The sequence below is a fragment of the Oreochromis niloticus genome, linkage group LG23 (genome assembly GCF_001858045.2).
Source record: "Oreochromis niloticus isolate F11D_XX linkage group LG23, O_niloticus_UMD_NMBU, whole genome shotgun sequence".
NCBI lineage: Eukaryota > Metazoa > Chordata > Actinopteri > Cichliformes > Cichlidae > Oreochromis > Oreochromis niloticus.
In genome coordinates this window covers 37685447-37746394 of record NC_031986.2, presented here as the reverse complement: position 1 = coordinate 37746394, position 60948 = coordinate 37685447, and the positions used below count along the sequence as shown (strand labels likewise).

Sequence of the window (60948 nt, the reverse complement as noted above, 5' to 3'; positions counted from 1 at the left end):
AGAAAGTGTGCTCATCTAACGCAATAACAACAAGAGTGCAAATTGATTATAATTAATCTAAAGAGCGAATATTAACTTATTTGGGGAAAATAATTTATTAATGATATTAATGCCAAAAAATAAATAAATAAAATCCACAACTAGTGGAGGAAATTTCTCAAGATGTTCAGGGTTACACGTTTAGTTGATAATAATATTGTAGTTTGTTATGATATAAATACTTTACAATGTGTATACTTTACAATAATTAATGTGGGAATTTTTACAATTCTAAAAGAAGATAGGCACCGATCTGAATCTAGATATCGATTCAAATAGATGAGTAATGCTGTAGCCCACTTTATCATGTTCGTATTTTTCAAGTTCGAATTAAAGCAAAAAACATGTTCATCTTATTAATTAATAATTTTCTGATGGACGTGATACAACTTTACTCACTTCCTGCTTTACATCCATCCTTCATCAGCCTGCCTGAAGCACCTCGTTCCGCCAACCTGTTGCGGCAATCAAACAACTTTTACGCGAGCCGAGCTTCAGTGACGCAGTCAAGTGTCAGCACGAGAGGCGGGTGTTTGACACGAGCCTTCATATTTCTCTGACGTGAGATACGAGCTGTCAGAAGAGCAAGAAGTCAAAAGACAAAAGACACCAAAGGCCAGCCAAAGAGAGAGATGAGAACCTTTCAGAGCCAAAGTCAGCGCGGAGCCTTCAGCACCCTGCACAGCCTCAGCAGCAGCGCCATGAGTCCACTCAGCACGGCCAGCATCACCTTCGCAGCCCTCCTCATCCTCACCATACCAGTCTGCCAAAGTAAGTCAGCTTATTCCTAATTAAAGAAGCTAAAGAAAACGTCTAAATCTATCTATCTATCTATCTATCTATCTATCTATCTATCTATCTATCTATCTATCTATCAGTTCTGTATTTCTGCAAGGATGAAGAAAATCATTAATCATAAATAAATACTTTTACATTTTTTAGACAAAAATGTAAAACTTGTAAGAAATGTAAGAAAGCTAATCCACTAAGAACAACATAAAAATGATTTGTAATAAAGATAGTTAAATATTAACATTAACATGAGCTTCTTATTTATGTTCTGTATTAATATTACCTGGATTTGGTTTATCTTATTATAAATGCTTTAATCCAATAAAGTGTTGGGGTAAATGAAAAGATAAAATAAATAGTTCAATATCTAAACTGCATTTTCAGTCAATCCGTTCATCAGTCTGTCCATCATTGTCATTTATAACTGATATGATATCAAACTGTACAAGACAGTTTGGTGAAAGGAAAAAAATCTTGTCGTTAAACCCCTGACTCTTTGCGTTTACTACCTTACAGAAAGTAACAAATGACTGAGATGTACTTAGATGTAGATTGACAATCAGTTCTCCAGCTGTCGGAGTGATCTGTGAGTTTGCTCGTAATCTTTTGGAGTGAGTGTCAGTGCTGGAAACTGTTGACTTATTGTCTTCTTCAAAAGTCATTCTCCAACGTGAGGGAGTTTACAAAAGATTTTATTTTGTAGAACATAAATAGACTTACATTTATATGTGTTGTGAGGAGTTTTTTTTTTTTTTTTTTTTTTTTACCTTTATTGTAAGGGTAACATAAGAGGTAAAAATAAATACATAAATAATAAGCAAGAGCTGCTTCATACAAGCTCTGTAAATTTATTTTCCGCTACTCATGAATTACACCGCGGAGACTGTAAGATTATGTGAGCATGATTCTATGTGACCACTTAAGCAGTAAAATAATGCTGAGATAGTAATGAGAATAAAATTAGTCAAGTGAGAAAAAGTCAAATTGATTTTCATCATAAAAACATATTCAATTAATTTATAATTTCTTCAGAATATAGAAAAGTGTCCTCAGTTATTTGCCTAATGTGGTAAAACATTTTAAATGTCAGTTTTTTAATTAAAATTTTATTATATGGGGATAATACAGTTTAACATACTTTAGACACTGACTTGCTGTACAGAGAGTTTATTATTACTCCTAGCTGAACATTTATATACATGTATTTGATTACATTTAAATATTTTAGTCTCATAAATACAGTCTAAAGGACTAACACATACATAATACATATTATTATTGTTATTGTTATTGTTATTGTTATTGTTATGATGATGATGATGATGATGATTATTATTATTATTATTATTATAACAGTTCTTGTTCTTCTTTGGTTTTAGCTGACCCCTGAATCATAGAAATGACAAATTGGGCGAGGGAGAAAAACTGTAAATCGGTGGTGTCAGTTTCTGTATTAACTGTATATTGTATGTATTTCTGTATGAAACAAAAAGGTGCTCCAGCAGATCTTCAGCAGGCAACAGCAGATCAGGGGCAGCTACTCAGAGAGGTAAAGCACACTGAATTATTCTTTTTAATCATTTCTGTTGCTGCACTCCTCCACCATTCTCTGTGTTGCTTTGCAGATTGATGCCATGTGCTCATCCTACCTCTCTGAAGACCTGAGGTTTTTGGTGAGTTTAATCCTAAACAAGTCAAACGATATAGTTTATTTAGACATATATATTTATTATTTTTGTTAGAATAATTTGAAACATTTAAACAACTCTCTGGTCTCTTTCCAGGCATCTGATGTCTTAGGAGAACTCTGTGTCTTGATGCTGGTTCAGAAATCAAAGGTACCTCGGAGTTGTTTACTTGAAAAGTAACATGAAACACTTTTGTTTTGCAGAATTTGGTACACAACATTAAAACATTAATTATGGCATTATCCCAGAATTCACAAAGAAAGACCAAACCACAACTTATAGAATTCACAGTATGAACACAGTATGAACCCTCCTTTCCCTATCCAATGCAAAACCTTATGAAAACTAAACGTAGAACTATAAAGACACAAATACTGTGCAACAGTTATAATTTAAAGGGGACCTATTATGCTTAATTAATTCATAATCTAAAAGGCTCTTATACTGGGATTTGGTACTGCCTCACAAGCAGTTTCATATTCCTCTGCCTTCCTGTTAATCGAGATCTTTCTGATTGGCTGCTCCTTGTAAGCAACAGCTTTGAATAGCATGTGGGTGGAGCTTCTGTGCTCACAGCTACAAATGCATGAGATGACCATTTAAGGATATCCTCTCTCACTAACACCATACAATGTCAACGGTAAAAAAAGACAAGCAAAAGACCAAAGACTAATTTAGTTGTCAATATTTCATTGTGTGTTCAGGAGCTGAATGTGAGAGAAAATAGTAAAAGGGTAAGTAAATGTTTTCTTACACTTTAATGCTTTGCCTTATATGGCTACCATTATAGATTAAACATAGCGTGTCTTGTGTTGGTTTTTGAGTGGGTTTGGTTGTTATTGTTGTTGTTATTTTTTTATATATATTCCTGCCCTCTATGTGCAGTTTTTGTTTCATTACTCTAGACCACAAGGTTCTGTCTTGTCAAAGGGAGGGGTAAGTTTAAAGATTGAACTGGATTGCTGCAGAATGCTGCTTGAGCTAAAAAAAAGCACCTCTTCTGTTTTACAACTGAATCTGCACTTCTTGTTGTGAAGCCTCTTAATCGACTGAATTCAGGCCTATCAGAGCTATTAACACCAGCAATTAAAAGCACCTGCACGTCATTCCCCTAACCACAAATGCATGCCAGACCAACACTTGGAAATGTAAACATGCACGGTCCTAATATATCTAAATATATATATATGTATGATAAAATATTGCCCTGTGTTTGCTCTGCATGTGAAATACCTATAGGTCATAGATTAGTTGGAGGATGTACTTCATGATCGCACAAGAACCTGGATGTATTAGGGTTAGCGATCCTTCCTGTCTGCCCTTCATATCTGACACCTCACACAAATGTTGTATCAAAAGCAAAGGGGATTGTGTCTGAAGTTGCAGATGATATTTTAGCGCACAATTTTATATTAACTATGAGGAAAATATGTCATTATTTATTTGTTTGTATGTTTGTTTTTGATGAAGATGAATCCTTGTTCATATTCTTTCTGTATGCAAAAGATTTTCTGGCCATTTACCACATAACAGAACTCAAGCTAGATGATGCAGGGAGCCTTTTTCTACAGCTAATATAAAATAGAATGACACATTTGCATTGTCAAATATTATACTCAGTGTGAAAAACAGATGTCATTATTTACAAACATCATATTTATTTCCCTTGGCATCCATTTATGGTTACTGAAGCCAGCACAGACACGAAACATCCTTTAATGCACATGCAGCAACTTTTACTGAAATAACACAGCATTTTCCTTCGGTGACATATGATGTTGTTCACTTTCTCGCTCCACCATCTCTGTGATACAGAATGTGACACAGAATGCGATCTGTTTGTACAGGCAACACACTTTGCTGCAGTGAGGAAGCATTTGTACATTTGTATTTCTGTGTAGCATGCGTTTATGTGTTGAGGAGAAAAAAAACATGTTTTTCTCTTTGCCTTTGCACATTCCATAGTCTGTACTTTCTTTTTTGCTGTTATTCATGTGTGTGTATCTGCCTGTATCTATCTATGTGTCTGTATATGTGTATGTTTGTCAGTCTCCTCAGTTGCACCCTCTTCTGCGTCTAGTTTCCCAACTAAATACTAGAAGAGAGAGAGGACTCACAATGCACGTATGTACCACTCACATCTGTTCTCCACAACCACTGACTGATAAAACAAAGAGAAATACTTTGTTTTTTGATTGCAAAATGCAATCAGTGGCTCAAACTGTCATTAAATCCTGTGTTGTTTATTATCCCCCTACACTGTGTGACAGCAATTATGCAAAGTTACTTCTTAAACGTATATATTTGGATATCTCAAGAGCAACAGGATGGTATAGAAAGAGCTGATGAATAGACGATGATAATTGCAGCAGGCACAATGAAAGCACCTCCACTTTTGTGCGTTTGCTGCAAATGTTTATAGTGAAATGTGTGTGCTCCATTCTGTAATTGATTTCAGTGTGTTTATCCACATCCTGAGCGTCCATGTCAATCATGCTGTTGCATATCTGAGAGCTCTCCTCACTCTGTGCAAACTCACTCTACATTAGCTGTTCTTTCCCAAGCTGAGAGTTATTATGGTCTATAATTGGTGTGGCAGGCCAGGTGAATTCATCCCCCACTTACTATCAAGCACTGACAAACACAAAGTGGACGCCGATTAAACGTGAGCAAGAAACGTGGAGAGTGTTTGTTTCCAAATCCAGATGTGAGTCTTTGCTGGTGAAGAGGCACTGTAGACAACACTAAGAGGAAAAACTCAGAAACTCTTTTTTGTAGGAGGCTAAATTGTGTGTGGTTTTTTTTTAATGTTTTTACAGGCCGACCTCCAGGGACCTGGAGGAATCCAGAGCAGAGGCTACTTTCTCTATCGGGTATGTTTACGTTTGTGCCACTAAAAAAGGAATTAAAAAGCCTACAAAATAGGCAGAATGTAAAATTAAATTAAAAATTAAAAATTGTGTTTACACTTACAGCCACGGAATGGGAGAAGATCCTTAGAGTATGAATGAACTAAAGGTAATAATTCGGTTATACTTTTTTTCCTGCCTTTATGTTATGTTTGAAAGATTAATTAATTGTACATGAAATTTAGAGTAGAAGAAAAAGCTCTAGGAGTTTAATAATGATTATGTGACTGTGCTAAAATAAGCTAAAATATCAAAAACCCAAAGGCACTTTCATGTACTGCACGTTTTGGCATAAACGTCTTCAACAATTAAAAGACGATATCCATTCCACGAGAATAGAGGCATTTTAATTTTACATGAAAAGAGAGTGCTTTGGAGTTTTTGTGATATTTATCCTCTTGACTTTTGTACTTTTAGGACCATGTTCATATGCAGTTTATATGGAAACTGTCAAATGCATGTGTCTGTATCTTCTAATCATACACATCCTGCATGTGTTTTAGAGTCTCCACCTCTGAAGCTTAGTGTACAGAGACAAAACAGACCCTGAGACCCGGGCTGCTGCACCGCCACTGAGTGATCCAGACATCAAACACATCCCTCTGCCTCTGCTTTATAGTGATGTTTGAATGTACACAATGGATATTAATTAAAACACTATTAATTTATCCATATTTTGTTTTGTGTTATTAAAACTGCTATCTGTGACTGGGTGTAGCTGTGTAATTTTGTTTCACTGTGATTAGTCCTATTTCAGTACATTTGAAAACAGCGTAAAATAGAGTGAAGGAGTGAATCAGTGAATTGAGCTTTTACATAAAATAGTAGGAGTAATTTAAACATGATAAAGGCTTTGTTTGATGTATGGTTGTATAATGTGTAATTTTAGTAATAATAAAGTTACAGATGATAAAGTAGTTCCTCCTGCTGCAGAAGCCTCAGGTGTTGAGGCTCTGATACTAAACCAGCACTATATCTGCTTGGTTATCTGGGGGGTTGACTGGGATATTTTCTTTGGTGTTCTCCACCTTTTGTGGTGGTTTTTCATGTGTGTGACATCAGACAATTTATTAGGTACATCTTGAACTCCACCACCAGCCTGAACCACTGATAACAACGCAGATTGGAACCATGCTTTCATGTTATTTACACCAAATTCTGACTCTACTCTCTGGATGTTACAGCAGAAATCGAGACTCATCAGACCAGACAATGGCTTTCCAATTTTTATTGTCCAGTTTTTGGCCACCCTGTGTAATTGTAGATGACCGCAGTGACACCTGGTGTGGTCTTCTGCCGATATCATATGCTTCAATATTCAATGTGTGCATTAAGAGATCTTCTTCTGCATTCCTTGATTGGAATGAGTAGCCATTTGACTTAGTATTGCCTTCGTATCATCTGAAGGCGGCCTGGTCATTCTCCTCTAATCTCTGACATCAACAAGGCATTTCAACCCAGAGAGTTGCTGATCATTCGATATTTTCTCTTTTACAGACAATCCTTGGTTTACAGAGGAAGGTGTGGTTAAAATCCCAGTGGATTAGCTGTCCATTTCCATTTGGAAATAACAACCGTGCCACATTTAAAGTAACTTGAATTCCCCTTTATTGCCATTCTGATGCTCAGCATAAACGAATAACACGACCATGTCTACGTTCCTAAATACATTGAGTTGCAATTGACTGATTAGATATTTGGATATAAGATATTAGATAATTATTGGCAGGATTTTATTTTATTACTTATTTGATCAGTTAAAAGTGCAAATTACCAACCAGGGAACATGAATGTGTAATTACTACTATCAACAGTAGATGTCGCTATCATCAGCCAGTTAAAGCCTCTTTCTTTGTATTCTGTTGTCGATGCTGTTGTGTCGCTTTAAAGAGGATGGAAATGTATATTTTCACGCACTGTATAGATCTGTAAATAAGTACATTCCGATTATTTCGCAGAGAGTTACTCACCTTTACCGGTGAGATAAATGAATGAATCTAAAGGTTTCTTTAGTTCATTGTGAAATATGACGTTATTGTTATGGCCTATCTTTATCCAGGCAAGTCTCACTGAGATTAAAAAAAACAAAACTCTTTTTCATGAGTGACCTCACTATAATGCTCGAGGGCAAACACTGCAATCAGTCTTTTGGGTATAAACAGTGACAGCACCATAAACAAGAATGTTTTTCACCTTTAAGCCTTAATTAGTGTGAGAACCTAAAAAACAGAAGGAGCAGTTGTGTAAAATACCACAGGACCTCTGGCCAAGTCAATAAAATAAAATCCAACTGCAGCATTTCACACAGGACACCAATCAATAGCCTCCAGAAAGCCTATTTCTTCTGTGTACTCAGTGGCCAGACTGAAGACTATCATCTTATAATTGGAAAAACGAAAAACGTTTTTTGACCAAATTGCCCATCTGCCATCCTTCCTTAGAGATGAGTACATGTGAGTAAGAAATCATAAAATAGCCTTTTTAATTGTTTTTTGTAGCTTTTAAATTGTAAATAAAGCTCTGTGGTGCTGCCTCTGTATGTTTTAAATTTAAGACACTTGCAGGGGAGACTTGAAGAAGACGCAGACTTTGATAAAGTGAGTGATTACAGTGGAGTTATGAAACACCTGAACTTAGGGGTTATAAATTACAGCATTATTCTTTGTCCCTGGCTTTTCATAATTCATCTTAAAACCGTTTTAAAGATGATTTACTATGTAAAATCTGTTTGTTTTATCCTGAATAGTTAAATTTCTAAACCATTAATACTTGTGGTCCACGCCAAACTGAATGCTCTGCTATAGATTGAGTTTTAAATTGTATAATTTGTTGGGGTTTGCAGTAGCTTAGGTATGACAAACTTAGGCGAAGTGTCAACTCTTTATATTAAGTTTTACAATTATTCTTTTTTTCCCCAATTTAAGTTAGAATCGTTTGGTGTCCTATTTCATGTTTATTGTGTACACTTTCGGAAAGATTGGTTGTAGTTTCTAATTCCTAAAGATCAGAAAAAAATGTAATATCTCCCTCAAAGTATCGGAAAAGCGCCACACATCCTTAACGTGGCCAAAAGTGGCATTGCAGGGTTTGCTACTTGCTGTTGTCATGGAGATGAATACCCCGAAGTTGGCCGATAAACATAAGACACACGTCCAATGGGGAAGAAAGAGATCATTTATCGACAAATAATCCTGTCTTCAAACAAACTTGACACAAAGAACAACAAAAATAAATAAGATATAAAAGAATGAGATGTAAAATTACAACAATAGCTTTTATTTTGTCCCCTGGCTGTGAATTACCGTAAAAGTAACACGTGAGTCTGCTTGAGAAAACTTAGAAAGCGTAGGCCAAATGCAAGCGGAATTTATATTCTTTAAACAAACAAACAAAAAACACTCCTATGCATGCAGATCTTCTTTGGACATCAAACTAAAGAAGGAAAATTATTCAAATGACTAGTTTTGAAGTATGCACAATCTGAGTTATTACTTTTATTAGTTTAGTCACAGTTTCTTTCCAAGTGTGGTCATTTTAGTTTAGGTTTCATTGTTCCATAATGTGCTTTTTTGAGTTTCAGTTTCAATTTTAGGCTATAGTCTTACAATGAGGGGTATTTGTCAAGTGCAAGATGTAATAAATTCAGTACTAACATTTTAAGGCCTTTGACTCATAGTAATATAAAGACCTCAGTCTCAGTAAACACACACACACACACACTCACATATATATATAATACCTTCCTTTTACAACCTATTTAAACTGATTATGTTTGGTTAACTTGAACTGATTTGCATATTAAGTAAGCTTCACTTAAAAGTGTAGTTTCACAGTACTCATTTCTATTGTTTCAGGTTGAGTGTGAGGCCAGCATTGTGATGTGAGTGATGGGAATGCATCAGTGTGAGAAAAGCTGCTAGTTGTTAGCTGAATATTGTGCATTTCTTTCTGTTTCTGTTAAACTGTGTTCACAGGTTTTGTTTTAATACCATCAGCCACGTCATGAATGTTGGCTGGTTGGTGGCTATCACTGTGTTGGTGCAGAGAGGAGTGACAAGTTATTACATGCTTGATGTAAAAATAATGCCAGACAGACGTCAAGCTCTTGACAGTCAAATTTTGCAAGCAAACGTAATGCAGAGACCTGCTTTCGATTTTGTAATAGGGTCACTCCATCTCAGCTCATCAAAAAAAAAGAAAAAAAGAAAATGTCCTACAAGTTTTCCTGAAAAATGACAAAAAGAATGCAGGGGAAAGATTTTAGGGATAGAGGAGGTGTTTGTAGATGTCTTTCTAGCTCTGTGTAATATGGGCTTATGCTATGTGTAATAAAGGTATATGAATATTTCATAATGGGAAAATGAGAAGGAACATCAAATGGCAATTAACAGAAATTTGCTCTTCTTTCTAAAAAAGATGATTTGGAAGTGACAGGGTGTCATACCTGGGGAATAACACTGAAGACAGATGATTTTTTTTTCATCCTTAAGCTTGAATATCTGGGTAATATCATACTATTTTTATATTCAAGCTTCAATGTCTGTAAAACTAATCACCTGTTTTGGATTAGTTTAAAGAATACTACGCGTCTTCCATATGAGAAGCTGTAAATCAAATAACAATTGTCTACCTGCAGAATTACGATTGTCACAGACTTTCAAGTCTGCTGTCAGAGGCTGGACATCTTAGGGACTGTGTTAGCTACTCATAAAATCATAGTAACAGATATTTACCCTAAAGCAGTGGACCTATAACTTCATGTTTACTAGATAATGGAATTTAAAAGTGGCCCTACCTTGAAAACTTTGCAATATTCCAAAGAAGTGTCGCTTACTCCTGGAATTTTTTTCCGGTAAGTCTTAAAAGTTCAAGGTGGGAGGAATTTGATGGACTGACAGGGAATAATTGCATAATGATCTTATTTCTTTAATCACATTCCTATTTACATTCATATTTATTTATTTACTTACTTATTAGATGTCAAAAAATCCACTAAAACATTTTTTTCTTTATAAAGGTTTAACAAATCCAGTATTTTACCTATTTTATGGCCAGTCTATCAAATATGCCATAATCAAGTAGACTTATCAAAGTTAAAGACGCATTAAAATAGTATTGTCAATTCATTATTTATAAGTTATTTAAGTTTAAAGCTATTGGGGAATGGCGACTGGAAAATAAATCAAAGCAAAACATTTGACTTGTGCTCAAAGGCACTTTGAATACACAGTAATCAAAATACAGAGACGTTAATCAAAAATATTTAAAGCATGAAAAAAATTTCAATCAGCTGAGCTGGAGGATATAGTTTCATTTTTGGGACTTCTCTAGTAACTTTTTACGGGTAATGTAATGTAGGTAAATCTGGATTTGGATCAGGCTTCTCTAACCAGGTGTAATTTGTGTGTAAAGAGTGGATCTGTAGGGAGGTAGGACCTCTTGGCTCCGGTTCCAGCTCCAGTGAGTCTGCCTGAGCGCTGCGCAGTCAACCGTCTGCAGCGCCACTGGCTGCAGGGATATCCCGATGAAAGAGGAGACTACTCGGGGTAAGTGTCACCTCGCAACCGTTTGGTTCCGCTCCGTATTTGTGTCGCTTTTATCCGCAGCTTCTGTGTATACTGTCGACAGACGTAAAGGTGTAAACGGAACAGTTTTGCTTCGGCTTCTTTGGTGACAGAGACTGGCCAAAGGCCCGGTGACCCACATTCTTATCTAATGCTGCACGTTAGCTAGCTAGCTTCAGCTGAAAGTGGGTTGACACACATACAGTACATTGTTGCCGACGAGTCAAACGCTCGCTACCTTCTATTATAAAGTCGCGAGTCAGCGACGTACGATACAGGTATGTTGTTTTATCGTCTTCGTCTTCTTCTTCTGTTTTTTTTAAATCGGGTGTACATATATTCCCAGTGTGTGTCACACGTCTCGGGAAGTGTGTTAAAGTATATAGCTGTTGGTTTGTTGCTGTAATTGGCGTTAGCAAAGCAAGCTAGGTGGCGTTAGCCTCCCGGCAATCAGTGCCCGGTGTGCCGGCCGGCATCACAGGCAGGAGGAGACGGACGGATACATGAGCTGTACCTGTGTTTGTCGCGTCAAGGTTCAAGTTCAGCTGATTTTTACAAACGCTACCACCGTGACTACCTCATCAGCACATATTTCTACATTTACGCGTCTTTTTTTTTTTTTTTTTTTTAATTCAGGGGTATGTCTTTATTCCCCCCCTCGATGTTAATCTTTGTGACTGTGTCATTTCTCTCAGATTTCGAGCCCTATATCCGCCCCGGGTGCTCTTATTCACCTGTTCTAAAATCGATCGCGTCTCCTCTTCTGTCAGTCTTGTCCAGAAGTGTCTGGACACAGCTGGATCACAGCTGGATCATAGCTTGTAGTTGCTAATGAGAAACTGTGTAGTCTCATACGGGTGTCAGCAACGCTTTACTTGTGAACCTGCTGCCTGCAAACTGAACACAGTGGAGAGCTGTGGCAGCCCTATGATATAAAAATAAAGCAACATTTGTTTTTCTGTATTTAGAAATTGATTTTTACAGTAATTTATTCCGGGCAAGACACCAGTAACCACGCTGTATTTCTGAAATGGTCACTTCAAAGCTAAGGTGCTATCTCAGACTTTTTGTTTTTCTTCCTTTTTTGTTGTCCCAGGTTAAAGAGTATTTCTCCTTTTGACACTAATTGGATACACAGAAGACTTTCACTAATCAAAGTTATTTGATTCTGTTTAGTTAAGTTCAGATTTAATAAAACATGACAAATCTGTTTTGATACAGTACATAAACTGGTGACTAACATGGCGTCTTTATACAAAAGGTATTGAAATGGTTTATACGCTTCACTTTGTGCACTCTGTTCATTTAGAGAAACACAACTGCAAATCAGTATTTATTATTTGTCAATGTCATAGCTTTTTTAATTGTTGGCAAATAGCATAGACTTCCACTTAAGCCTGGAAGCTGAAAAATAACTTTAATTACAATGCTGTCTGTTGTGATTAAGAATAACTAGAACCACTCTTTGAGGTTGTGTTTTTTCCATGCTTACCCTTTATTTTTTTGCCTGTGGTAATGGGCAGTAAGAACGCAATATTGAGGATTTGATTTCATTGTTACTCATTAAACTATCAAGTTGGTATCTTCCTTTTTATTGTCTTTCTATAGATATATACAAGTAACAGATATATCTATTTGGCATGATATTCATTGACCGAGGAGTAACCGTGACAGTAGAGAAGTACTAACCTGAAGTAATTTGGGAGCAGTTTCCCTCTTCCTTTGTTTCTCTTACAACGGAAAATGTTCTAATAATGGTCGGAAAAAAGATGATCAAAGGCATCTTTGTGTGTGCCTTTGACTTTAAATGTGTCTAAATGACTTGTTGTTTTTAGAATTTTTAAGTTAAAAAAGAGTCCAGTATTGGTCAAGCTGTATTAACTGATAAAGCTTTGCAGCTGTGTTTACAGACGGTACAGTCTCCGTGCTCCATTTTTATCCATAAATAGCTGTTGAAGCTGTTAGTGGAGCATGGAAAAATACTTTGACACCTTTTTAGTTGCTGGCACTACATTGTGCTGCAGGTAAAAGGAGGAAGCAGAAATGTTCTCTTTCTCCACTTTCTCTCTGCTTTGGTAGATTATTTTTTACTTGTGTTGTCTGTTTCTACTAGGTGTCTTAATTTAAGCATCATGTTTTTTCTACTTTATTCTAAAACCTCAATTGCACATTTACATTTACAGGGAATAAGTGTTTTGTGTGTTAGATGCTGTGGCCATTCCGAATAAAAAGCAGCAGTAGAGCATGGCAGATTTTCTTTAAACGGAGGAGGAGGGACTGGCAACACCGTGAGCTATGACGGAGGTAGAGGAACACATACAGATTATATTATTACGTGCTACGCCTAATAATGTAATTACTGAACGCCTGTCATATCAAGGTTTTCTGATAGAGAGGAGCCTGTGTTGATTCAGTGCAATGTTCTCTGGCAGCTTTCGGCTATTCAGAGGACAGATAAAAGGTAATGGCACTACTCGGGCTTTATATCTATAGTTGATACTGTTAGTCAGCAGATTTGAGTGCTGTGCTGAATTTTGGAAGTTGCATTAGTCAGTTCACATTACAGAGTTTGTGTTTTGCTTGAGTAATCATTGATACCATGGACTTGGTGCATTTGTTTTGAGTGTGAACTGCACACTGTGTCAAGGATGACTACTATAGCATCATGTCATCAGGGTCACTTTCCTGTCAAAATCTGTGCTACAGCATCCGTTCTATAGAATTCCAGCACCAGATTTCTATTCAGAAGACTTTCATGGAACCCTGTCTTAGTAATATTATGTTTCTTAAGTTGAGGTTAACCATGTCTTTGCTGCATTTTGTCAGACAAACTAATTGCTTTGTTTTCAATCTCTGCCAGAGGATGACTTCTAAAGCCTTTTTGAGATGAATCTCTTGCTTGTTGCTTTATTTTTTTCAATGACTACAAATAATAATTGTATGAGAGTTTTGACTGTTGATGGGTTTTACATCTGAAGTTGTTACTGAAACAGGAGTTGATAAGTCAGCATTTAACTTGACCTAAAAACCTGAAAATCTTTGACAGTTATTTCCTCTTTTGATGTGAAATGCAATTTCACAATGACTCAGAGGTTTCAATTCTTTTGTAGTGAGTTAGATCAACTTATCATTACAGCCATTTATTATGCTAGATTTCACCTTACTGCTGTTTTAATTATTTTTGTTGTGTCATTGGAGTGCATTGCCTGTTGAAGTTGTGTAAGATTTTGTTTCTGCTGAAATACAATATCCGTCCATTAATCTATCTATCCATTGAGCCATTTTTCTGCAGTTTATCTGCAGAGGTTTCCCTCTTCCCAGCCACCCCCTTCGGCTAATCTGGGGAAACACAAAGTGTTCCCAGGCCAGCCGAGAGATGTAATCTCTCCAACTTGTCCCGGGTCTACCCTTGGCCCTCCTTGCAGTATGACATGCCCGGAACACCTCACCCAGGCAGCAAAGTCAGATGCCCAAACCACCTAAACTGGTTTCTTTCGATGTGAGGGAATGGCAGCTCTACACTGAGTTCCTCTTGTAAGAACTCCTTACCCTATCTCCAAGCCACCTTTCAAAGAAGACTAATTTCTTCCACTTGTATGTGCAGTCTCATTCCTGTGGTCAGTACCCAAAGCTTCGATAGCTTCAGTTTTACGCTTAGCTCTCGCTAAGGAGACCCAACCACAGAAACCCCTTCCACTAACATAAGATGGTGATTTATCTAGGGGTGAAATACAGTGGTATTTGTTTAAAAACAACCATTTTAACTGCTAACATTTGATGTCTACACTTGATGAAACCAGTTATTCAAAAGCTCACTAACAGACATCAGCTACTAGATTGTTTATGTTGACTGTAATGAAGCGATATGTCATGCTGTTCCAAAGCAGGCTATGCTTTATTTTGTTTTTGATGGTAGTTTTAAAAAAGACTGGAGGTCAGTGGAATAATAACAGTCCGCCTTTAATAAGAAGACCACATTATAAGATCTAAATAAATTTATCACTGGTTTTTGTAGTAAATAATAATGTATTATAATAAATATGATGTAAATATTATTCTTAAAATAATTTTCAGACATCAAGATGGTACACTGTTAAACAGTATATTTTGCTATGGAGTTTTATTGAAAAGAACATATTAATTACCCAAATTAATGAATTATGTTGGCTCCTAATTTGTTTTTCACACAGAGCAGTGCCAAGTGAAATATTAACAAGCTCGTGAAGATTTCTCTTTGCTGTCCCCAAGCCTTTAGAGGACAATGATCTCTGACAGCAGCATTAGTTGCAGAGAAATCCTTTCGCCACACAGGATTGTTTGTGTCACACTGACCTTTCACTGAGAGCTGAGAGGATTTTTCCTCTTCATTCACAGACTTTGTCAGCAGTTGTTTCTTTGTGTGACCTAAACACTAGTTCCATTTCTTGGTAAACAATTTATCTCTTTGGCTCAGTATGCGCAGTGATATCGGAGTAATGGGAGCTGACGAGGTGCAGGAGGAGGCTTGTTTGATGTTGAACTTTTGAACTTGTAAAAATGTGTTGCTGAGATAACAACTGCATATCTGTGACAGATATAAGGACTGAACTATATACTTATATTTTTATTATACACATTGTTTGTGCTTTACCAGAATGGATAATTAGTGAGTAGTACAAATACTTACACAGTGCAGTCCTGCTTATGTTTCACCTTCTTTTTGCTGCTGGTAATCTGTTGGTTTTATTACGATATTATTGTAAGTTAAATATCATAAATTAAATTTAAATGCAGTAAAATCTTTAAATATACAATACAGAGCAAAGGTAACTTTTTTGACAGCAAGTAATTCCTGTAAAAATTAAGAAGCTGACCTACATGGAGATTAGGTGCAATTGAAAATTGTCTTAGAAAGATCCTACTATGATAAAGAAAAAAATAGGTCAAGTCTATTGGGTTTTCCCTTAATAGTGAGCTTAGTGTACCAGCAACTTCACTAATGATTTTGTATTTCATAAAATGACTCATTATTTTTTTAGTAAAAGACAAAAGCACAGAGAAATGTGACAAAAACCAAATAGATGATTTGTACAAAGTTTTTTTTGTGTTGGAAAAGTTGATCAGTTGTGTCTTGTGCCAATGTTGCCTAAGCTGAACCCAAGTTTTTACATTGATGCTTGCAAGTCTGTACTTACACATATTTGTATGCTACTGTTTGTTTGAGGTTATGACTGTTTACACTCGGTAGGCTGTAAAAGCATCATGATGCTATTTAATGATAAGAAGTCGGTTAAATATAGACGGTAACTAGAACATTCATTCATTATTGCTGAAACAATATTATTACCTGTGGAGTCTTCCACGTGTAAAGTAAATTAAAATTTGTAATTACCAGCATTAGGTTGGGCGCCAAGTGAGATATTAAACAACTTTTGGCTGCAGCTTCACATTTTCTAGAATATTCTGTTTTGCTCAGTTTCTTTCTGTTTAATTAATGCATTTAATATTTTTAATAGTTTTTTACCAAGATACTGATTTAATTTCAGGCAAATGTGACAATTTTGTTTACGCTATTTTCTTTTTTTCTTAACTGATAAATTGGCAACTGAAAAATAAAAATAGTTAGTGGATACTTTTCTGTGGACAAGTCCGCACAGTTACAAGAAAAGAGACATTCAGGCATAATATGTGACAATAATTATTGTGGTGCTGAAACACAAACGCACCCTCACACACTCCTTCAGCATCACTTTTTCTTATGATGACACAAACTAACATTCAGGTTAACATATTTTTATTTACGTTATCTGTAAAGAGACCCTTTTAAAGCTGATAAATGGAGTGTGTGTCATCTTATTTCTGCAGTGCTCTGGGAGGCTTGTGATGACCCAGATGTTTTAGCTCTGAATCAGTGATGAGACTCTTTTGTCAAAGCCACCAAGTTGTAATTTTAGCTTTTTTATTTCTGTTCAACAGGTGAATTCGGACAAGTTTTAACTACAAGTTTTAACTATATTGCAGTGGAGGAGCTAATTAAGCACCACTCAAAGACAAAAGGTAAGACCTTCTTGGAAATTAACCACTGAATTTAGCTCCGGGTTGCAGGAGTGGACTGTTTAGAGCTTGTGCATATTTGCCTGGGTTAATTAGGCTGTTTAAAGTCTAATTCAACAGAAGCTATTACAGAGCTATTATTCGTCCACGTTTCAGTAGTGCTCTATTTTTGATTTGCAGTCTGTCATGAAAATGATGAATATGGAAATGAGAATGGTGCCTGCTGAGTCACCAGAGAATTTCAAATGAATTTGTCATGCGAAGATGCAAAGTAGTTCAGTTCTTTGACTACATCTTGCTATAATCTTGATTAACTTCAGACAAAAGCTCTATCACTACTGTTGCTATACACAGGTTGTGTCTCGTTAAGCTCTTTAAAGGTGTATTACAAGAGGCCTAGTCTGGATAAATGTAAATGTATAATCTATTGTATGTATTTATCTTTTCCTGCTTAATAGTTAAAACTAAACAGAATCTCTCTTTTTTTCATATTTTTTTGTCTGGATTACTCGTTTTAATCTGTTAAATATTAATTAGATTAGGATTAAAGTATGGGTTTAAAGTGGCCTTAACCCATAATAAATGACGAGCTTTTGTGAAATACAGCTACATCTGTGGCCCTACAGACATAGCTGATTAGATGCCATACTGTGGGGTAAATCAGACCCAAGATGGGTTGTTTAAATAAAAACATAAAAATCCGTGGAGAAAAACTAATGGTGTGTGTGTGTGTATGTATATGTACACACATATACATATATATATGTGTGTATATATATATATATATATATATATATATATATATATATTATTGCCAGCATTCTTCTTTTATGTCATAACATTATACATGATGTTCCTCAGCAGTTTGGTGTTATCTCAAAGTCCTTCTAGAAAAATCTAGAAGTCTTTCTATTCTGTAGGCATCTTGAAAACGCCTCCAGGCAGTTATTTGAAGCTCTTGTGTGAATCAGTAGGAGAAAGCCTGAGTATAATTTTAAAGGTCTCTGTGATTTAAAAACTACATGTTCAGAATCGTCACTCATGGTTTTATTAGCAACTTGATTCAGAGCTCGGTGTCTATGGATCATCAGACTAGAGCACTTGAACAAATACTGTGTAGATTCTTTTTTAATCTCACCTTATCTACTTCTTTCCTATGAACATGTGGACTGAGATAATAATGAGTTGATATACCTGGAACCACACTGAAACTGTTATAAACCTTTACTTTTTACGTACTTCAGTGCACCAACAAGACTGGCTCATGTTTCCTGATTTGTTATTAAATAATAAAATAGCAAAAAAATTGTAGAATTGACTAATATATTTTTATTTTTTGGATTTTGGATTCACCATATCACCTTATGGCTCTGGTTATGCTAACGGTGACTGATATAACTTCAAGTACATATGGGCTGGTAGCCTCTTTCTTTTCTAACTCGCTGTTCTTTTTAGTGCTTGCTGTCATTGTTGCATAAGAATATGCATTATACACATTGAAAAAGACTTGATGTGGTGTAGTACATGAGGGAGAAATTTTTTATTTGCACGCATCATTGACTTTGTCCAGTAACGGCAAGTAAATAATAATGTTTTAGAATGATTTATTCAGTGATTATTTTCTACCTGTAGTCAAAAGATAATATGGTTTAAAACTAAGACTGGATTTTTGTACATGCATTGCAGAAATGTCCTGTTACATTCAAAGGCTGAGCTAAAAGCAGATATGGCTATCTTTGGCCGTCTCTGAAATCAAAAGATCTAAGTTCAGTCAATCAATCAATATATGTAGTCCAGCGTAGTTAATGCCAAAGAGCACTGTAGATAGACATGCTTACTGCATCCGCTTTACTTTATTTCTTATGATTAAACAATAGCTCTACTGACGTGTAAGGATGTTTGCTACATTGCATACCTACATAGGCCTTGTTAGACTTTTAGATCCCATGTCACTTGTTTGTGAGTTCTGCATGATGAATGATGTTTAATTTAAGCTTGTGTAGTGGCAGACAACGGAAGAGTGCACTCTTTATCTGAGATTAACTGCAGTCAATAAAGAGAGATTTTGGCCAGAGCAAAGTTGTTTGGGTGTGCCCCGATATATTAATCTGTGGAAAATGATGTTGCCAAGTCATCTGGAAAAGGACAAGCACATAATCTCAGACAGAGCAGTCAAGTAATATCATTACTTGTGCAGGTTTTCTACTTGTTCAGTTTGCTCAGAGGGCTACTGCTTGTATGGAGGGAATGCAATGTTGATTCTTATTTAAGTGCTTGTCTTCTTGTGGTCAAATGATGGTCATATAGGGCTGCAAGTCCACGTTTAATTTTGATTGCTTTCCCCATGCTGCCAGTCGTCCTCCTGAACTCCAGTGACCCACTTGGCGTCAGGATTAGGCCCCTGGCTCAGGACCTGCTCTTCTGGGAGAGGAGGGCAGCAGTAGTCAAGGGGCCCCTGCCAACCACTGCTGCTTGTGTCTCAAAGATTCCTGTCTATGGATTAAAAATGCAAAACAAAGACTCCTTTTGGTGCTGCTGGGCCTGAGGATGTGTGTGCAGTGAGTGGAAACACAGCTGGCTGCCCTGTGTTTAGTTTGGTTGGTATAACTGTGCATCAGACTGGTGGGCAATGTTGACAAGCTTGTGTTGTGGATTTTATTGCTTACAGGCCAAATGAGTATGACATTATTAAAACCATCGCATCTTCCACTAGCCACAGGAAAAATGGCTCTGCCTGTAAACTGAGAAAATAGCATCATTAATTACTGTGTGAATGCCACTAGGATGTGCAGACCTTGAAGCTGCCTCTCACAGGATGTGTGACTGAGTAATTTATTCACCAAAGTGTTGTTGTTGATTTGTGTGACCTGCTTGGCAGTGAGGCTGTTGCTGTTGCTGCTTGTTAAAACTGCATAATATTATCCTACATATTTGCTATCACTTATGGCTTTCTAAACCGAGCATTGTATCTGTTTTACTGAAAATTGTGTGAGAATAAAGAGTGAAGCTTATAAGCACCACAGGTTTTTAAGTGTTTGACAGAATTTCAAGAAATCTTGAAAGCTGTGGTCTGTGCTCCTATACCTGGGATCAATGAGAGTTCACCCATCCCCTGTTCTCGGGTATTGGGTTTTTGACAGATGATGGGGAAAACACAAAGGTTGCTAAGAAACCAGAGTTCATCTACTCATGTGAGATAAGACCTGCTGGACAGTGTTATCTGCAGTTTGGGTTCAAAGTTTCACACAATGTCCCTTTTAAACTGTTTTGATAACCTTAACATTATTTAGGGCACTGGACCATATTTTAGACTTGAGGAAAGCATCTAGAGAGCCATCAAATTAGGTTTCTAACAGGCTGGACGAATGTTCAAGTGACTTGGACTTAAAGTATGAGCATTGTTTGCAAAACTGTCTGGTTTGGTTACAGACAACTTCCTGGTTGAGTTAAATATTTAGTTTTAAACTGACTGGTATGCAGAATCTTTTGAGATGAGATGGGATTTTTTGATACTGTTTTTTTTTTTTTTTCTGGTTTTGTTAGTTTGTCTGGGCAATACTCGACAACAGTCGTGCATGGTTGGGAGCGCAAAGGGGTATTTGTTGAAATGGAATAATTGTTACTTTTGACAGCAAATTCTGATTTAGTCTTTTGACTAAATTGATTTGATTTTAATTTTAGTCATAATGAAGGCATCTGTTTTTTAGTCGAATTTTAGTCAACTAAATATCGTAAGATTATAGTTGACTCAAGTATAATGTGTAAGTTTTGATTAAATAAAAGTGATTGATTATCAATCTCATAAAACCAGGAAGTCTTGGTTTTAATATTTGGTGTTAAAAGCATCATATTCACAGGTTAAGTCATTGAAAATAACTGATGGGTTTTCTGATATCTAAATTACTGATATATTTGGTTTTTATGAATGTAAAAGGCAAAAACGTTTCATTCGCATCTGTCAAGTTGCGCGTCTGCAAGCAAGCATAACCCCAGACTTCCTGACTTCTTTGAATGCTTTAAAGACAGAATACTGATGAATAACACCATAACAAAAAGTCTTGTTTTAATAACATTGTGAGGGAGAAAACATTTTCATCCTGACATTTTCATTTTAAATAACCATGACAGGAGGAGCTGTCTGGGGCTTTATTGTGCATCCGTATTAGTAGCTGCTGCTCCAGCCTGCATATGAACAAATGGTTCCTGCTCTCATTAGAGTGGAATATAATCATTATACAGTTATTTAATACTGTCCAGTGTAAACTAGGGATATTCCCTGTGACTAATTTACCAGTTGTTTGTTGCTATTGTCACATTAGGCATTCGGAAATTGCGGCATAACTAAAATTATTGCAAACAACCACAGAGATATGTCGCAGGCAATTTGTGCTCACCAGTGCAGGCTGACTATGACTGACTGCAACATTTTGGCAATGAATCGGATGAGAATTAATAATAAAACTTTCACCAGTCTGTCTGATAGTAATTGTAGTCATTCCATGTCAGACTGCAGTTGTTGTGATTGAGACGGGTTGCCCCCCACCAGGCGAACTTTGCAGTAGTTTTGTGATTGAAAGTGGTTGCCGAGAGGTTGCTGCACGCTCAAACTCTCCGTGTAGTTGGTGGAAAATATTCAAAGCAATCACCACTGATGTTTATTTTATTTATTCAATTAATTTTTTTCTTGTAGAAGGAGGTCGTTGGATAATTTTACTCTAGTTTGGTTGAGCCATAAATGAGAGAGAATTATAGAATTTAGGGCTAAAAGCCAAGAAACAAACAAAACAAAACAAAAAATATCCAAACCCAAGGACAGCCGAGTTTTTAAAATCAAACATCATCTGCACTGCAGTATATTTAAGGACCTTAAATACCATTCTTGAGTTATAAAATTGTGTCTTAAATATGAAATTAGTGTCACTATGGACCATCAGAGGTGTTTGGTGAGTTAGTAAATTTAAAGTTAAAATTTTCTCAGCTTTGAGGGGAAATGATTGATGTGACCACAAAAGGTAACAAAGCATACCACTGACTAACGCATAGGTAACCTTGTAAATACATTACAGGGTTACCTACACAGCTGAAGGCATTAATGCCCACTTGTGACCTACGATTAGCATTGCGTTTATTGCTCTATATGTGGGCAGGGCTTTAGAATAAAGGTTAAAGAGTATTTCTGGTCAGAAAAATTTTTTTTTGGTTAATTTCTGAGCTCACTGAGTCATAGGTGAAAGCATCTTTTGCTGTATTCTATGTATTTTTGGACCTTTGGATCTTTTTCTCTGCTTTCCACGACCCCCTTAACTGAGAAGTAAAAGTGCTCTCCCTCAAAAGTAGAATCTGCTTTATTATAGCTTAGGGATTAGCCATGTTCACTGCATGAAGACAACAGTGCAGTAATGTTTACAGAACACATGTGTTACTGCACTGCTGCACAGGTGGAACCTGCAGAGTGTTTCACATCCACAGACTCCAGTTCATGACAAAAGGAGTTGCTCGCGGTAGTCTAATAATTCTTAGTGTATGATGGAGAGAGTATCAGCTGCGGAGGAATTCGGCTGAGCTATTTTTACACTGCACGGTGAGGCCGGTTGCTATGGTGTTGCCCATTGGCACAGTTGCTGTGTTGGCATCTCAGCGTCGGGGTGTGGCGGAGTGCGTGACGAGCGGCGCCATAGATCCACTTCAGAGTGACTCATATCCTCAGAGCTCTGGTGCCCTACATCTGAATGCACACACCCACATACAGGCATTCAACAATCCTGTGTGAGCCACATAAAAATGATGATAAATGACTGTCGTCAGTCTGCTTTTTGAGATGTTTCGGTGTGAAAAATGCGTATGTGAGTGAGGCTGTTTGGATCTCTCCTGGAGGTCTACACGGTTGACGTTATTAAAGCCCGATGAAAATGCAGCACGTCTTCATTGTTTTCTTCCTTGACGTCGGTGCCTGCTGAGGCTTAGGAAACACCAGGAAGCCTTTCCAAATCATGTGATTAAATGAGGAAACGTGAGATGCAGGCAGTTTGACTCCCTCTTCGCACCTTTTGTGAAGTATACATGCTGTGGAATACTAAGGGTTTTGTGTTGACAGAGTGTAGTGTTATTAGTGAGAAGAGGAAGGTGTTGCTTGTGGAGCTGTGATTAAGTTAGATCGGAGGAGGAGGAAAGTAGGTCACTGGGCCAGCAGGTCAGTGAAGCACAGATGACATCACAGTTATACAACGCCTGTTCTCCCAGTTACACAACGTTCGCTCTGTGCCGAAAGCTACTGCTTCAACTACAATGTTTTCTTTCTGTCTTTCATTGTGCTCTAATATAGCCAATTTATTTATGAAATTGTCTTACATCCGATGGCCTCTGTTGCCTTTTCTTTTTTCTTTTTTTCCTTTTTTTCCCCAATCTTGATTTGCAATCCAGTTTTCCTTTTTGTCTGCTTTTAAGATGATGTACAGCCAAAAAGGAAAAGCTCTTTGTGTCTGTTGGTACTAAATCTTTAGATAAAGCCCTTTACTAAAACTCACCGCTCCCTTTTATAGTGCTGTGACAATGTGTAGTTGGCCACTTGTGTTGACAAAGGTTTAATCTCAGATAAGACATCCACTCTCATGTATTTGTGTGAAAAGCGTCACATGTAGGGTGCAGTAAAATAACACTGCATAGCTGAAAGTCAGTGGGCCATGACAGAACCTACTCCTCCCTCTTACCTTCATTTTTTCCACTGTCCCAACATGAAGGTGTAAACACTTCCACTGCCAACTTCCTTCCTTATTTTGATTGACTTGACAGTAAGTTTATTCGAACCAATAGAAATCCTTTTTTTAAACCAGTATTGTAATTGCTGACTGAAGTTTCCATTACACACGTACTACACCTGCGAGTGTTGCTCGATAGTTCATATCTCAGTTATTTATGTACTTTAATCAGTTTTAAGTAGACAGTGTTGGCATCTGTTTAAAAATGTTTCAGGCTTCTGAAGTTCTGGCATCACCATATATGATGGTGAAAATAGTTTTTATGTCATTATTTGTAGTCCCCCCCCCCCCCCCCCCGCTCCCTTTGACAAAAACCAAAAATCCTGTACATATAAATAAATAAGATCCATCCATCCATCTGCTTCCAGCACCCCCCCGCAACCCTGAAAAGGAGAAGCTCCTTTTCAGGGTTGCGGGGGGGTGCTGGAGCCTATCCCAGCTTTCATAGGGCGAGAGGCGCGGTACACCCTGGACAGGTTGCCAGTCTGTCGCAGGGCTAACACACAGAGACAGACAATCATTCGCACTCACATTAACTCCCGCACCTATGGGCAATTTAGACTAATCAATTAACCTATCCCCACAAACTGCATGTTTTTGGACGGTGGGAGGAAGCCGTAGTACCCGGAGGGAACCCATGCAAACACGGGGAGAACATGCAAACTCCACACAGAAAGACCCTGGCCTGATGGTGGAATTGAACTCAGGACCTTCTTGCTGTGCGGCAACAGTGCTAACCACCGTGCCGTTAAATAAGATAAAAACTTTAAATGAATGGAAAGAACAAATTATTGAATCAAAATGTGTACATTGAAGCTCAAGCTCACAGTACTCTTTTTACAAAGCATTTTCTGAATTGCAACACTTTGGTGACTAGATTTCAATGGAATATGAAAAGTAAATAAGACAGAAATATTTTAAATCACATTAAAAAGAACTATATTTTAATTATGTGAGGTGGCTGATGTATACTTTTTGAAACGTACCATAAATATGCATATTGGATCCAGAGTTCTGTTTTTTACCTAATTTTTTTTTTCTTGAGTTTTAATTTTCAATACACTTTAGTTTTAGTTGAATTCCTGGGTGGAATGGTTTGATTGCTTAAATCAGTTTAAATTTGCAATGCTACCTCTGTGGTGACTCCTTGTGAATAAGGCAACTGCTGAAAGTAGCTTTATTTTTAGTAGTTTTTTTATTTCCAGTTCATTTAATTTTTGAATTGTAGTTTTTATTTTTTTATTTCAATCAACTGAAGAGTTTTTTTTACTGTAATAATACACCTACACTCACCCATTCTATCGGTGAGTGTAGTGTAATTCTTCTTTCTGGCTTTAACAAATGTTGCACAGAATAAGAGGCCTAATTTAAATTCTTTAAATTATGTCTACCAAGATTCATGGGGAAGAACACTGAAGGGATTTTCTCACCAACACAAATAGGCCGTTATGTTGAGAAAGCCTCCCACATAGGTTGTGACGGTAACTGGTTCATGAAGTAAATGGGTCAAATATTTAGGCTAGAAACCCAGCGGGCTTTCTCATTTTAATTCGAAATCTGGTGTACCTGAGCAAAGAGAATAGATAGCAGAGATGGGTGGTAGAAAGAGTATTTCAGTTATTGATGGTTGTATTTGTGGCTTATTTAAATCAAGACAGATTCTTGTATGTCTGACACAGCAGCACACAAGCAGGCAAATATTTGACACCCTACTTTTTTTTTTTTAATTTTGTTTTTATCAGTTTAAAAATTACTTCTGTCACCATTTACAGTTGTTGGGTTTTTTTGGGGTTTTTTTTATGTTGCACTCCAACCAAACCCTACTAGCCAAGGTTTTTACAATGGCCTAAAAAAGTATGTTTGTAGTTAAACCATAATGTGTTTGGTCAATTTATAAGTAATCAATTTGAAAATTGTGATACACAGCGTTTTCTTTTTTTTCTTCTTTTTCTCTTTTTTTGTGCAACTGCAAATCTATTGATATTTTTTCTATTCCATCTATTTTTTATTTTATTTGTTTGTTTTTGTTGTTTGAGTTTATTCGTATTTAGAGTCCACTTTCGCCCCACTTACTTTAGATTGTTTGGGGGATTTGCAGTTAGCAATGGAGCATATAATCCAGTGTAATTTTATGTAATTGATAACAGCCTCACTGTTTACTGTTCACTCTCTGTGACAGAGCTGTTTGAGGTTACAGCTATTGCAAACCCAACACATTCTGCTGCTGCTTCATTGGCAAAACACTCAAGGGATTGCCAAAGAAACTACTCAATGACTATTTGATGTAGTACTAAACTCCCCTTGGTTTTATTAAAGTAAAGGAATGTATTACCACATTATACTACACAAAAAGAACAGTCTCATTGATGCTGACCCACTGAAAACTCCAAAAAATAAATTGATGAGAACATCAGCACTCACAATTGTTTACTATATGTAATGGTTTCAATATTAAATGGCAGCAGAAAGAAACTGACTCATTTCAGCCTTTGGCTTTCCTCAGCGTCTCTGTTGCACATGTAGGATGTGACCCCTATTAAAGCACCAGCTTAATATAAGCTGTGGTGGATGCAGGTGATTATAGTCATACATTCAACAGCAACAGCAAAATTCACTGTGCTGATGTGAGTGCTGATGTTGTGCTGCCACATTAAGAGTGAGTAACAATTGCAGGTCGACAGTTCTATTCTTGAATTCAGGTAAAGCAGTTTCGTAGGATTCACAGTTCAAACTTAACCTTATCTTATACTGGAACTTGGTGTTGCCCATCAGTTCATCTGGTTCTGAAATAAGCTGTTTTAGCTCCCTTCCCATTTGAAGCTGAGCTCTATCCTCTGTCACTGACATCATACAGAGCCAATAGTAATACAGTAGTATTAAAATAAACTGTAACCAATAACTCTTAACCTATATGTCACTTCCACACATAGTGTTAAGATTCAACTCTTAGAACCAGTGTTCTCACGCGAACACTCGGTGCTATTAGCTGCCTAACTGCTAGCTCTTTATTGAGTGGAGAGGAGGCAAGGAGGTTAAGGGGTAGCTGTCCAGTCTGTACACAGCAGTTTCTTCAAACCAGCCAATCAGCAGTGTCGCCTGGTCTCAGCAGCAAACACACTCACCCAGAGAGGAGAGAGAGCTCCACACAGCTGCATATCTAAACAAACATGGGACATGATTGATCATATTAGCATCCACCATTGTTATAATGTGTTTATATTTATGAAAGAATAAGGAGTAATTTCAACCCTCAGGCATAAATGTAGGCAGAATTCTTACAAATGCTTGTTTTTTTAGTTTTACTTTTTTAAGTATAAATCAATCTCATATATCATGGTTCTATAATCTTTCAATGACGGCTTTGGTTGTTGTGTCTTTTTGTCTCATAGACTCAGATGTTGCTGCCATGTGCCAGACTTACACCCTAAGCAGACGAAAGACGCAGCACCCTGAGGAACTTTTAGCTATTTTCTGCCCCCTGGTAAGAGAGACTTTGAGAGAATATCCTCCAAGACTCATAAAAGCACACCCCTATCGCAGAGTGTCCACCTGTACTCTACCTTCACCCAGCAGGACCTTCCTCATCCTCTCACAGAACTGGCTGTACTGTCAGTAAGGTGAAATGTCTTTACCATCTGATTTGCTCGTGTCTGAAGTTTTTTGATTCTTTGACACTCTGTCATTTTTATGGGTGCTTTTTCTTCAAAGGTTTATTCACAAATGTCTACCTCACGATTAAAAGACCCCTCACCGACACTGCGACCCTGAACAGGATACAAAATGACCTCGAGCATTGACCAGTGAGTCAAACATTTGGCTTGTTTTTTATTGCTGATTTAAAAAAATAGTGGGACATGAAGAAAATCAAAAACACCTTCAGCCTACAGTTCTCATGCATCTAATTAACAGTGATTTCTTTTTTTCCTTCTTTTTGAAGATTAAGATCAAAGTAATTTAGGGATTTACAGTGCCTGCGTTTGATGTCTTCATTTTTGTTTGTCATTTGAGATTTTCTTATCAAAGAGCTCACTGTAAATATTAAAGGATCTGATATAACTGCTGGTTTGTTCATTCTGCAGGGATGACAGTAGTATTTTTGATGGGTTAATGGAAGAAGATGAAAAGGACAAAGCAAAACGGTAAGATCTCGGGTTTGTTTTCATATCAAATGCATTCAGTGAAGTTAAAATACATCCTCCATAAAACTGCTATTGTAATTGTTACAAGATTTGATTTTAGATATCGTTTTGAATTATTAGAGCTACTGTGAAGAAGATTTTGATAAGTGTTCCTATTTAAGATGTCATCTAACTTTTACTAATATTTGTTCTTCTAAATAACCAGCGTGTCCCGTAACAAGTCTGAGAAGAAGCGCAGAGACCAGTTCAATGTCCTTATCAAGGAGTTGGGTACAATGCTGCCGGGCAACACCCGGAAGATGGACAAGTCCACTATTTTGCAGAAAAGTATCGACTTTCTGCACAAACACAAAGGTGAGAAACACTAATAACCAACAGAATTAATTATAATGGTAGTGCGTTCAGCCCTCAGTTCGTCCTTTGTTTAAAATGAAATGTTTTAGCTCCTTCCCTTCAAGCCAACTTTCTTCTGATTGGCTGCCTCTTGCAAACAAATTCTGTGTGGACCCATATTAGGGTCACCATACAAAGCCAAAAGTAGAACAAAAATGAGCTGAAACCGACTGCTTCGGGCATTCTGAAACACGAACATTTGGCTTACTGGGATTACTTGTACATATACTGACCACTTTAATGGTCCATAAGGTAAAGCATAATGGGTGCCTTTTTAAATTCACAGAGTAATAAGTTACATGCGTTATGTCTACTTTATCAGAAATCGCAGCTCAGTCAGAGTCAACTGAGATCAGACAAGACTGGAAACCTCCTTTTCTTAGTAATGAAGAGTTCACTCAGCTGATGTTGGAGGTAAGGCAGTTTCTTGTTCTTATTTTCCTGAAATAAGTACCAGTAATGTTATGAACCCTTTCAGCTATGCAATATTATCTAACCTTTGTTTCTATTAGGCGTTAGATGGATTTTTCCTTGCAATTATGGCTGATGGGAATATAATCTATGTCTCTGAGAGTGTGACTTCCCTACTAGAACATTTACCTGTGAGTGTAACTTTTAAATCATAGATAAAGTCAATAGTTCACTGATGAAACATCTGGTAATACAAATTTTCATTTGTTTTGTTTTTCCCCAGTCTGATCTTGTTGATCAGAACTTGTTAAATTTCTTGCCTGTGGGGGAGCATTCAGAGGTGTACAAGGCTCTGTCCTCTCATGTCATGGAAGGAGAAACATTGACACCTGAGTATCTTAAAAGTAGGTTGGATATGTTATCTGTCTTAAAATGCTATTTTTGTTCTTCAAATTTTATTTTTAAACTATTATTATTATTATTATTATTATTATTATTATAGCTAAAAATCAGCTAGAGTTCTGTTGCCACATGCTCCGAGGGACAATCGACCCCAAAGAGCCCCCCGTGTATGAATATGTAAAGTTTATTGGAAACTTCAAGTCCCTGAATAATGGTAAGTTACAGTACACAGAGTAAGAATGTAGAGCAGGGATTTTGTGTGAAAGGATTAACTTTGCTTTGTTCCCTTTCTTTTTTACCAGTGCCTAACTGTACCCGAAATGGTTTCGATGGAGTGATCCAGCGATCACTTCACTCTGCCTTTGAAGACAGAGTGTGTCTCATAGCCACTGTGAGGCTAGCCAAACCACAGTTTATCAAGGTGAGGATCTTTAACTGCTTCTCCTTTCATCTAGTTGACACACATTCAGTTTCTTGCTTTAGGGCTCTTAAGGTAGCTTTAATTAGGACAGGGCTCAGCAGTAATGGTCACCTGAGGAAAAATGATTTGGGCCCTTGTCATTTATCATGTGTAGTTCCCTCTTGCCTCTGTTGGGAATAACTTTTTTACCTCATTTAAAAATGGGGGAGGGGGTTATGTTGCCATATCACTGTCATAAAAACCTGGGCTGTTTTACTGGAGATGGCAGAACCTGAATGGATAAAACAAGTTTAAAATAAACCAGCACTTTCATTGCTGGACAAACAGGGATGATAAATCATGTAATTTGTCATACTGCACAAGTTTAAAAGGCTCTTTTTAAAACAATATATACTGTGTGTAGTTTAGAGTTGGACTCAGGTTCAGTCTAACTGTGGTTAAGAAATTTAGTTTTATATGTATATATTTATTTCTACTAATTTCTATGTTTTTACCCCTTGAACCAATAGGAGATGTGCACAGTAGAAGAGCCTAATGAGGAATTTACCTCCAGACATAGTTTAGAGTGGAAATTTCTCTTCCTGGACCACAGGTAATTCTTTTCCAATTTTTCAGTGTAAATGCATAACTTAATTTTCAGTTTGTGCTACAATGGATCAGTATTAAGTGTTTAGTCAAACCTAACCTACTTAATTTGGTGTGAAAGTCGCTGACCTATATTTATAAAGAATGACCTTTTTTTAAAAAAAACCATGGTTACGGTATGTGACTGCGTGGCTTTCTTGTTAAATCAGAATTGTTGATTTTTGTGAGAGACCAAATTGAAAAGACTCGTGTTTTGTAACACTTCTGTCATTATTTATTACACAGCAGGCTTGCTTTTACGAAGGCTTGTGGTCAGGAAACATAATTATAATTATAAAAGAAGAGTGAGGTCAACCTGACCCGCTATCGGTCACCAGCATTTTTGCTTTATTTCCCACGTGGCTTCCACATGGTGCTGATGACTCGGGGTGACTAACACTATCCCAAAACCTGTCAGTCACTCTGACTTCAGGATTGATACTTGTTTTTGTTGAATATGTACACAACTATATATTGTACAACATATTGTTTGTAAGCTCATGGATCTGGAATATTTATATGTATTTTTTTTACACAAATAGATGTTTGGGGAGGGTAAGAGGGCTGAAAATAAGCAAGCATTCACATTTGTATGCCTCTGAAACCATGCACGTTTCATTTGATATCCTAGGTTATGTTTCAGTGTAGCTGATTTTTTACCTTTATAAAAATAAAATGGAGTAACTTAATAATTTTATTATTACAAAGATGTTTTTCATAATTAGTGCAGACATTCTTGAGTTTTGGCTGAAATCTCGTTTTGGTAGATCAGAGTGACCTTTGTCCAAAAAAATGGGTAAATTGTAATGAGTTCATCCTTAATTCAAAGTTAATATTTATCCCAGATGTGATGACATTCCCTCCAGGCATTCCTGATATATTACGTGATGGGATAGACAACCCAAAAGATCCGTTCTGGCCACAACTGTATCCAGCATGGAATAATAATAATAAAAATCCTAATCAGTGTCGAAATAATGCCTGCATAATGATGCAATAAACAGTGTGACGTGCAAATGTCATTCAGTTAAGGTTGAATGATAGAAGTCCAAGGTTAAGGTGTGTAAGATAAGAATGGTAGGTAGTACAGAAGTCAGATAGCCTGAGGGCTGAAGCTCCTCCTTCATGCTTACGCCACTTAATATGTTTTTTAAAAAAAAGTGTGAACATGAACTCAGAACAACGGTGTCGCAATGTGTTTTCCTTGGGACAGACCAAATGAAATGAACTACAGGTATAACTGTGACCATAAGCTAATTTAGACACAGATGTAGTTGGCTCTTTATCAGTCTCATCAAACATTACAACAGCATGCTCTTCTGGGCTAGTAGAAAGGTAAACTGTACACCTGAATACAGACATTTCATCCTGGTGAATGGTGAGAGCTGGGAGTAGCAAATTATCCCAACTCTCATTACTGAAAATGTTTAGACATGCTACCCTGAGCCATTTAGAAAGACACTTATTTTCCTTATGCTGTGAAAGCATCAGGTGAAGCTACATGCATACATACTCCCTTATTGCTTCATGTTGTCATTTAGGGGTAAATATTGCTCGATGTATGACTTAACATAAGAACAAGACATTTCCTGATTGACTTCCAGTTAACCATTTCAATAACGTATACTGTGTTTGTCCAGAGCTCCGCCCATCATAGGTTACCTCCCATTTGAGGTCCTGGGTACATCAGGATATGACTACTATCATGTAGATGACCTTGAGACACTAGCCAAGTGTCACGAACACTGTGAGTACACTTCTGCCAGCGATCACTGAAGCATGGTCATCTGCAGTTATCAACTTCCTCTCGAGCTTCCAAAACAGAGCATTGAAATCTTCTCTTTGCTTCTGTGTAGTAATGCAATATGGGAAAGGAAAGTCCTGCTACTACAGATTCCTCACCAAAGGGCAGCAATGGATTTGGCTTCAGACTCATTACTACATTACTTATCACCAGTGGAACTCCAGGCCAGAGTTTATTGTCTGCACACACACGGTCGTAAGGTGCATGAAGATTTCCCTCTTGACCCTTTGATATGACATTGCTCACGAGCTAAATCATACAGTCCTCTGTAAAACCCTAGACGTAGTATAATGATGTGCTTTGCTTTCAGTGATGTGGCGTTTTTATTACTATGGAGTAGACACAAGCTACTGGAAATATTTTTGCATATTGAAATTTACAAGAGTCAGCCAAATGCAGCAAAATATATATATATTATTATTAGTAGTAGTATTACAATTATACTTTATATTAAAAAAGTCATGATTTGTTAATTTTCCATATACTTCTGTTCAAACTTTGAAATCAAAAAGTCTGAACTTGAATTTAATTGTTTAAATTCAGGTGCATTCTGGTGATTTACAGAGCCATAATTATGAAAGTTGTGTCCAAATATTTCCAACCCTAACTGTGTGTGTCGTTAATTGTCTTTGCTCTGCAGTTATGCTGAAGTAAGAGCAGAACAGCGCAGAGAGCTGGGAATTGAAGAATCACCACCTCAAATCACTGCTGAGAAGGTCAGACCAACATGAGGTATGATTTGTAAAAATTAAAGAGGTGGACAGCATAGTGATCTTGTGACAATGCATTGTTTACAGCAATCCCAGGATTCAGGCTCGGAGTCCCAGCTCAACACTTTTAGCTTGAAAGAAGCCTTAGAGCGATTTGACCACAGTCGGACCCCATCGGCCTCGTCTCGCAGCTCGCGTAAATCCTCCCACACGGCTGTGTCTGACCCAGCCTGTAAGTACAAGCATCTGTTCACTACTGAGCAAAGCTCGATGTATAGTAACTATTTCTTTTTTATTATTATCTGAGCATCATGTTTATATTTGCCCATCAGCATCACAAATGAAGCTTCAGGGAGATAGGAGTACACCAGGTCGCCAGTCGGTCTCTGCCGTGGAGATGACATCACAACGGAGATCATCTATCAGCAGTCAGGTCAGTGGATGGACAAGCGCACACGCTCTGGTGTTAAATTTCAGGATACCTGTGTTCTGGGTCATGAGGGATTTCATTAGGACTTAGGACCTTTGTTTGGTGTCTTTATTTCCATCAGCAGTCGATGAGTTCCCAAAATACAGGACAGAACGTGGCGTCATCCATGGTTTCACAACAACAGCCGCAGCAGCCACAACAGCAGCAGCAGCAACAGCAACAGCAACAACAACAGCAACAGCAGCAGCAACAAGTTCAGACCAACAATCAAGTAAAATATTCACGGCATTTGTTTTATTGTCTAATTTGCTGATTGCTGATTCTTAATTATGATTAGATATTATTAATTTTAGATAAAGATGGTACAACTAGCAGACAATGACTGCAGTTCTTTGTTTTTTAAATTGTTTTTCAATGGTCAGTTTCACTTCACTATAAAGAACTTCTTTTTCCTTCATGTCTTATGTCTTCTGTGTGGCACTTGATAAACTGAAGGACCAATAGCACAGTTATGAACAAGAGCAGCACATGTGTTTGTTTGACACTACCTTATGACATGGGACGGCCAGTAAACATAGATCTGCAAGAAGCTCTGTATAGCTCTCACGCACTGATATGATGGGGCTGTTAACCCAGGAATGTTTATATTTATATATAAAACGTAGACGTAGTCCCTATGATGCCACCTATTGGTTTGTGGACTACTGTGTTGAAGCCTGTGGACTACTGTGTTGAAGCCTATAGTCTTACCATCAGCATGTTGGATTTTTTTATTTACTTACTGGGAAAACTTCTTAAACTGTCTTTTGGCAGGACAATCCTGTATTGCTTAAAGCAGCCACGTGGCTTAAATGTGTAACTGTAAGTCTTTAAAATAAAAATATAGCCCCTGCACACAGTTGTCATGAACCGTCAGTTGGCTGTAGAGAACAAAAAAAAGTTTGCAGGTTGTAAATATGTTTATTTCTGCTGTAAGGCTGAGAATTTTATGGGTGTTCAGGAATTCAGTTGCTTTTATTGCCAGTGTAAACCAGATATTCTTGGAGCTACAGTTTGATTTGGTTAAATTTTTAAGCCAATGGTCACTGTTTGGTTAATGTGTGTTCTGTGGTCTGTATGCAAGAATTTTTTTGTACTCAGGGAATGTGACCTGAGCCTTAACAATTTACAAATTTGCAAAATATACATATTGAACATTTAAAATATACAGCCATATTGCTATTCTTTATTCTTTAACAGTCAATGGTGCAGTTCTCCAACCAGTTAGAAGCCATGCAGCACCTGAAAGAGCAGCTGGAGCAGAGGACCAGGATGATCGAGGCCAACATTCAGCGGCAGCAGGATGAGCTGCGGCAGATCCAGGACGAGCTACAGAGGGTGCAGGGACAGAGTCTGCAGGTAGGACTGAAGAGCTGCTCACAAGTGTTGGAAATGAATGATTACATAGCCCAGTAAATATACGAACGGTTTTCTTTTTAATTGTTTTATATTTGGCTTACATGGATGTGTTGCTGTTATAATCGGAGCTGGAGTTTGAATCTGTGATGTGTATGTCAGATGTTCCTGCAGAAAGGGGCTGGAGGACTAAATGTGAGCTCTGCACAGATGGCCCAGGGGAATGGTGGGCAGCAGGGGGGTACACTCAGCATGCAGGGCCAGGTGGTTTCCGCAGGGTCTCTGCAAAACAGCATACAGCAACAACATGCTGTCCAGCCCCCATCCCAGCAGCAAACACTCCTACGGGAACAGAGCACAGCACTCTCGCAGGTCAGACAGGCTAAACGGTTCCCATTTTGCCTCTCACTGACACGCTGAATTCATAGCTTAACTGTGTGTGTTATAGATTTTTCCATCCAGCATGCTCATGTCATAGACTCCGGTTCTGTTTATTTTAGCCTCAGAGGTCGTCGCACACGCTGCAGCCTCAACAGAATCCACTGCCTGCATCTCTCTACAACACGATGATGATCCCTCAGCAAAGTCCTGCTAATGTGGTTCAGATTGCCACAAGCCTGGCACAGAATACTGGACCCAACACTCCTGCCGTGGCAACATTTGCACAGGACCGTTCGGCTCAGATTAGGTGTGAATCTTCACCTAAATCTATTTGTTATATTTCTTCCCACATAATGAAAATATTATTAAGTAGTGCTCGAGTTCATTGATGGCGCCCTCTGTGGTGCATAATACTTCACTTTGATCTAGTACTAATTTCTGTACAGTGCACTTTCATAGTGAAAAAAGTCATATATATTGACCTTATGTCAGTTTGGGCTAATTAGACTTATCAGACCTGACTAACTTCCTGACCCTTACAGGTTTCCTGCAGGCCCCCAGCTGCTCACCAAGCTGGTGACAGGGCAGATGACATGTGGGGCAGTCATGGTCCCCACAACCATGTTTATGGGTCAAGTGGTGACGGCCTTTGCACCCCAGCAGGGCCAGACGCAGACAATTAGCATTTCTCAACAGGCGCCGCAGCAGCAACAGCAGCAACAGCAGGAGCAACAGATTCAGCCACAGTCTCAGGTCACAACCATGCAGCAAGGGCAGGCTCCACTGACCCAGCAGCAAACGCAGTTCCTACAGGTAACACTGACACAGTAACCACTTGTCAGGTGAAGTTTTACTGTATAAAGTTGGCTCACATGCAGGGAGCTTGCTGTTTAGGTGATTTAAAATGTCCTTAAGAATTTAATTTTATATAAATTAAAAGAACTTGACCCTGGAGTTGGATATAAATGTGATATTTTTTTCAGATCTGTTGACAGATCAAAATGCGTTTTGATTAAAATACAATGTTGAAAAATCCAGCTTAGTTTAGATGAATTCCTGTTGCCAACAACGATGTTTCATCTGCTTCTCACTACTGACTGTTCAGTTGGACTCTAACCACAACAAGAGGATGGAGGATGACAAATTAGATTTAAAAATTAAAGTTTAATTTTATGCAACAAGTTACTAATTTTTTTATGTAATTAGTATACGAGGAGGAACTGATCTGCTTTGACTGATGGCCTCCAAAAGCCTGTCTAACAAATGTCGCACTAAAATCATAAGGCTAAGTATGGTGAGACATAGCAGTCCAGATCTTTGCTTGTTGTGGTCTTTTAAATTTCAGCAATCTGTAATCTGTAAATAATGGTCTGCTTCAGATACTTTTAAATTGTTAGAAGGAAGCAGCATGCGCACTCGTGTCTCAGTGTCTGTGTATTGTTCAGCCAATACACAGACACTGATGTGTTTGTAAAAAGTTGATATTAGCTGTTTTACTGGTCTAACTCTAATGGCTGCTTCAGTGCCAACATATTTGGCTGCCTTTCTTGCTTTACAGTGAATCAGCACAGTCCTAGTTACTGCAGCTTTAAGTTACATCTTGGCTCATTAGGCTGTGCCAATTAAGCTAATGTAAATTTTTCACTTAAGGCTCCTCGACTCCTTCATGGAAACCAGTCCACCCAGCTGATCCTGCAGGCAGCATTCCCTTTGCAGCAGCAGGGTACCTTCACTGCACCAGCCCAACAGCAGCAGCAACCGCATCAAACACAGCAGAAGCAGTTACAACAGAAGCAGCAACAGCAGCTGGCTCCTCACAGAGCAGATAGTTTGTCTGACCGCTCAGCGACACAGCCGCAGTAACTAGCCGAAGCCTATCAGAAGTGCAGTTAGCCAAACTCAGGTGTGGTTGATGGGAGTGTGAAGTGCAGTTCTGCTGAAAGTGCACCGCTGAAACCTCAGAGGATGAGAAGTGGGCCCTCTGTTGCTCTGCTTCTCTCACACGAATCTTGTGCTGTTTGCACTTCACTCCTGAGCCCAGAGTACAGCAGAGAGCCCGGGACGGGGCTCTCTGTGGCAGCAGGTTTGGCTGTGGAATGAAGCCTTCCCTCCAAGAAAACAGGGCCATAAAAGGCCTGCAAAAGACTCCCCCTTACGCCTCCCCTTGTGTCGTGTGTGTCTGTGTTTGGGTGTGGGTGTGTGTGTGTGTGTGTGTGTGTGCAGGCGCGCATGTGTGCTCTAGTCACCCTCACAGGATTATTTCAGAGTTCTCCCGTCAGTGCAGTGGAGATCTTCACTTCGAGGACGTCCTACAAAACAACCAATTGTTTGTTTTGTATGTTTTTCTTGTAAAACTAATTATGGGTGAGAAAATATTTTTAAGAATGTGGTGTAGATTGAACTTTGACTGTACAGAATATCATGTGTAATATATACTGTAAATATACTGAAGAATAACTAATATTTTATATGATGCATGAAATGAAATGCATAGTCTGTTATTTGCAGCTTTGAATATGCTTTTTTTCTAATACTCAGAAAAAAAGACCTGAAAATGCTTAGTGGCTGATATTTTCACAGACTTCCTTTCTCCTAGGGGATGTTTGTTTGTGTGTCTGCATCAGACAGTGCCGATGCTGTTTGTTGTGTCACAGTTTGTTTAATCCTTGACCCCTATTTTCACACAACTTCAGAAAATTATCGACAGAATGATAGAAAAATACTTTAGTTTTTTTAAAGATGTGCTCAAGCACTAAAGACTTGAAATCAAGATATGAGATTTGATGAATAGAATGGAGGCAACATTAAGCTAAACGTATGCAACAGTAAGATCTGCTAACATTATCCTTCATATCACCATTTCTTAATTTTTAGAACTTTTGTTGAGATCCCTCCATTTCACAGCCATCCATATCGCCTGTGTTGGCACCCAAGGATGCTTTATTTCACCTGTAAACATTTATACTTTTAGATGTATGTAAATATAAAATACTGACCCGTTAAATATGTTAGTGAGAGACATGATCTAGTTTTAAGCCATCTAACTGTTTTAGCTGGGCACGCAGAACAAAAAGCATCCACCCTCTAGAACTTTCTGGGAGACACCAGTCTTCCTGTCAGCCCGATACAAAGATCCCATCCTATTCCATCATACCCTTCTCTGAGCTCTGTGGATTATCGGGAGAAGCCATTTGCTCTGCGGAGAACTACTTTAGAGTCCTTAAATATGCAAATAAAATTTGTAGCTGTGCTGAGTGGTCTGAGATTATCTTGTGAGAACTGCAGTAACTTTGTTTTGGCCCCTTGATGGCAGTGACATGGATATATTATGGCTTTTTACATTCAGAAAACAAACATATGAGTTACATTTAGGATTTCATTTGGAATCTCTCTTCTGCAGACGAGGTGCCGAGCCAGTTCTACCTTTGTGCCTTTTGAGAACCAGCACACATTTTGGCAGATTTAAGAATCGAATATCATGAAGTGTTACCGGCAGAAGTAGGTGTTGTTTCTGTGGGAGGAAAACTGAGGCTGTATCTGACAGTGTCTTGGTGTAGACACTGATGTCAGTTGTTCCAACTTTGGGTCCCATTTTATGGTGCCTTTTTTTTTTTTTTTTTTACAGTGGAAAAACATGTTAACCCAGCTCTAGATCGTGCACTGGCACCATATTAGTGTATTTGTCTTGCCTGTACACCAAACTTGATGGTATTCAGCAGCTGGATGCTAACATCGTCTGCTGACTGATGCTATGCAAGTAATATTGCAGGTAATATTTATTTTTCTAAACTGCAGTTATGCATCGTAGAACATTCAGAGTGAGGACAGTAATACTCTTTAGGTTCAGAACTGTAAGCACTTAAATATAAGCACTCATGTGAGCAACTGTCATTGTAATAACACTGACTAAAGCTGCCTGAAGTTTAAAAAAAAAAAAAAAAAATTTTTCAGGACACACTTATATAATATTGGCCAAATCCAGCAGTACCCTGGGGAAGACGTTTTAATTACCCATTAAATATTTGCCAAAAGCTAAAAAGAACCTTGGAGTTCTTCAGTCACAATGGAAAGTTGGGGTAAGCCAGACTTTTAGTACGCTCACCATAATTTTTATCACCGAGCTAAAGATGGCATTGAGGGGATCAGTGTTACTGTAGACGGAGACCATCACCAGGATCCCCAGCAGACTCAACCCTACGTGTTCTGGCTTAGTAGGCTTGCCTTGCAGCCTCCTCACCATCTGATCTAATGCACTGCCAGATGGTATGAAGCTGACAGTCCAACCTCCTCTTCATCTGTGTGAAATGATGGGCTGAGCTCAACACATGGCCACAAAGTCAGCCTTTGACATCTGCTCCAAGATATCTTGTAAAACCATGCACTCATATCTCCCCAATATTAGAGTGTAGTGTTCACAAAGGGGAAACCCTACCCAATAGCATAAGTTTATTTAGAAAGTCAGTTTTGTTCTAGGACACCTTAAATCCAGCCATTTTCAGAAGACCGAGTCAGTTGCATAGTTTTGTTCCACTGTTCCCAGTTTGTGCAGTAGAGCATTGAAAAGCCAAGCAAGCACTGAGTGTCAATGAAAAGCCCCTCTACTCTTATTTGCCGTTTATTGCTTATGGATAGAGGAGCCTATCATGATTTGGCACAAGCAGCAGCTTTTCTTAAAGGTTGATGCTGCTCAGGTTGGATTAGGCAGGGAGGAAAATCAACTGTCACATGCAACAGCTACAGTTTCTACCACGATAATACCATCTGGGCACTTATGATGCTTCAGTCTAACTCCAGCTGTTAATGTCTGAAAGTTCATTATTCAAAACTTCAAATACATTTGACCTTTTTTCTTTAAATTATTTCTGTGATTTATCGTTTATCATTGGCCACATGTAACTACCATTTTCTTTAACCTTCATACTGCAGATAAGGCAGCTACTGTATGGGACCAGATGAAGAATATAGATTTGTACATTTGTCTTGACTTGGAGAAACAATGCTTCAAAGTATCTTCCTAATCTCTCAAATCACCCTTTTTTAAAAACTTAAAATGATAACGAACAATAATTTTACAAGATTTATCTCTATCTGATTTGTAAGTTCCCTAAATAACTGTCAAGTACAGAATAGAGTGAAAGCGAACATACAGAATGCACCTTTATGATCCCAGATCCCACAAATGATGACAGAACCATTCTGAGTTAATTATTCAATCTGTTTCTTCAGGACACACACATATATATATATATGATAAAATGCAAATCCGGGACATTAAACTATTGGACATTTTTGCTTGCTATCTCACCAGCCTCCTGTCAGTGCAAAAAAACAAACAAACAAAAAAGCGTGCATAAACTGACTCCTTTTTAAAAAAAAATAAAAAAAATCCACAAATTACATTTTCATTGAATCTCTAATACCTGCTTGCTCCACTGTGATGATTGTGTGCTGCATAAATTAGATTATAAATGGACCTCGTAGTCCTAATTTTCCACATGGCATTTCTCTCCCTCGTCCTTTAAAATCAGTGATCATACTACAACAGATCAGTGTTTAGGTAAGACAACCATTATCTCCTGTTACGAATTTCTGTAGAGTGGACCTCTTTGGGTCCCATTTTATGCTGCATGCAAGCAGCACGTGCCTACAAGAATGTATTCAGTGTCATTAACGTGGGGACTTCTTTTTGCATGAGGAGGCCTATGCCTGTGGGAGACCTTGCACATTGTAAGATAGGAAATACAGTAAATAAGAGAACTTAATTATTTTTCTATGTCTGGTATAAACTTTATGGAACTATCATATATATATAAGAAGTCAAATAATATAACTTTTAATGTGAAAAAAAGTTTCGAATAGAGGTTCGATAAACATTTGAAGGATTTAAACTAACTGTGACATACACACAAAGACCCCAGAAAGTGCTGGTTAAGACTTGGAATCAAATTAAAAGGTTATATATATATATTTTTTGTTCTTTTCACTCTTTATTCAGTGTTTATACTGAGTCTTTCCCTGCCAATCAAGCAATAGTGATTTAAAGAAAACCCACAATGTCCAATTTTGTTATATATATATTTAAAAAAGGGCAACTTTAGCTTTTAAAGTTATCTGTGGGTCACTGGCAAGTCTCAAAAACAAGTGGGGGAAATGTTGTCCGGGGAAACTTGAGGATGCAAACCCTACATGAAAGGACACAGTGAATTATGTTCAGTGTTGTGTAGTTCTGATGTACACACTAGAAACTCGGTGTTCTCTCTCTCTGCTTTCAGTTCATATTTTTGTGGCTTTTTTTTTTTTGTTTGGCTCAAGAAATTTACTGCTGCAGTGCGCTCGACAGCAAAAACAACATTCTTTCAATCTTTCATGGCTACATCCCACACAATGTGGTCACACCCTGATTAATGACGGGAGCAGGACTTTTGAACTCCTGTTATGATGTCAGTAGTTCAGGTTTGACCAGAAGATCCAACTTCTGATTTAACTTTGGTAACACATCTGAGTATGAATTGAAATCTTTGGTTACATTTTAGATAAAAAGACACCCTTTGTAAAGAGTTTTAAGTCATGTCTTTTTGAGTTGTTAATAAACCTCTCTCACTACATTATAGGCAAGTCTGATCATGTGGTTCTAGAAAACGTGCAGATATAAATTAATATATTTAATCATTGTTATGTGAAGCTTAAAAACACATATGCATGGATTATTCACTTCAAGCTGAATATTTGAGTTACATATTGGCAAAACTAATATCTAACTCTAAAACAATCAACTCAATTCAGAGCAATTAATCTCTTGATGATCAATAAATGCATCTATTACAACTTTATAACCACAGAATAGAACCTATTCCAGTTTTCTTTCTAATAAGCTTTAAGAGTTTGTAGTGAATGTTAAGGCCTAGAGTTTGTTCTTCTATGAAGCACAACTGGGAATGTTGCACTAAGCATCCACTACTGACACCTGCTGTTTGTTTTTAGGTTAAACACCTCAGCTCAACTTTACTCACTGATTATAGCCAACATTTAGAAATTGTACACAGTAGCATTTTATTGCACTCCAGTGTTATAAGGACACTTAAAGAGGACCTAGTGTGCTGATTTCCATCTTCATTGTTTTTTTGTAAATTCTTTAACTCTATTACTGTAGCTTTGCATGACTCAAAGATTTCATACTGGATCTTGGTGGAACCCCTCAGTACATCCACTGTCTGAAATCACTCATTGTAGTGCTCATCCCTCTGCTTTTCTGATTTGCTTCCCTTAGCAAACAAAGTTTGAACAGCCTGAGATATGATGTGTTAAGAATGATTAATACTTATTCTCACTGACGACATAAAGGCATGAAAACTTGTTTCAACCACTGAATTTTATTTTTTTTTTTGCCATCCATAAATCATTAAGTTGGTATATGTACATTTATTTAAAACAGACAATGGATATTAATTAACATGAGCACTAAAATTAATCTTGTAAATAGCCAGATGGACTAATTTTGATCTGTAGTCCCTGCCAAGTTGATGGCATATTGAATGAATCAACAAAACCAAACCCTAAAGTTGGCTCATGGCTGTCATCTCCCCCCCCATGCAGTGTCTGAAATAAGCTTCCATATACAGAGCGAAGTGGGGAAAAAATACTCTAAAATTAGTCACTGTATCAGTACATAGATGACAGTAACGTGATGAAAAGTGTAATAGGTACCCTTTAAGGTGACTTGCATTAATTTCTTGAGCCAAACTATTCATGGCCCTCAATGTAACCCTTATGAGGCAAATATGTCAATCGTTTGCTCCCCTCGAATTCAAAAATAAATCTGTGTGAATCATCTCTGGTGCTGCTTCTATAATTTACTCTGTGTTCCTCCTCACCACTCAACTCAAACACGGCACTAAATGTTGTTTTAGAAATCAGACAACACATTAAACTTTTTTTATTGATCATTTTTTAAAGATTTACAGGCATTTCAAAGAACCTGTATGACAAACAGAAGTAGTTCACAGCCTGTCAAATATTGACAACACAGCTTTAGCCTGTTCACTTAAAAAAATATTTCCATTGCTTGTACAGTAATCTCATCCACCCTTTGTCAATACATATGCCTAGAAAGGAAAAAGAAAAGGAAGCTAAATAAATACATAACGTTTAAAATAAAGGGTGAAATTTAGGTCTAAATTAAGTTAGGTCAAGCGGTCACGGCAGATCCAACACAGCTATGAGAAGTGGCTTCTACTGCAAGTCTTGTGTAGGATAAATAATTTTTGTACCTGATGTAGTCCTCTTTACAATCTGTCAGTAATTGTGAGGTTCATGCTGGAAATGGCTTTAATCGCAGAGGAAGACTCAACCTGTCAGGGTGACTACTGGCCTTTTCTTCAACCTAATCCCACGTCTTGTTTGCCGTTAGCGTCCGACACCATTATGAGTAAATATGATAATCATTTCTGAAGAGGTTCACGTGAACTGTAGATAAGCCCAGGACGCTGACATTCAAATACAGGTAAGTAGAGGTATTCTAGTGGTTCAGGTCTCTGTAAAGGACTGCTCTTATGTGAAACTAGGGGAAAAAATCTTGTTTAAAAAAAAAATAAAAAAATCTCAGTGTAAGTCAGATCACAGAAACTGTTGCTATAAATGTGCAGCTGGTTCTGGTTTTAGTTTTTTTCCTCTGATGTAAACAAGCTCTTTGACAATCTGCAGAACACCAGGCGGGGATGTGCTCTACAGCTGTCCCACATCTGACATGTAGCAGCAGTAAATAGTACTCTTGAGACATGTTCACACCATTGGAAATAATCTGTGTGGTAACGGCAAGGGAGCTATCTGGATTGTGTGTGATGTTAGCTGTACCATTTGCACACTGGTCCAATCTGACAGAGGATCTGACTGCATTCTCACATGCACCTCTGTAAGGTGTGCATTAAAAAAAAAGAAGCTAATAACAGATGGAAACGACAGTAATACCAGCCTCAACTGCTGTACTTGCGAGGAACCTGGCGGCTCATATTCTGCCAACAGTCACCTGACTGCACAGGGGCTCATGCTTAACATTTAAAATAAACATTAAAAACATAAGAAAAGAAAAAGATTTTTAAAATGGACTAAGTGCCTTGCTGAGATGTTACTATGACGAAAAATTGGCTTCAGTTTCTGAGCCACCTGTAGAACGTTATAGGACAGCAATCGGCAACAATCTAGTTTTCTCTCACACACCGTGTGAAAAGAATACAAGTTTTAAAGAGTGTGAGGAAGTCCTCCCTCCTTTCTAAGCTCGCACCTGTTAATCAGGCCTCTGTGATTCAGGCTTTCCTTCATCAGACTAGATGAAGATGCAACACACCTTTTAAGCAGTCAACAAACACATTTCCCATGAGGTTTGGATGCCATCTACAGGTTGTTAATTAACCTCTGTGAGAAATCCAACTGATTCACAGATCACAAAGGAACAGAGATGTTCGAGGAAAGGAAGACAGGACTTCAGCTCTCTTTTGAGTCCTTCAGACTTAGAGGGTCGAAACTAAAGTTTATCTACAGCAACTTGACTAAATGTTACAAGTATTTACAGAGTGAACCTGAAAGTCTTTCCCCAATTTAAAGTCCAGCTTCTGGTGTGATGAACAGGGCAGACAAGGCAAATGCCAGAAAAACAATTCCCCCAATGATTGTAACTATGGAAACAAAACAAGAAAACAAATGTCAGTTAAACAAACAGTCTCCCTTAAATATGAATTTTCAGATTAAACAAGGCACAGGTTTATCTGACACGATGGGTTTCATTTTTAATCTCTTAAATCTGATGCAGACATATGAACAAACTACTGAATCTTTCTCTGAATCACCATCACGGCTCATCTTGAGGTTTTTGTAGCAAATGTGAATTCACCAGTAATTTTCATGATAGAAAAACCAAATGATTACAGCATTGCATCACTAGGGAGGGCTCCCAGGAGTCTCAGCATTCCTGCAAAGGAAGTTGGGGGGAGGACAAATGGTCCAATTTCTTCACCGACCATGTTAAGAAAATTTTAAATGAATCATATTAGGTGCAGCAGACTGAAGTCTTAGAAACAGGAGTGTCCACCTTTAGACTCCCCCCTGCTTGCTTCAGGTATCACTATGATAGAAAGTGGGACAGCTTTCGTCAGGCTTCAGCCAGCTGCCTAATTTTAAACATGGTATCAGACCAAGTTAACAGTTCATCAGATTTTCAGTGTATAAAACAAAAGGTCGGAGTTTGTTGATCAGAGGGTTTGATGAAGACTACCACTAGCTTTTTCCCAGTAAAAGGTTTTAATGGTGATCACAGGAAGGAGGTGGTCACCATCTCAGTAACAGCTCCCCCTCTTTGCTCTTCACCGAGCGTGTAGACAGGCTCCATGTTAAACAACACCATTATTATACTCTTGTTGAAAAACGTGGGCTTAATGCTGATATACTTTAGTCTCATGCGTTTCTATTGCAAATGTTGGTGAAACGCTCATGTTTACATGGCGATGACTGAGCACCACAGAGCTGTGTGTTAAACGAAGCAAAAAATTTGTATCGAAGATTTTTTTTTTTTTTAATATCGTCAGGTTATTCGAATTACTCAATGAGTCGTTACAGCTCTACTTTGAAACTTTTTGTTTTACTGTTTATTTTTAGATTATACTCTACAAATACCTATTTGATTTTTTTAAAATAAAAATGTATTTCAATCACTGTAAAATGTGGGCTGTAAATTGTGTGCGTACCATTTCAGGGAAAAATAATAATTAGTTTAACAGTAGACTGCTTTTTTCTCTCTCTCTTTGCTTGTTTTTAAATCTAATCCACCTAATCCATCAAACCTTTACAGGATTGTCTACAAATATTTTGATAATTATTGTGTGTAAACACAGCTGCCTCCAGAGGAATTCTCCCAAGAGAACAGGAACCCACTTCTCCTACCTGTCTTTTTTAAATTTATAACAAAAAAAAAAAAAAATCTATGTAAAAGCACAATTTTTGCTTTTACATTGTGAATAATCTAAAGGGAGGCTACCAGACCTTCAAAAGTTAGTGTTATAACGGAAGACATTCAGAAGGAATTAAGACCAATGCATTTTTGGTATGTCTGCAGACAAATTTCCTAACCTTCCCTGACCCTTAGAACTAGTGTGCAAAAGCAAATCACTGACCCAAGGCTCTTTTTTTATTTTTTTTAAACTCTTGAAGATTTTACTCTACCCTGATGTAACTAGATGCTTCATCAAATATTTAAAAAAAAAAAAAAAAAAAGATTAACAAAGGCCATCTTACCTGTTCTAACAGATATTTTCTGGGCAATCATTCTCCCTCCTATCACAGCCAGTCCTGTGCACAGACAGTGCCCAATGGTACCGCCCACTGCAACTCCAAATGGATCCTAAGATAAAAAACAAAACAGTTTATATGCCAAATTTTTTTGTACTCTTTTCTTAAATATTACCAGTGTATTAATACAGCAGCGACTCAAAGAGACAAACAGCCAATTAAAGTGAAAATGTATGGCCTCTATTTATTGTAAAATATATTACAAAGCATTAAACACAAGGTGTCTAACAGTGAAAGTCACAAACCTCCCGGGCAGCTAGAATAATTGTAGTTAGCTGCGATCGGTCCCCCCACTCTGCGAGGAAAGTGAGGGTGAGGGATTGGATGAAGATGGGTGAGATGAAGCTGTGCCACTTTCCCTGAGGAACAGCAGTCCCTGTTCCAGCCTCCACATCTGCAGTCCCATTAGCGAGTTTAGTCCGCTGGAGCTACACAGACAACAAGGCAAGAGGTTTGAAAGACAACACAATAGAGTACTTGCATAGCTCAGTACCTGCAAGAGGCAGGGTTCACTTACAAGGGTGCTATACTTTGATCAAAATTTTGTCCTGAGGTGCTCTGTGGATGGTCCAACTATCTTCCTTATAACTTATTTGTTTTGATCAAGAGGACGTAGATTTATGTCCTCTACAAGTACACCTTAGAATGGCAACAACCAGCCACCAGTGGTGTCTGCAGCTGTCTATGCATCTGCACAGGAATATAATTAAGCTTGACTTTATATGACACACTGTCACTATTGCTAAGAGGTTCAATCAGCCATCTGTTTTTTTTGGATTTAGTCTACAGTACAGCACTTCGATTATAGTTCATAATGGTGCCATTCAATAAGACAGCCTCAGGCAACTTTACTTTATCAGCTGTACTTTAAAGTGCTCATATAGCCTGATGATAAGATCAGAACTTCAACACAACAAAAACTCACATCAGCAGCAGCAAAATGTAACTAGGTCTTCTGTGTGATTAAGGCTACGTCCACACTAGCCTGGGTAGATTTGAAAACGGCGTAAGTAATAGGAGCCATTTGTGAATCACTAATTACTAAGCGAAATGGTGTCAGCAGTTAGTAACTGGACCCACTCAGGAGGGGTTTCTATTGCTGAATATGTAAATTATGTATGTGGACTGGAGTTGTACTACTAGACATTAAAAAAATTATGGTGTCTTTCTAGATAGTTTAGTATCAAGTTAACTTACCTCTTCGTCCTTCTTCTTGATCTCCGCCTGCACCTCCTCCAGCTCCTCCTGACCTTCATCTGCACTCATTTTTAGCCCCTCTCTAAGCATGCGAATGCCAAAGATGGCAAACAGAGCAGTGGATACATAGTATGTGTAGATTCTTGGGATGATGGTAGTGGCGTAGCCAAACAGTACTGTGATGTGAGAAAGAAAAACAAAAAACAAAAAACACAACAAGCATTTTTTTATTTCTCAGGATCTGATTGAAGGGTAATGCCAAAAAAAACAGTCAATGCCAAATCCAAAGTTTTACAAACCAGAAAGACAAGTCATGAATCCTAAGGCCAGCATAGCTCCGGCCAGCACGGTGAGGCGGTTGTAGCGCATGGCCATGATGGCAGCAATGAAAAAGGTCTTGTCTCCCAACTCAGAGACAATGATGACAGATAAAGAGGCGGCAAAGGCATGAATGAAGCCCAGGTTCCCTTTGGTGGAGACATCTTCAGAAACCACTGGGCCCGGTGGCTGGGCACTGGAGGCTTTCTGCAAAGGAAATGCACACAGTGACTGTCAGCTGAGTTACACACAGTTTATGATTAAAGTCCGTATGAGGTATTCAAGTTTGCCCTTGTTGGCTGTAACACTTCGGCCACAATGTTTAAAAAGGTAAAGAAAACTGGCGGGGCCATGACGACCTTCTCGTCGTGACACCCAAATGACTGTCACCTTAACTTTAAAGCAATTTCTTCACGATTAAAAAATTCAAGTGTAACTTAGTCCACTTCTGCTAACGTTACACCCGGAACTCAGCGAGACGTATCAGTTAGCACGAGCCCGGCTAGCCCGGGGCGCGAGGAAGAAGCGCGTCAAAGACCGCTTCCTACACATGACGATAAAACACTTAATTAGTGACAATGAAGCAAAACCTTTCACCTCTTGTGGGGGCTGTTCCGGGACAGATTTTTGCTCCTCTTGAATAGCAGTAACACCGACCGACAAAAACAAAAACACGGCGGTGAGCGGAAACAAGACACACATCACATTTCTGTTAGCCCCACCATCTCTTCTGCCAACCGCGCGAGGCATTATTATTTCTTCTGAAATACCGATACGACTCGATTTGCGCGCTGATTTCTCTCCCGCGTATCACTGCATATTATCTGCAACAAAACCGGATAACTTCATATTTAGTAACCTGTACAATTCGAGGTAACACACGTCACGATCAGACAGACAGACCGGGCCAATTCATGGGGAAGTAGAACCGTGCTGCCGCAAAGAGGAGCAACGCATACAGATGATTGGACGTTCAAATGAATGACGTGGATTGTAAGTTGACGTACACAGCGAAGTGCTCAGTGAATGGACAATCTCATTGTCGGTCATAATGCAATTTAAATATAGTTTTATTGTTTGCTTTCCATAGTTTTGCATTGAAAAAAAAAACTTGAAAAGGTCTTTCTGTTTATTAGTTACAAATTTTCTCTTTAGATATTTTTATGTAAATTACTATTCTAATCCTAACAGTAATGAGTGTTTGCCCCTCTAAATATCAGCCCATTTACTTTAAAAAATATTATTAGTATTAGTAATATTATTTACTTTGAGCAGAAAATTTGCTTGGCACATAAGAAATTTGGGATAAGCAGAATAAACATTAAATTAAATTAAAAAGAAAAGAAAAAATACTGGCAGCCTTCAGTGCTGCCCCTCAGCCTTCTAGTATCCTCCTCAGTTTTAAAATCCTAGATGACTTCTTGAGTTGTGGCATTACAAAGACTTTTAGAAAACTTGACCTCTGACCTTGACTTTGAGGTCGCTGAGATTCGAACTCATCCAAGATTTTAGTAGTATTTGGCAGGTGGAAGAACTGGGAGAATCCATCACAGCACAGCAAACTAGCCTGTTTATACAACATTAACCTGCAGGTTATTTTCATACAACCATTAGATAACAGTTATTCTACCTCAGCTTGTTTTCCAGCAGGTTTGACAATATGAAAAAACAGAATGTCAAATGTACAGTACCCAATATCTGATTTAGAAACATAAGAACTTACATTTCCAGTTCATAAATATCCCACTAAGCAGTCCTTGCCTTTACATATAACCTTTCTTTGTCCTCTCCTGTCCTGTTCTTATGTTTCTCCATCTCTGAGTGAAGTTAGCTCTCTTACTTTTCTCTCCCAGTGAAATACAGCAGCACACAAACTGTTTGTGAGTTTGCTGATGTTTGTTAAGCTGATAGAAATGTTGCACTTGAAATTACCTGCCACAATATTACTCCCTTCATGCTCCTCGCTACTCTTTAGTAGAGCAAGCAATATGCTGAAGTAATGCAACTTCATCCCCTGACTTTTGCACACAGTTTTGCCTCTTTCATCTCTTTTTACCTGGTGATTAATACACGAGTATGAATGTTTGAAGGTCAAAATAATAACTCTCTGCAGTGTAAGTAGTAGAAAATAGGGATATTTGTTTAAAAATGTAGGAAGTAAAAGTAAAAAGTTGTCAGAAAAACAACTATTCAACTGAAGTACAAAAACCTAAAAAATTCTACTTAAGTACAGTAACTTCGTATTTGTACTTTGTTACTTCCCACCTCTGAATGTGGCAATAAACACTTAGCATTGTAGCTGGAAATTAACTCAATAAAAAAATAAAATTCTTATAAAGAAAAGTTGTTCTTTTTAACAAGTCATAAAACAGTTTAATATGGTATATGTATTTTTTTAGGTAGTTAAAAATAGATCATCACTTCTAAAAGCCTAAATAAGCAGTAGTGATTTATGTTGAATCAATATTTAAACATCAGCACTCTTATCATATGCAGTTTTACAAGGCATGTCATTTTAGTTTTCTGAGCAAAGATTGACAATTACAAACATCGCCATCTAGTGGAATCTAAGTGGAGTTTTTTAATATGCGTGAACCATTTGGCTAATATTTTTGTGAATGCATCAGGGGCAATTTGTGGTTCAGTATCTAAAGGATAACAGATACTTCATCATGCAAACTAGTGTACCACCAAACCCCTGATTGATTGATGACTTGATTTCCCTCCTGAAAGTAACGTTGCCGTGTTTGTGCCTCTTTAAACAACAATAATACTTTTTCTTGAATAAAGTTTCTTTATTCATTACAACATGTCCATATCATGTTACTTTTTGTTTTAAAGTAAAACTCCTTGTTGTTCAGGTATTAAAACAATACATTCTGTTTTGCTATAAAAAGAAAAATATTCAAGTCCACAATGTTTTGAAGGTTTCTTTTTCACATAAACATTTAGAGATTACATTACCAGTTATAACTCGAGAGGCTGACATACTGTAAAAGGAAACAAAACACTTCTAGGTACTTCATCGTAAGAAAAACAAGTTCTTAATGTAATGAACAAATAAATTCCAGCAATGTTCCTCACAGTGTCTTCACATCAGTTGGAGAAAGTTCTCACCTGTAGAGTCTTCTGCCAGAACTCAAACCCAGTGTTGGCCTCTTAGCTGTCAAGCAGCTCAGTTAAATTTGGAGGTTTAAAAGAACGTTCAGAAAGAGATGCTCTTAAGGTTTCTGCTCCTCAGACATCACTGACAGTTTTTTTTACAGTTCCCATTTATTACCACAAAAAGACGAATATAGTGTCTGAGTATTCATAGCACAAATGGTATAAATGCTCTTCTATGCCTTGGGTATGACTTGTATTTGCTAACGTAAAGGTCATGACAAAGCTGTCCTGCCAGTGCTTGGTTGAAGAGCACATACAGTACCACAAGCCACCAGGTGAAAGAGAGGCCTCTGAAAACAAAGCTCAACGAGATGTAGATCAACAGCTCAGCAAAGTAATGGGGGCAAGAAACCAGCTCAAACCAACCTCCCTCTGGCACTCTGTGAGTCAGTGTTTCCACTGTTCCTGCATGACATGACAAAAAACAAGAAAAAGTGACATCAACAACTTTCAACGTTTACGTAGACCGGTTTACAATTTCCAGTGTGTATCAAGTTAAAGCTGTGCTAATTAACAACGGATCAAATTACTGTCTGTCGTGAAAAATCTCACTCACGGCGCCAAAACCACAGAATTATATCCCAGCTCTGCAGTTCCTCTCAGCATTTTAGCCTCCTTTAGCTAATGGTTTTTGAAATATTCATGCTTAAACATGGCGTTGGTTTTCAAAGTGTAAAAAAACAAAAACCAGAAAAAACATGCTGAAAGTGACCATTTAAAAAAAAAATGTTTTGAAAAGTATTTGATACCTAAAGCTAAAATTTAACAGCAATCATTACAAGTGTCCTAACTTTGGAACACAAGTTCCTTAGGCAAATATGAGCTAGTTGAGCTAAAGGCGATTTGGAGATGGAATGGCCCATGTGCTTTATGGCCAACACATAAACAGAAAACAGATTGCAGAGGAAGTTAACTTCAAGCTGTCAATTCCTTGATCATTAATATTCAAATTAAGATAAGATAAGATAAAACTTTATTAATCCCTCGGGTGGGTTCCTCTGGGAAATTCGGTGAAATTCTCAGTGATAGCAATAATGTCGGAGGCAGCAAAGAAAAAGAAAAAGAAAAACAAACAAAAAAACAGAGCGAGAGAGAGTACCATAGGTTTACCTGACTTTCCAGTGCGAAGCCTGGCCAGCAGGACCATGGACTGATGCTGCAGCCATGAGGCCCAAATGAAGAGCACAAACCCAGCAACCTGCAACCAGTCCAGCTGAGAGAGGAGGGTGCTTCTCTCTAAAAGAAATGGTGGAAGCATCAATACCGCAAAGCAGATGAACCAGGGAATTATGCACATAGAAAGCACCAACTCAAACCTTTTTCCATACGATCACAGCAGAGGATCGTCAACCCTAACATGATGTAATACCCCAGGCCGAACATGTATTGTACCAAGTGCATTGCCCCATCAGAGAAAACACTGACAAACAGGCACTCCAGCAGCCTCCTGAGGGAGTGGACCCACAGCAACAGCTGCACCAGGACAGTGGACAGCTTTGGGACTGCAGACAACACTAAAATCAGACACAAAAATGAATTAAACAGAAAAACAACCATTTTTTCTTTAGCCTACCTTGACTGTCACTGCCGGGTGCACCTGTCAAAATGTCTAAAAAGTCGCTCAACCACAAAGGATACTGATGCTGAAATATAAAGCTGAGGTACAAGACCAGAAGAAGACCATTCCAGCCAACAGAGACTGCATAGAAGTGCCAGAACCACCTGGAAGGGGAAAAGCATCCCACGTTTAAATCTTTAAAAAGTAAACAATGATTCAAAACCACCTAAATGTTCGGTTAGATATAGTAGGATATAAAATACATTACAGTAAAGTTCTCTCATTCACTGTCACCTTTTTGGGACGTCAAAAACCCGCAGCCAGTCGTCTCGCTTTAAGCTCTGTTTAGTTTTTCCGTAACGAATAAGGTCCTGAAATAAAACGTAAGCGCGACACGTGTCAAATCTTCTCGGCAACAGTCGCGACACTTTGTGGGCACAAAAAGCAACGAGGAAGCACAAAGCCAGAGACGACCACACAACGTTAATGACACTCAACCCCACTGAGCTCCACATCGTTTTGAAGGTGTGCGGGTCTGCAGTTATTGTTTTGTGCAACACGGAAAAGAGGCCGCCGGTAAAACGTACTGCTAAGGTTCCGGATGAGATGCAATAACAGGGAATAGCAACCGGTTATTTCTTTATAGCACAATAATATATGTATTGATTTAATTAATCAATTTAATTATTTAAACATCTATACATTTATTTAATTGCAAAGTGTTTTTGCATTTATTTTATTCGGCACGCACTGTTTTGAAGTGAGCATTACGACCCATTTAACGTTCGCGCAGCAGAGGGCAGCATTTGAATATTTCCTCACACACCACCAGAAAATAGAGCTCTATGTAAACGTCCAAAAATGTTTATGTTTGTGTAAGGGGAAGTTTTATTTTGAACAGGAAATGTTTAGTAATGTGCTAAGGAGGTATTTGGATTGGGGAAAAGATTTCATCATTTTATTTGCCCATGTTTTTTGATTGACTGACTGATAAATAAACATCAACGCTAATACAGAAGTTGTATATATAAAAATAAAGAACAAACTCAATTTGAAAAAAAAAACAAAAAACAAAAAACCCAACCCTGTAAAATGTGAATAAAAACAGAAAACAATGATTTTCAAATCTTACAAACCCATATTTTATTTACAATAGAACACAGAAAAGATCAAATGAGAATGAGAAAACGAATATGAGAATATGAGAAAATTTACAATTTTAACAAAAATGTTTGCTTATTCTGAATTTGCAGCTGCACATCTCAAATAACATTAGAACAACTACAGACTGGAAAAGTAGGTTGTCCTACAAAGAAGCATCACAAAGAACATTTTGCAATTGATTTTGTTAACTTGCAATATCTTAGTAACACGACTGAGTATAAAAAGAGCACCTTAGAAAAGATGGGCAGTGGTTTGCCTTTCTGCAAAAAGCTGAATCTGAAAATTGTGGAATATTTTGAGAATAATCTTTTTCAATGTAAAATTGTGAAGACTGTGAATATCTCATCACCTATAGTACATAATATCAAACAATTCCCCGAATATGAAGAAATGTTTTTGCATAAAAGACAAGGCTAAAAATCAATATTCAATGCCTATGACTTTCAGGCCCAGAGAAAAATTGAAATTTTCAATTGTTTCAGGCAAACAAATAACACCACGCCCTCCAGACTAAAGAGGAGATGGACAATCTGGCTTGTTATCAGTGCTCAGTTGAAAAGCCTGCATCTCAGATAATATGGTACATCCAAAAGGGCATCAAAGCTGAAAGGTATATACAGGTTTTAGAAAAACAAATGCTCCCACCTGAATGTTGTTTTTGTTGCATATTTCAGCAAAACAATACTAAAGAGCTTACTGCATCTATTACAGCAACATAGGTTTGTTGTAAAAAATTCTGGGTGTTGAAACGGCCTGACTGCAATTCTGATTTTTCACCAACCGAGAACATTTGAAATATCATGAAACTCTAGGTGTTCTAGGTGTTGAGCAGCTAGAATCCTGTATCAAGGTATATATACGTAGCAGCAGGCCTCCTCAGTTCCCAGACATTTGCAGACTGTTGTTAAGAGAAGAAGCGCTAGACAGCACTAAACATGACCCTGTCCCAAGTTTTGAGACATGTCGCTACTCTGAAATTCCAAATGAGCTAAAAATTTCTTAAAATGGTACATTTTCTCCAGTTTAAACACTTGATCTACTTTTCCATGTTCTATAGCGAATAATATATGCATTGAAGAGATGTGCATTACGTTCTGCCTTTACATTTTACACAGCATCCAACATTTTGGAACTGGATTTGTATAAAATAGATTAAAGCTACAAATCTGGCCAAAATCAGTATAGATTGGTTTTGCTGTTTATCTACCATATTGTACCAGGGAAACAAATACATTGGTATTCTAAATGAAAATAAACTGTTTCAAAGATCTTTATTGCACAATTTCTAAACAATCCAAAATTAATTTGACAAAACACATGCACAACAGCCCCTGCTGATGAATATCAGTATATTTGATCTTATTTGTATATGAATATCAGTTAGGAAATAGTCTGAATGTCATATTGGCAAACTAAGTTAGTTTTGTGAACCTGTTGCTATTTGAGAAATCATGAAGCACTTTGTAACTAGTTCTGTGAATACTCAGTAAACCATTTAGTGGATAAGAAGTAATGCATAAAATCTAATGTGTATAAAGTGTTACATTTTATGCTTTATGTGGTAGGAGTTCTCACCCAAAGAAGCTGTTTTCCATAAACTGCACAGTTTCATAACACATGATTTTAAGGGCATGACTGAAGACGTTTAACTGACCTTGCAGCTTCAGTTCTTGATGCAGAGCAGGAAAAGTAAGTGTTTGTATGAAAGACTTGCCGAGGTCTTTGAGGCATTAGATTCCAGGATGCCTCTTAGAGGAGCACAGTATCCTGCCCGAGGAAGTGTGGACAGTTTCCTGCCTCCCTCCCTTCTCTGTCCTCAGTGTCCTTGTCTTTTTTTTTTTCCTGTGCCAAGAGCTGGACCTCCATTAGGCCCCAAAAGATTGCATAAATATCTCACCAAGCTGGCATTGCTTTCATAAATACCCTGTGAGCACATTTTGAAAGCATTACAGGAGGAAGAAAAACTGAAATTTTCCAGTACAAAGAGACAAAAGTCAGAAGTCTTGTAATGACAAAGTTTTTGATGCTGTTTTCAAAATTTTTATTGTTGCTTTCATGTCAGTTGATTTTCACAAATAATTTAGTAATTTTAGTCTCTTGTTACAAATAAAAATCAAATAAGGATAAGAAAATGGTTGGATTCATTTCATATAAAATAATAGACTAATTTTCTTTACTGTATGTGGACTGATCAAGTTTACTGTTGTGTCACCCCACTCTGAGCCAGGAAAAAAGCCCTCAAATAAATCCAAAATATCAGAGAAATATCAGACATTGTACAAATGAGGGCGACACAGAAACACATGTAACTGACTATGCTCTTCTCCTTCGTTTATTCCACTCCAGGATATAAAAGCCTACATCTACATGTGTGTATGATAAGTGGTAGGCTTGTGCAGGGAATTCTGTCACAGTCTGGCTGCCAAGCCGACTGTGTGGGGTGAGGAGGTGGACCCGAGAGCAGACACGGGAAGAGACAAAACAAAACTTGAGCCTGACAAAAGCGAGTTGTTTATTAAGGCTGACAAAATAGTACAAAACAAAAGGCAAAGATGAAACTAAACAATAACCTAAACTGGGTGAACTAACATTAAAACATGAAAAAAACCTTGAACATGGAAACTTGGCATGGACACATGGAAGAACCTGAAGACATGACATGGACATAGCAGACAACCTGACCACGACTGAACGGAAACACACAGACTAAATACACACAGGAGGTGATCAGGGGAAGTGGAAACACATGGGGAAACAGCTGACACAAATGAACATAATGACGTCACAAGGGAAGAGTAAAACTAAACACACTGAACATAGGAACACAAGATCTCTTCAAAATAAAACAGGAAGCATAATGAGAGGCAGACATGACAACACGAACTTGACAAAATAAGCCACGCAGACATGAAACACATGAAGGCCCAGGGAGATTTAAACACAGGGGTAGAAGACACAAGGGGAATCTTAAACCATAAACCATAAACATCAAAATAAGGTAAAACTCAAAATGCTGGGTCAAATGACCCAGGATCGTGACAAAGTACATCCTGGCAACAGTTATGAGAAAACTGATCAAAAGTTTATTCATCACCAAGTGTGACCATTTCTATAACAAAAAAAAAGTTTTTTGATCTGGAGATTCCAGATGTGTCTTAATACAGTGGCAATTAATACTCAGAGAAACAAAAAAACCAAGGGGCTACATCTCAGACTCTACGGGCTTCACTTAACATTTTAAAGTCAAAGTTCATGACAGCATAGTTGGAAAGATGCTGAACAAGTATGGCTTGCTTGGACAGTTTGCCATTGCAGTTCAGGTTAGTTCAGTTACATCTGTATAAACCACAAGACTTCTGGAACAGTGTCTTTTGATGAGATGAGACCAACATGAAGACGGACCTGGGCAACTTGCAGTCGTTAGGACAACTGTGAACTCCTGTGTTTACCCAAATATTCTAGAATCAAAATGAAACACTGAAACATGACCTTAAGAGAGCTGTGCAAAAATGAATGCCCACAAACCTGAACTAAAACAACATGTAACAACTGATTAAATCTTTTTGTGTGTGTTTATTTTGGTTTAGTGTATAATGTTTGATATATTAATTTAATTAAAATCAAGTAGAATTTCTTGCTTTTTATAGTGAAGTTGGAGAGCAGAGACGGGAGAGTGCGAGACAGCTGGATAGCTGGTGGACGTATGTGCCAAACCAGGAGAACAGTATAAGAGTGTGAAATCAATAAAAACCATTAAGCAACACGGGAACAGTGTGTCAGGTCACAGTTCTTTCTACAATTACAATTAGAATTGACAGGACCAGAGGACAGGAAAGAGAAAGACAAATGAAAGAGAAGTTGGGAAGAGAGTTAACAGAAGGAGAGGGAAAGGAAAATAGAGGAGAAGAGGGTCCCTTAATAAAAACCAGCAATGAAAACAACATTGCAGGGAAACCACAGCAACAAGCAACATAAGCATAAGTAACAGTAAATAATAAACACTGAATGTTACTGAGCAGCATGCAGTACTAATAATGCATGATAGGTTTAGAGGCAGAAGCCAACCAAGATAGTGTGTGTCTGTGAGTACCTGTTTGTACACCTGTGTGAACACTTGTGTGTGTGAGAGCGTTTGTATTCATAAGGTTTTTCCATGTAAGTCTCTAATAGTGGATGTGATTATTTCAAGTTAATCCTATTATTCATAGCTCTATAAACTGGTGAATCATTTGGTGAACTTAGTATATCACATGAGTCTTGTGAAAACTTTCTTTTGTAATGTCACCGATGTAATTCAAGTCAATATGGGAAACTTAAGAATTAAACATAGTGATCCTTTAGTAGGACTGAGCAGTGTGATACTGTTACAAAATGTAATCATGTACTTTATTGTTGGTAAGAAAGAATACTTTTGCTTATCATGTCAAACTGTCCTTTAACTGCAGCTTCACTAACCTGCTAGATGTTTGTGGTCTCTCTGTGCATTGCCATTCTCCCTCTTCATTTTGTCTCGTTTTGTCTGTTAACCAGTTTCTATATCATCTTCTATATCGGATACAAAGAAGAAAAGTACCTCTTCCAATCACATTTACAACACCTGTGAAACTATCAAAAAACGTTTTGTTGACAGATAATGTTTTTCAGATTATAAATCTTTGTAAATTACCATTTACATCACAGTGGAAGACCAAAACTGCCCTAGGGAGAATATCTATGTTTTTAGAGCTGCTGAGATACAGCAGTTTAAACTACTTAGTGAACAAAATAGCAGGGTATTGTACATGCAGTATAAAAATAGGAAATAATATACAAAAAAGGCCACATGCCAACAAAAAGTGACTGGTTTGAAAGCCACTTGTTCACAGGTCAACATTTCCTGAAGGTTGGTGCAGTGTGCATACTGAGCGTTGCCTGCTCTTTTATAGATTTTACACATGACCTGTGTGTAATTCTGTCCCTGATGCCATCAGTGTGCAGATTGTTTTCTGCAGCAAGCAACAATGCATAATGAACACACATAAACTCTCGCTTGTTCTCTCTCTCTTGCTCTGCACGTTTGTGCTGTGGACATTTTGTTCGGTATTGAATTGTGGGACAGTGACCTTTAAAATCCCTGCTGTGCCTTGAGACCACAGAGCAAAAACCCAAATGCTGCCTAAACAATTTAGAGCTTTTCACTAAAAAAATTAAAAACAAAACATAAAACAACATACGGGATAGAAACAATTACAGCAGTGTGTTTTTTGTTCATAGAAGGTTGGGAACATGTTTTCATTAAATTATATTTAAAAAATTTATTTTATTCATTGTTTATTAATGTTGTATTCTATTTTATGAAATTTTAGTGACAGTTTTAGTTGGGATATATATATAATGTGCTATATAAATACATTTGACCTTGACTTTTTTCTCTTTTTTAAAACTGTTTTTTCCTTCATGTGTATTTTCTTTGTTTTGATGTTTAATTGTTTGAAAGCTTGCAAAGTTTATTCTGTTCATGGCACAGACATTACCCTACATACTATACAGTTGAATACCATACATAGGCTTATTTCAAAAGAAAGTATAATATGGGCAGAAATCTGTGCCATCAGAAACTGAATTTGAATAAGTTAAATTTGAATTTGAATTACTCGGATTGAATCTGAATTGTAACTTGAATGAAAGCTTTTGAAAACTGAATTTGAATTAGTCTAATTTGAAATTGAATTTATGGTTTGAAAATGAATTGATTTGCTTTGAAACTGCATTTTATCCTTTAAAAATTCAGCTCTCGAATAATTTCACATTCACTTCTCACCATTCAGTTTCACTTCTACAATTCAATTTCAGTTCCGAAATTCAGTTTTTTGGGACTTACATCCGGTTCCGGTTCAAGCGCAGATTAATAGAACTACAGACTGATAGCGTTACTGACGGAATCTACAGCGTCTTGAGCTGAATTAAGACTTCAGAAGTCAATCATGTCGAATGACCAGCGGATAAACTCTCAGGTTGGTAATAAATGTATTACATGTATAAGAACAAGCGTCATGTTAACAAATGATAGCCGTACAGTAACCTTTATGCTTATTGTAGCTGCTAGCTAAAAACGCTAATTTAGCCTAGTTTGCTCTGGATTCAGCTTTGACAAATATGATCGACTGTTTCTAGTAGAATTCCAAAGTTGTCATCTTGGACCCTGTCAGAGCCCTGTATGCTTGCAGAGACCCCTACAGTAGGGAAACATGCAAAACGCTGTCCAAACCTTTGTATTTTAGCTTTATTTATGTCTTACACAGCATCCCAACTCTTTAGCTAACTTAATAACTTTAGCTAAAGTGAATAGTTAGTCTTATTCATTAGTGCAGCGTTACTGGATCACCTCTGTTTGAAGTAATATAATATGATATACAACTATCACTGAAACAGCAAACTTTGTAAATAAACAACACTTCTCATTCTCTAAACGTTTGGCCACAGCTGTAAATTACACTATCAGTGCTTGTTCACTCTTGACAATAATTACATTTCTAAATTCTCTTTTTGCATTTACAGGTAAACAATATCTAATATTTTATCTAAATGACTGCTTTGTCTTTGAAAAGGTGAAGAGCCTGAGGCCGGTGACACTCCAGTTCTACTCTAAGTACATCCTTACGGTAGCTCACAGGACAAGGCCACATTCCTGTCCTGCCAGAAGAGAAGAGAAACTTCAGAGTCTTCATGAAGTTCAACCAAAACCTGTCATATGGAATATGACGGGGTCTCAAACTCCAGTCCTCGAAGGCCGGTGTCATGCAACTTTTCCATGCCCTTGATAACTGGAGTTTGAGACCCCTGCCGTATGGTGTTTATGCAGTTTTCTACCCCACAGTTACAGCATGTCTGACTGCCTGTTCAGCATATGCAAAAATATATGATGAGTTTAAGCATGTGATGACTAAGGCCTTCCATTATGGTGTTTGTCATCACATGTCACAGACATCTGGATGATCATTTGGAATAAACAAAAAAACAAAAAACTTGTTACTTCATCTTTTATCTTTATTATTATTATTGTTCTTATTTTACATTTTTCATTGTTAGGCATTGGGTTTATTTGTAGTAGTCCTTTCCAGCTTCTCTCCCTCTTCCATGTTACTGTGTCAGCTTGTCAGCATCTATTTGGGGTTGGGAGTGGAACAGGAAGTAAGGAACAGAAAGTGCCATTTAAACCAGGAGAGGTTGTTATATTTCAGAAGAAGGGATTAATTCAAAAGAAATGACCTCAATGCCATATTTTATTTAGGAACCCTAGAGAGCACTTTGCAAAATAACACATTCTTATAATTTCACCCTCA

At 37.7% G+C, this 60948-nt stretch overlaps 4 protein-coding genes across 6 annotated transcripts; 2 read left to right on the top strand and 2 right to left on the bottom strand.

Annotated features, from left to right (window-relative positions):
• The first annotated feature begins 497 nt into the window (after positions 1–497).
• Positions 498–6559, top strand: nmu (neuromedin U). 3 transcript variants are annotated; one of them, XM_025902710.1, is made up of 10 exons: positions 498–810; positions 2325–2380; positions 2457–2504; positions 2616–2669; positions 3224–3253; positions 3405–3455; positions 4569–4643; positions 5339–5392; positions 5495–5537; positions 5934–6559. In XM_025902710.1, the coding sequence occupies exons 1-9, from the start codon at positions 672–674 to the stop codon at positions 5528–5530; spliced, it is 543 nt and encodes a 180-aa protein (XP_025758495.1). In that variant the 5' UTR covers positions 498–671; the 3' UTR covers positions 5531–5537; positions 5934–6559. The 3 variants fall into 3 exon arrangements, with proteins under 3 accessions (XP_025758495.1, XP_013122132.1, XP_013122134.1); XM_013266678.3 differs by lacking the exon at positions 3405–3455 and having other exon boundaries at positions 503–810; positions 5932–6546; XM_013266680.3 differs by lacking the exons at positions 3405–3455; positions 4569–4643 and having other exon boundaries at positions 504–810; positions 5932–6546.
• Positions 6560–10785: 4226 nt separating this feature from the next.
• clocka (clock circadian regulator a) lies at positions 10786–43224 on the top strand. Its single transcript, XM_019351792.2, has 23 exons — positions 10786–10974; positions 16948–17028; positions 27170–27397; positions 27489–27580; positions 27860–27919; positions 28125–28273; positions 28635–28726; positions 28825–28914; positions 29007–29127; positions 29226–29339; positions 29428–29546; positions 30056–30138; positions 31811–31917; positions 32027–32174; positions 32615–32690; positions 32772–32916; positions 33017–33117; positions 33236–33385; positions 34354–34512; positions 34672–34881; positions 35010–35197; positions 35433–35703; positions 36541–43224. The coding sequence occupies exons 4-23, from the start codon at positions 27561–27563 to the stop codon at positions 36751–36753; spliced, it is 2616 nt and encodes an 871-aa protein (XP_019207337.1). The 5' UTR covers positions 10786–10974; positions 16948–17028; positions 27170–27397; positions 27489–27560; the 3' UTR covers positions 36754–43224.
• On the bottom strand, positions 42789–48683 carry tmem165 (transmembrane protein 165). The gene is made up of 6 exons (XM_003439935.5): positions 48337–48683; positions 47721–47946; positions 47422–47597; positions 46470–46652; positions 46171–46276; positions 42789–44558 (listed from the first exon to the last, which is right to left on the bottom strand). The coding sequence occupies exons 1-6, from the start codon at positions 48487–48489 to the stop codon at positions 44482–44484; spliced, it is 921 nt and encodes a 306-aa protein (XP_003439983.1). The 5' UTR covers positions 48490–48683; the 3' UTR covers positions 42789–44481.
• Positions 48684–50519: 1836 nt separating this feature from the next.
• Positions 50520–53034, bottom strand: srd5a3 (steroid 5 alpha-reductase 3). The gene is made up of 5 exons (XM_005478884.3): positions 52757–53034; positions 52478–52626; positions 52221–52406; positions 52015–52140; positions 50520–51309 (listed from the first exon to the last, which is right to left on the bottom strand). Exons 1-5 carry the CDS (start codon positions 52975–52977, stop codon positions 51050–51052), a joined length of 942 nt encoding a protein of 313 aa, XP_005478941.1. The 5' UTR covers positions 52978–53034; the 3' UTR covers positions 50520–51049.
• Positions 53035–60948: the final 7914 nt, after the last annotated feature.

Excerpts from the sequence above, each read along its gene's own strand:
- nmu (XM_025902710.1), top strand. The coding sequence starts at position 672 with ATGAGAACCTTTCAGAGCCAAAGTCAGCGCGGAGCCTTCAGCACCCTG. Across the intron at positions 2,670-3,223 it reads TGCTGGTTCAGAAATCAAAG|GAGCTGAATGTGAGAGAAAA; the intron begins GTACCTCGGAGT and ends TTGTGTGTTCAG. Across the intron at positions 4,644-5,338 it reads AGAGAGGACTCACAATGCAC|GCCGACCTCCAGGGACCTGG; the intron begins GTATGTACCACT and ends ATGTTTTTACAG.
- clocka (XM_019351792.2), top strand. The coding sequence starts at position 27,561 with ATGACCTCGAGCATTGACCA. Across the intron at positions 28,915-29,006 it reads CCCTACTAGAACATTTACCT|TCTGATCTTGTTGATCAGAA; the intron begins GTGAGTGTAACT and ends GTTTTTCCCCAG. Across the intron at positions 35,198-35,432 it reads GACCGTTCGGCTCAGATTAG|GTTTCCTGCAGGCCCCCAGC; the intron begins GTGTGAATCTTC and ends TGACCCTTACAG.
- tmem165 (XM_003439935.5), bottom strand. The coding sequence starts at position 48,489 with ATGCCTCGCGCGGTTGGCAGAAGAGATGGTGGGGCTAACAGAAATGTG. Across the intron at positions 47,947-48,336 it reads CGGAACAGCCCCCACAAGAG|AAAGCCTCCAGTGCCCAGCC; the intron begins GTGAAAGGTTTT and ends TTTCCTTTGCAG. Across the intron at positions 44,559-46,170 it reads GAAAATATCTGTTAGAACAG|TTACAATCATTGGGGGAATT; the intron begins GTAAGATGGCCT and ends TTGTTTCCATAG.
- srd5a3 (XM_005478884.3), bottom strand. The coding sequence starts at position 52,977 with ATGTGGAGCTCAGTGGGGTTGAGTGTCATTAACGTTGTGTGGTCGTCT. Across the intron at positions 52,141-52,220 it reads CTGTGATCGTATGGAAAAAG|AGAGAAGCACCCTCCTCTCT; the intron begins GTTTGAGTTGGT and ends CATTTCTTTTAG. Across the intron at positions 51,310-52,014 it reads GCTTCGCACTGGAAAGTCAG|GAACAGTGGAAACACTGACT; the intron begins GTAAACCTATGG and ends CATGTCATGCAG.